Source organism: Ascaphus truei, chromosome 14 (genome assembly GCF_040206685.1).
Source record: "Ascaphus truei isolate aAscTru1 chromosome 14, aAscTru1.hap1, whole genome shotgun sequence".
Classification (NCBI taxonomy): domain Eukaryota; kingdom Metazoa; phylum Chordata; class Amphibia; order Anura; family Ascaphidae; genus Ascaphus; species Ascaphus truei.
In genome coordinates, this window is record NC_134496.1 from 52206629 (window position 1) to 52278717 (window position 72089).

Here is a 72089-nt window from a genome sequence, read left to right on the forward strand (position 1 = left end):
ACGTCATGGCCACACCTCCCGCAACGCCTACCAGTCGCCTCCGATGCCTCCTGCCTGCAGTGCCGGTTTCGGGCGTGCTCATCACCCTGTGACGTCACGAGGAAGTGCGCACACGCTGACGTAGCTGGTGTGATCAAGGCCTTACACAGTAATGTAAATGTTTTAATTTAAACACACATTCAGATGTCTTGGAGCAAAGCGATACAAAGAAAGATTCACAAATTAATAATACAAATACGTAAATTAATTATCAAAACCTCCCAGCTGCAAATCTGGGAGGGAAAACAGCACCCGATGCATACTGTATACTGTATATTTAAGAAAAAATCCCATACTGTTTTAAATGGCATTTTGCTTTGTTGATAAATCTGGTGTTGTTTTTTGCACTGTAGTTTCCAGTGCAAAGACTGATAATTAAAGACCTGCTATACAGGTATATATTTGGGGCCTTCCGTTACATTGTGTCTTACATGTCTCAAGGTGACCTTCACTAATCCTTATTTCATCACAAACTGACACAGGTTGTAATTGTAGCACAATGTAATAACGTAACAGCAGTGTTAGTAACATTATACAGCACGCTGCATTGTCCGCTGGTTTTGTTTGATAGAATTACAGTATTGGGACATGTTTGCATAGGTTCTATTCTTAGAAAAACCTCATTGTAAGAACCTGTTAGAGACGAGTTTTGAAGTTGTAAATACAAAACAAAATGTCCCCATGACAATGCCGTCCTCTGTGCCATGTTACCCTGTGTTTCCCAACTCCTAATGACTCCATTTGTACAATTAAAAGAGGCATTGAAGGTTTGAAAGGAAAAAGTGCCCTCACTACAGTGATTATTCATTGAAGTGCGATAGTGCTAATCGGGACACTATCTCATGTAACTCCCTATTCATGGGGGCCATTCACTAAGCTCTGATAGAGGTTACCGCACGCGATCCTGCAGTAACGGTCATTCAAGTTAATAACGTATCAGAGCTTAGTGACTCTCAGCGTCCATGCGGCAGTGCCCCGATCAGCACTATCACACATTAATGAATAACCTCTAAATGTCCCATGCTGTCAACCCATATATCTATCCATCCATCCATCTATCTATATCAGCTGTGCGCAAACTGGGGGGCACAACCCCCAGGAGGGGCGCGAGATATTTTTTGGGGGGCGCGGGCAGTTGCAGAGGTCCCACACTCTCCCCCCGGTCATTTAAATTAAATACCGGGGGACCGTGTGAGGCCTCTGCAACCTCTACTTACCGAGGTTCAGCCGGCCTCAGTATGCATGACCATGGCACTGCGGGGTCATGTGATGTCACACTACCCCGCGGCGTCATTTGATGCCACGCGAGGTAAGGAGGGGGGGGCACCAAGGAGGAGACCAGGCACTGGGGGGCGCAGCAAAAAAAGTTTGCGCACCCCTGATCTATATCAATGTCTTGCCTAGCGCATGCACAGAGCGAGCCCTGCTATCTATCTATCTATCTATCTATCTATCTATCTATCTATCTCAATGTCTTGCCTAGCGCATGCACAGAGCGAGCCCTGCCCCAATGCTGCGCTTGTTTGCACCCGGCTAGTGTTGGAGTAGTGCAGTTTACCCAGTTGAATTTGAAGAATGTATGCTTTATAATAATTTCAATTTATTAATTTGCCAATATAATATATATTACCATATGTATTTTTCCAATTTACCATTAACAACATGTGATCTACACCTATATTGTTTTACAGTAGTTTAATTAAAATGTTTCACATACATGTGTGAATATTAAGCATTGTTATATGAATGGGCAGATTGTTTCAAATTTTCCTCTTTTATTTTTGTGAAATATAGAATCTGAATCAATTACAACAGCTTCAAGAACAACAATTACATCTGAACCTTCTGATACCACAGAATTGAAGGCATTCACCTCAGTGACAGCCACAGATACAGCATTAGAAGACTCCACAGTCACTACAAACACATCATCCACAACTGAAATATCTACAACTATGCACTCATCTACAGGTGTTACAGATGGGGAGACCACTACAGTTCATACTCAGGAAACATCTGAACTTTCTGAAACAACAGAATCAATGGCAGCTACATCTGTAATCAACAAGCCTACAATACCTGAAGTATCCACTGGTACTAAACACATTGTAACTTCAATTGGGACCTCTACATTTATGGAATCTTCGAGAGATTCAGCAACTCCTGAAATTGAATATACAACCATATATGATCAGGATACAACAACATCTGAGGCTACTGGTACAAAACATTCAAGTGCAGATACCACTCTTACAACAGCGACAACTACTGAGGAAGCCACAACTGGCCCTTCTTCTACTAAGCCAACAATCAATAGTCCATTTCCTACATCATTCAAAGAAACATCAGGTAGGAGACACAGGGACTTATGACATTGTTAACAATATTATGTATGCTCTTTATCACCTATATTCATGTAATAACATTTGTGATTACATAAGTTAGCTCTTTAATGTCAAACGTATGTGTAGACTAGTTGGGTAAAATGTTTCATTCTACTCGATATTTCCATTTCTTCAAGACTAGAAAGATCTCCATAGATGAAAAACTAGAGGCTTCTTTATTTTTTTAATGTTTTTACTTATCTACCAGTTGAATTTGAAGAATGTATGCTTTATAATAATTTCAATTTATTAATTTGCCAATATAATATATATTACCATATGTATTTTTCCAATTTACCATTAACAACATGTGATCTACACCTATATTGTTTTACAGTAGTTTAATTAAAATGTTTCACATACATGTGTGAATATTAAGCATTGTTATATGAATGGGCAGATTGTTTCAAATTTTCCTCTTTTATTTTTGTGAAATATAGAATCTGAATCAATTACAACAGCTTCAAGAACAACAATTACATCTGAACCTTCTGATACCACAGAATTGAAGGCATTCACCTCAGTGACAGCCACAGATACAGCATTAGAAGACTCCACAGTCACTACAAACACATCATCCACAACTGAAATATCTACAACTATGCACTCATCTACAGGTGTTACAGATGGGGAGACCACTACAGTTCATACTCAGGAAACATCTGAACTTTCTGAAACAACAGAATCAATGGCAGCTACATCTGTAATCAACAAGTCTACAATACCTGAAGTATCCACTGGTACTAAACACATTGTAACTTCAATTGGGACCTCTACATTTATGGAAAATTCTAGAGGTTCAGCAACTGCTGAAATTGAATATACAACCATATATGATCAGGATACAACAACATCTGAGGCTACTGGTACAAAACATTCAAGTGCAGATACCACTCTTAGAACATTGACAACTACTGAGGAAGCCACAACTGGCCCTTCTTCTACTGAGCCAACATTTACAAGTCCATTCAATACAACATTCAAAGAAACATCAGGTAGGACACACAGGGACCTATGACATTGTTAACAATATAATGTATGCTCTTTATCACCTATATTCATGTAAAAAGATTTGTGATTACATAAGTTAACTCTTTAATGTCAAAAGTATGTGTAGACTAGTTGGGTAAAATGTTTCATTCTACTCTATTTTTCCATTTCTTTAAGACTAGAAAGATCTCAATAGACGAAAAACTAGAGGCTTCTTTATTTTTTTAATGTTTTTTCATATCTACCAGTATAATTTACCATTAACCACATGTGATCTACACCTATATTGTTTTACAGTAGTTTAATTAAAATGTTTAACATACATGTGTGAATATTAAGCATTGTTATATGAATGGGCAGATTGCTTCAAATTTTCCTCTTTTATTTTTGTGAAATATAGAATCTGAATCAATTACAACAGCTTCAAGAACAACAATTACATCTGAATCTTCTGATACCACAGAATTGAAGGCATTTACCTCAGTGACAGCCACAGATACAGCATTAGAAGACTCCACGGTCACTACAAACACATCATATACAGCTGAAACATCTTCAACTATGCACTCATCTACAGGTGTTACATATGGGGAGACCACTACAGTTCATACTCAGGAAACATCTGAACTTTCTGAAACCACAGAATCAATGGCAGCTACATCTGTAATCAACAAGTCTACAATACCTGAAGTATCAACTGGTACTAAACACACTGTGACTTCAATTGGGACCTCTACATTTATGGAATCTTCTAGAGATTCAGCAACTGTTGAAATTGAATATACAACCATATATGATCAGGATACAACAACATCTGAGGCTACTGGTACAAAACATTCAAGTGCAGATACCACTCTAACAAAATCGACAACTACTGAGGAAGCCACAACTGGACCTTCTTCTACTGAGCCAACATTTACAAGTCCATTTCCTACAACATTCAAAGAAACATCAGGTAGGACACACAGGGACCTATGAAATTGTTTACAATATAATGTACTAGCTGATATTCCCGGCGTTGCCCGGGCGTGGAAGGGCTGGGGGCATGGAGTGGAAGGGCGGGGGGGAGGGGCATGGAAGGGCGGGGGGGCTAAGGGCAGGGAGGGGCAAGAGGGCAGGGGGGCAAGAGGGCAGGGGGGCAAGAGGGCAGGGAGGGAGGGGGCAGGGAGGGAGGGGGGCAAGGAGGGGGGCAAGAGGGCAGGGGAGGCACGAGGACAGGGAGGGAGGGGGGCTAAGGGCAGGGGGGCAAGAGGGCAGGGAAGGAGGGGGGCAAGAGGGCAGGGAGGGGGGCAAGAGGGCAGGGAGGGAGGGGGGCAAGGGGGCAAAGGGCAGGGGGGCAAAGGGCAGGGGGGCAAAGGGCAGGGGGACAAAGGGCAGGGGGGCAAATGGGAAAAGGGCAGGGGGCAAAGGGAAGGGGGAGGGAGGGCAGGGGGGAAAAGGGCAGGGGGCAATGGGCAGGGGGAGGGAGGGCAGGGGGAGGGAGGGCAGGAGGCAAGGGCAGGGGGAGGGAGGGCAGGGGGCAAAGGTCAGAGGGAGGGAGGGCAGGGGGCAAAGGGCATTGGGAGGGAGGGCAGGGAGGAAAAGGGCAGGGGCAAAGGGCAGGGGGAGGGAGGGCAAGGGGAGGCAGGGGGGAAAAGGGCAGGGGCAAAGGGCAGGGGGCAAAGGGCAGGGGCAAAGTGCAGGGGGAGGGAGGGCAGGGGGAGGGAAGGCAGAGGGAGGGAGGGCAGGGAGAAAAGGGCATTGGGAGGGAGGGCAGGGGGGGCAAAGGGCATTGGGAGGGAAGTCAGGGGGGGCAAAGGGCATTGGGAGGGAGGGCAGGGGGTCAAAGGGCATTGGGAGGGAGGGCAGGGGGGGCAAAGGGCAGGGGGAGGGAGGGCAGGGGGGGCAAAGGGCAGGGGGAGGGAGGGCAGGGGGCAAAGGCCAGGGGGAGGGAGGGCAGGGGGGCAAAGGTCAGGGGGAGGGAGGGCAGGGTGGGCAAAGGGGGGAAAAGGGCAGGGGGGGCAAAGGGCAGGGGGGCAGGGAGGGGGCAAAGGGCAGGGGGAGTCAGGGACGCGTTAAATAAGCCATTCCCCTGCATTTCCTCACCTTGCACACGGCCGTGCTCCTGTTCCTACGGGTCCCGGCCGCCCTGCTCCTCCACCTCGGGCTCCTCCGCGGAGAGGCTGAGACGCTCCGGTGAGGAGGTGCTGCGCCTCTCGCGGGGAGAGCCGGAGGAGAGGCGGAGACAGCCGGAGCAGAGGCGGAGACAGCCGGAGGAGAGGCGGAGACAGCCGGAGGAGCGGCCTGTGTGAGGGGAGAGACGCACAGTGCGTGCTCTGTGTGTGTGTGTGGGGGGAGCGCCGGGTGAAGGGAGAGCCGTGTGCTCTGTGTGTGTGGGGGGGAGTTAGTGGGGGGGAGGGGGCGGGTCCCCCGCTGTGTCCCGGGCGCTCGCTCCGCTCCCCCGCTGACTGTAGCGGTGCCGGGGGAAGGAAAAAGCGTGGGAAAGCGGGATAACCGGGGAGAGGAGGAGGTGCGCGTGGGTCCCGATGAGCGCCACGCTGTGTGTGTGTGTGTGTGTGTCAGGGCGGGCGGGCCAAGGGAGCAATCTCATTGGCCTGGCCCAATGTCCAATCTGATTGCCGCTAGGGACACAGGGAGGGACACAGGGAGACACATACAGACAGACAGACAGACAGGCAACGACACATAGGACACTTTGAGAAATATATAGTAGAGATGCTCTTTATCACCTATAATCATGTAAAAAGATTTGTGATTACATAAGTTAGCTCTTTAATGTCAAACGTATGTGTAGACTAGTTGAGTAAAATGTTTCATTCTACTCTATTTTTCCATTTCTTCAAGACTAGAAAGATCTCAATAGACAAAAAAAATCTAGAGGCTTCTTTATTTTTTAATGTTTTTACATATCTACCAGTTGAATTTGAATAATGTATTCTTTATAATAATTTCAATGTATTAATTTGGCAATATAATCTATATTACTATATGTATTTTACCAATTTACCATTAACCACATGTGATCTACACCTATATTGTTTTACAGTAGTTTAATTAAAATGTTTAACATACATGTGTGAATATTAAGCATTGTTATATGAACGGGCAGATTGTTTCAAATGTTCCTCTTTTATTTTTGTGAAATATAGAATCTGAATCAATTACAACAGCTTCAAGAACAACAATTACATCTGAACCTTCTGATACCACAGAATTGAAGGCATTTTCCTCTGTGACAGTCACAGATACAGCATTGGAAGACTTCACGGTCACTACATTCACATCATCCACAGCTGAAACATCTACAACTATGCACTCATCTACAGGTGTTACAGATGTGGAAACCACTACAGTTCATACTCAGGAAACATCGGAACTTTCTGAAACAACAGAATCAATGGCAGCTACATCTGTAATCAACAAGCCTACAATACCTGAAGTATCCACTGGTACTAAACACATTGTGACTTCAATTGGGACCTCTACATTTATGGAATCTGCTAGAGATTCAGCAACTGCTGAAATTGAATATACAACCATAAATGATCAGGATACAACAACATCAGTGGCAACTGGTACAAAACATTCAAGTGCAGATACCACTCTTACAACAGCGACAACTACTGAGGAAGCCACAACTGGACCTTCTTCTACTGAGCCAACATTTACAAGTCCATTTCCTACAACATTCAAAGAAACATCAGGTAGGACATGCAGGGGCCTATGACATTGTTAACAATATAATGTATGCTCTTTATCACCTATATTCATGTAAAAAGATTTGTGATTACATAAGTTAGCTCTTTAATGTCAAAAGTATGTGTAGACTAGTTGAGTAAAATGTTTCATTCTACTCTATTTTTCCATTTCTTCAAGACTAGAAAGATCTCAATAGACGAAAAACTAGAGGCTTCTTTATTTTTTAATGTTTTTACATATCTACCAGTTGAATTTGAAGAATGTATGCTTTATAATAATTTCAATTTATTAATTTGCCAATATAATGTATATTACCATATGTATTTTTCCAATTTACCATTAACCACATGTGATCTACACTTATATTGTTTTACAGTAGTTTAATTAAAATGTTTAATCTACATGTGTGAATATTAAGCATTGTTATATGAAAGGGCAGATTGTTTCAAATTTTCCTCTTTTATATTTGTGAAATATAGAATCTGAATCAATTACAACAGCTTCAAGAACAATTACATCTGTACCTTGTGATACCACAGAATTGAAGGCATTTACCTCTGTGACAGCCACAGATACAGCATTAGAAGATTCCACGGTCACTACATTCACATCATCCACAGCCGAAACATCTACAACTATGCACTCATCTACAGGTGTTACAGATGGGGAGACCACTACAGTTCATACTCAGGAAACATCTGAACTTTCTGAAACAACAGAATCAAAAGCAGCTACATCTGTAATCAACAAGCCTACAATATCTGAAGTATCCACTGGTTCTAAACACATTGTAACTTCAATTGGGACCTCTACATTTATGGAATCTTCTAGAGATTCAGCAACTGCTGAAATTGAATATACAACCATATATGATCAGGATTCAACAACATCTGTGGCTACTGGTACAAAACATTCAAGTGCAGATACCACTCTTACAACAGCGACAACTACTGAGGAAGCCACAACTGGACCTTCTTCTACTGAGCCAACTTTTACTAGTCCATTTCCTACAAAATTCAAAGAAACATCAGGTAGGACATGCAGGGGCCTATGACATTGTTAACAATATAATGTATGCTCTTTATCACCTATATTCATGTAAAAAGATTTGTGATTACATAAGTTAGCTCTTTAATGTCAAAAGTATGTGTAGACTAGTTGGGTAAAATATTTCATTCTACTCTATTTTTCCATTTCTGCAAGACTAGAAAGATCTCAATAGACGAAAAACTAGAGGCTTCTTTATTTTTTAATGTTTTGACATATCTACCAGTTGAATTTGAAGAATGTATGCTTTATAATAATTTCAATTTATTAATTTGCCAATATAATGTATATTACCATATGTATTTTTCCAATTTACCATTAACCACATGTGATCTACACCTATATTGTTTTACAGTAGTTTAATTAAACTGTTTAACATACATGTGTGAATATTAAGCATTGTTATATGAATGGGCAGATTGTTTCAAATTTTCCTCTTTTATTTTTGTGAAATATAGAATCTGAATCAATTACAACAGCTTCAAGAACAACAATTACATCTGAACCTTCTGATACCTCAGAATTGAAGGCATTTACCTCTGTGACAGCCACAGATACAGCATTAGAAGACTCCACGGTCACTACATACACATCATCCACAGCTGAAACATCTACAACTATGCACTCATCTACAGGTGTTACAGATGGGGAGAACACTACAGTTCATACTCAGGAAACATCTGAACTTTCTGAAACAACAGAATCAATGGCAGCTACATCTGTAATCAACAAGCCTACAATACCTGAAGTATCCACTGGTACTAAACACATTGTGACTTCAATTGGGACCTCTACATTTATGGAATCTTCTAGAGATTCAGCAACTGCTGAAATTGAATATACAACCATGTATGATCAGGATATAACAACAACTGTGGCTACTGGTACAAAACATTCAAGTGCATATATCACTCTTACAACAGCGACAACTACTGAGGAAGCCACAACTGGACCTTCTTCTACTGAGCCAACATTTACAAGTCCATTTCCTACAACATTCAAAGAAACACCAGGTAGGACATGCAGGGGCCTATGACATTGTTAACAATATAATGTATGCTCTTTATCACCTATATTCATGTAAAGAGATTTGTGATTACATAAGTTAGCGCTTTAATGTCAAAAGTATGTGTAGACTAGTTGGGTAAAATGTTTCATTCTACTCTATTTTTCCATTTCTTCAAGACTAGAAAGATCTCAATAGACGAAAAACTAGAGGCTTCTTTATTTTTTAATGTTTTGACATATCTACCAGTTGAATTTGAAGAATGTATGCTTTATAATAATTTCAATTTATTAATTTGCCAATATAATGTATATTACCATATGTATTTTTCCAATTTACCATTAACCACATGTGATCTACACCTATATTGTTTTACAGTAGTTTAATTAAAATGTTTAACATACATGTGTGAATATTAAGCATTGTTATATGAATGGGCAGATTGTTTCAAATGTTCCTCTTTTATTTTTGCGAAATATAGAATCTGAATTAATTACAACAGCTTCAAGAACAACAATTACATCTGAACCTTCTGATACCACAGAATTGAAGGCATTTACCTCTGTGACACCCACAGATACAGCATTAGAAGACTCCATGGTCACTACATACACATCATCCACAGCTGAAACATCTACAACTATGCACTCATCTACAGGTGTAACAGATGGGGAGACCACTACAGTTCATACTCAGGAAACATCTCAACTTTCTGAAACAACAGAATCAATGGCAGCTACATCTGTAATCAACAAGCCTACAATACCTGAAGTATCCACTGGTACTAAACACATTGTGACTTCAATTGGGACCTCTACATTTATGGAATCTTCGAGAGATTCAGCAACTGCTGAAATTGAATATACAACCATGTATGATCAGGATACAACAACATCTGTGGCTACTGGTACAAAACATTCAAGTGCAGATACCACTCTTACAACAGCGACAACTACTGAGGAAGCCACAACTGGACCTTCTTCTACTGAGCCAACATTTACTAGTCCATTTCCTACAACATTCAAAAAAACATCAGGTAGGACATGCAGGGGCCTATGACATTGTTAACAATATAATGTATGCTCTTTATCACGTATATTCATGTAAAGATATTTATGATTACATAAGTTAGCATTTTAATGTCAAATGTATGTGTAGACTAGTTGGGTAAAATGTTTCATTCTACTCTATTTTTCCATTTCTTCAAGACTAGAAAGATCTCAATAGACGTAAAACTAGAGGCTTCTTTATTTTTTTAATGTTTTGACATATCTACCAGTTGAATTTGAAGAATGTATGCTTTATAATAATTTCAATTTATTAATTTGCCAACATAATGTATATTAACATATGTATTTTTCCAATTTACCATTAACCACATGTGATCTACACCTATATTGTTTTACAGTAGTTTAATTAAAATGTTTAACATACATGTGTGAATATTAAGCATTGTTATATGAATGGGCAGATTGTTTCAAATTTTCCTCTTTTATTTTTGTGAAATATAGAATCTGAATCAATTACAACAGCTTCAAGAACAACAATTACACCTGAACCTTCTGATACCACAGAATTGAAGGCATTTACCTCTGTGACAGCCACAGATACAGCATTAGAAGACTCCACGGTCTCTACATACACATCATCCACAGCTGAAACATCTACAACTATGCACTCATCTACAGGTGTTACAGATGGGGAGACCACTACAGTTCATACTAAGGAAACATCTGAACTTTCTGAAACAACAGAATCAATGGCAGCTACATCTGTAATCAACAAGCCTACAATAACTGAAGTATCCACTGGTACTAAACACATTGTAACTTCAATTGGGACCTCTACATTTATGGAATATTCGAGAGATTCAGCAACTCCTGAAATTGAAAATACAACCATATATGATCAGGATAGAACAACATCTGAGGCTACTGGTACAAAACATTCAAGTGCAGATACCACTCTTACAACAGCGACAACTACTGAGGAAGACACAACTGGACCTTCTTCTACTGAGCCAATATTTACTAGTCCATTTCCTACAACATTCAAAGAATCATCAGGTAGGACATGCAGGGGCCTATGACATTGTTAACAATATAATGTATGCTCTTTATCACCTATATTCATGTAAAAAGATTTGTGATTACATAAGTTAGCTCTTTAATGTCAAAAGTATGTGTAGACTAGTTGGGTAAAATGTTTCATTCTACTCTATTTTTCCATTTCTTCAAGACTAGAAAGATCTCAATAGACGAAAAACTAAAGGCTTCTTTACTTTTTAATGTTTTGACATATCTACCAGTTGAATTTGAAGAATGTATGCTTTATAATAATTTCAATTTATTAATTTGCCAATATAATGTATATTACCATATGTATTTTTCCAATTTACCACTAACCACATGTGATCTACACCTATATTGTTTTACAGTAGTTTAATTAAAATGTTTAACATACATGTGTGAATATTAAGCATTGTTATATGAATGGGCAGATTGTTTCAATAGTTCCTCTTTTATTTTTGTGAAATATAGAATCTGAATCTATTACAACAGCTTCAAGAACAACAATTACATCTGAACCTTCTAATACCACAGAATTGAAGGCATTTACCTCTGTGACAGCCACAGATACAGCATTAGAAGACTCCACAGTCACTACATACACATCATCCACAGCTGAAACATCTACTACTATGCACTCATCTACAGGTGTTACAGATGGAGAGACCACTACAGTTCATACTCAGGAAACATCTCAACTTTCTGAAACAACAGAATCAATGGCAGCTCCATCTGTAATCAACAAGCCTACAATACCTGAAGTATCCACTGGTACTAAACACATTGTGACTTCAATTGGGACCTCTACATTTATGGAATCTTCGAGAGATTCAGCAACTGCTGAAATTGAATATACAACCATGTATGATCAGGATACAACAACATCTGTGGCTACTGGTACAAAACATTCAAGTGCAGATACCACTCTTACAACAGCGACAACTACTGAGGAAGCCACAACTGGACCTTTTTCTACTGAGCCAACATTTACTAGTCCATTTCCTACAACATTCAAAGAAACATCAGGTAGGACACACCGGGACCTATGACAATGTTAACAATATAATGTATGCTCTTTATCACCTATATTCATGTAAAGAGATTTATGATTACATAAGTTAGCTCTTTAATGTCAAATGTATGTGTAGACTAGTTGGGTAAAATGTTTCATTCTACTCTATTTTTCCATTTCTTCAAGACTAGAAAGATCTCAATAGACGAAAAACTAGAGGCTTCTTTATTTTTTAATGTTTTGACATATCTACCAGTTGAATTTGAAGAATGTATGCTTTATAATAATTTCAATTTATTAAATTGCCAATATAATGTATATTACCATATGTATTTTTCCAATTTACCATTAACCACATGGGATCTACACCTATATTGTTTTACAGTAGTTTAATTAAAATGTTTAACATACATGTGTGAATATTAAGCATTGTTATATGAATGGGCAGATTGTTTCAAATTTTCCTCTTTTATTTTTGTGAAATATAGAATCTGAATCAATTACAACAGCTTCAAGAACAACAATTACATCTGAACCTTCTGATACCACAGAATTGAAGGCATTCACCTCAGTGACACCCACAGATACAGCATTAGAAGACTCCATGGTCACTACATACACATCATCCACAGCTGAAACATCTACAACTATGCACTCATCTACAGGTGTTACAGATGGGGAGACCACTACAGTTCATACTCAGGAAACATCTGAACTTTCTGAAACAACAGAATCAATGGCAGCTACATCTGTAATCAACAAGCCTACAATATCTGAAGTATCCACTGGTTCTAAACACATTGTGACTTCAATTGAGACCTCTACATTTATGGAATCTTCTACAGATTCAGCAACTGCTGAAATTGAATATACAACCATGTATGATCAGGATACAACAACAACTGTGGCTACTGGTACAAAACATTCAAGTGCAGATACCACTCTTACAACAGCGACAACTACTGAGGAAGCCACAACTGGACCTTCTTCTACTGAGCCAACATTTACTAGTCCATTTCCTACAACATTCAAAAAAACATCAGGTAGGACATGCAGGGGCCTATGACATTGTTAACAATATAATGTATGCTCTTTATCACGTATATTCATGTAAAGAGATTTATGATTACATAAGTTAGCACTTTAATGTCAAATGTATGTGTAGACTAGTTGGGTAAAATGTTTCATTCTACTCTATTTTTCCATTTCTTCAAGACTAGAAAGATCTCAATAGACGAAAAACTAAAGGCTTCTTTATTTTTTAAATGTTTTGACATATCTACCAGTTGAATTTGAAGAATGTATGCTTTATAATAATTTCAATTTATTAATTTGCCAATATAATGTATATTACCATATGTATTTTTCCAATTTACCATTAACCACATGTGATCTACACCTATATTGTTTTACAGTAGTTTAATAAAAGTTTTTAAAATACATGTGTGAATATTAAGCATTGTTATATGAATGGGCAGATTGTTTCAAATGTTCCTCTTTTATTTTTGTGAAATATAGAATCTGAATCAATTACAACAGCTTCAAGAACAACAATTACATCTGAACCTTCTGATACCACAGAATTGAAGGCATTTACCTCTGTGACACCCACAGATACAGCATTAGAAGACTCCATGGTCACTACATACACATCATCCACAGCTGAAACATCTACAACTATGCACTCATCTACAGGTGTTACAGATGGGGAGACCACTACAGTTCACACTCAGGAAACATCTCAACTTTCTGAAACAACAGAATCAATGGCAGCTACATCTGTAATCAACAAGCCTACAATACCTGAAGTATCCACTGGTACTAAACACACTGTGACTTCAATTGGGACCTCTACATTTATGGAATCTTCGAGAGATTCAGCAACTGCTGAAATTGAATATACAACCATGTATGATCAGGATACAACAACATCTGTGGCTACTGGTACAAAACATTCAAGTGCAGATACCACTCTTACAACAGCGACAACTACTGAGGAAGCCACAACTGGACCTTCTTCTACTGAGCCAACATTTACTAGTCCATTTCCTACAACATTCAAAGAAACATCAGGTAGGACATGCAGGGGCCTATGACATTGTTAACAATATAATGTATGCTATTTATCACCTATATTCATGTAAAAAGATTTGTGGTTACATAAGTTAGCTCTTTAAAGTCAAAAGTATGTGTAGACTAGTTGGGTAAAATGTTTCATTCTACTCTATTTTTCCATTTCTTCAAGACTAGAAAGATCTCAATAGACGAAAAACTAAAGGCTTCTTTATTTTTTAATATTTTTACACATCTACCAGTTGAATTTGAAGAATGTATGCTTTATAATAATTTCAATTTATTAATTTGCCAATATAATGTATATTACCATATGTATTTTTCCAATTTACCATTAACTACATGTGATCTACACCTATATTGTTTTACAGTAGTTTAATTAAAATGTTTAATCTACATGTGTGAATATTAAGCATTGTTATATGAATGGGTAAATTGTTTCAAACTTTCCTCTTTTATTTTTGTGAAATATAGAATCTGAAACAATTACAACAGCTTCAAGAACAACAATTACACCTGAACCTTCTGATACCACAGAATTGAAGGCATTCACCTCAGTGACTGCCACAGATACAGCATTTGAAGACTCCACGGTCACTACATACACATCATCCACAGCTGAAACATCTACAACTATGCACTCATCTACAGGTGTTACAGATGGGGAGACCACTACAGTTCATACTCAGGAAACATCTGAACTTTCTGAAGCAACAGAATCAATGGCAGCTACATCTGTAATCAACAAGCCTACAATACCTGAAGTATCCACTGGTACTAAACACACTGTGACTTCAATTGGGACCTCTACATTTATGGAATCTTCGAGAGATTCAGCAACTGCTGAAATTGAATATACAACCATGTATGATCAGGATACAACAACATCTGTGGCTACTGGTACAAAACATTCAAGTGCAGATACCACTCTTACAACAGCGACAACTACTGAGGAAGCCACAACTGGACCTTCTTCTACTGAGCCAATATTTACTAGTCCATTTCCTACAACATTCAAAGAAACATCAGGTAGGACATGCAGGGGCCTATGACATTGTTAACAATATAATGTATGCTCTTTATCACCTATATTCATGTAAAAAGATTTGTGATTACATAAGTTAGCTCTTTAATGTCAAAAGTATGTGTAGACTAGTTGGGTAAAATGTTTCATTCTACTCTATTTTTCCATTTCTTCAAGACTAGAAAGATCTCAATAGACGAAAAACTAAAGGCTTCTTAATTTTTAATGTTTTGACATATCTACCAGTTGAATTTGAAGAATGTATGCTTTATAATAATTTCAATTTATTAATTTGCCAATATAATGTATATTACCATATGTATTTTTCCAATTTACCATTAACCACATGTGATCTACACCTATATTATTTTACAGTAGTTTAATTAAAATGTTTAACATACATGTGTGAATATTAAGCATTGTTATATGAATGGGCAGATTGTTTCAAATTTTCCTCTTTTATTTTTGTGAAATATAGAATCTGAATCAATTACAACAGCTTCAAGAACAACAATTACATCTGAACCTTCTGATACCACAGAATTGAAGGCATTTACCTCTGTGACACCCACAGATACAGCATTAGAAGACTCCATGGTCACTACATACACATCATCCACAGCTGAAACATCTACAACTATGCACTCATCTACAGGTGTTACAGATGGGGAGACCACTACAGTTCACACTCAGGAAACATCTCAACTTTCTGAAACAACAGAATCAATGGCAGCTACATCTGTAATCAACAAGCCTACAATACCTGAAGTATCCACTGGTACTAAACACACTGTGACTTCAATTGGGACCTCTACATTTATGGAATCTTCGAGAGATTCAGCAACTGCTGAAATTGAATATACAACCATGTATGATCAGGATACAACAACATCTGTGGCTACTGGTACAAAACATTCAAGTGCAGATACCACTCTTACAACAGCGACAACTACTGAGGAAGCCACAACTGGACCTTCTTCTACTGAGCCAACATTTACTAGTCCATTTCCTACAACATTCAAAGAAACATCAGGTAGGACATGCAGGGGCCTATGACATTGTTAACAATATAATGTATGCTGTTTATCACCTATATTCATGTACAAAGATTTGTGATTACATAAGTTAGCTCTTTAAAGTCAAAAGTATGTGTAGACTAGTTGGGTAAAATGTTTCATTCTACTCTATTTTTCCATTTCTTCAAGACTAGAAAGATCTCAATAGACGAAAAACTAGAGTCTTCTTTATTTTTTAATGTTTTGACATATCTACCAGTTGAATTTGAAGAATGTATGCTTTATAATAATTTCAATTTATTAATTTACCAATATAATGTATATTACCATATGTATATTTCCAGTTTACCATTAACCACATGTGATCTACACCTATATTGTTTTACAGTAGTTTAATTAAAATGTTTAACATACATGTGTGAATATTAAGCATTGTTATATGAATGGGCAGATTGTTTCAAATGTTCCTCTTTTATTTTTGTGAAATATAGAATCTGAATCAATTACAACAGCTTCAAGAACAACAATTACATCTGAACCTTCTGATACCACAGAATTGAAGGCATTTACCTCTGTGACAGCCACAGATACAGCATTAGAAGACTCCACGGTCACTACATACACATCATCCACAGCTGAAACATCTACAACTATGCACTCATCTACAGGTGTTACAGATGTGGAAACCACTACAGTTCATACTCAGGAAACATCTGAACTTTCTGAAACAACAGAATCAATGGCAGCTACATCTGTAATCAACAAGCCTACAATAACTGAAGTATCCACTGGTACTAAACACATTGTAACTTCAATTGGGACCTCTACATTTATGGAATATTCGAGAGATTCAGCAACTCCTGAAATTGAAAATACAACCATATATGATCAGGATAGAACAACATCTGAGGCTACTGGTACAAAACATTCAAGTGCAGATACCACTCTTACAACAGCGACAACTACTGAGGAAGCCACAACTGGACCTTCTTCTACTGAGCCAATATTTACTAGTCCATTTCCTACAACATTCAAAGAAACATCAGGTAGGACATGCAGGGGCCTATGACATTGTTAACAATATAATGTATGCTCTTTATCACCTATATTCATGTAAAAAGATTTGTGATTACATAAGATAGCTCTTTAATGTCAAAAGTATGTGTAGACTAGTTGGGTAAAATGTTTCATTCTACTCTATTTTTCCATTTCTTCAAGACTAGAAAGATCTCAATAGACGAAAAACTAGAGTCTTCTTTATTTTTTAATGTTTTGACATGTCTACCAGTTGAATTTGAAGAATGTATGCTTTATATTAATTTCAATTTATTAATTTGCCAATATAATGTATATTACCATATGTATTTTTCCAATTTACCATTAACCACATGTGATCTACACCTATATTGTTTTACAGCAGTTAAAATTAAAATGTTTAACATACATGTGTGAATATTAAGCATTGTTATATGAATGGGCAGATTGTTTCAAATGTTCCTCTTTTATTTTTGTGAAATATAGAATCTGAATCAATTACAACAGCTTCAAGAACAACAATTACATCTGAACCTTCTGATATCACAGAATTGAAGGCATTTACCTCTGTGACAGCCACAGATACAGCATTAGAAGACTCCACGGTCACTACATACACATCATCCACAGCTGAAACATCTACAACTATGCACTCATCTACAGGTGTTACAGATGGGGAGACCACTACAGTTCATACTCAGGAAACATCTGAACTTTCTGAAACAACAGAATCAATGGCAGCTACATCTGTAATCAACAAGCCTACAATATCTGAAGTATCCACTGGTACGAAACACATTGTGACTTCAATTGGGACCTCTACATTTATGGAATCTTCTAGAGATTCAGCAACTGCTGAAATTGAATATACAACCATGTATGATCAGGATACAACAACATCTGTGGCTACTGGTACAAAACATTCAAGTGCAGATACCACTCTTACAACAGCGACAACTACTGAGGAAGCCACAACTGGACCTTCTTCTACTGAGCCAACATTTACTAGTCCATTTCCTACAACATTCAAAAAAACATCAGGTAGGACATGCAGGGGCCTATGACATTGTTAACAATATAATGTATGCTCTTTATCACGTATATTCATGTAAAGAGATTTATGATTACATAAGTTAGCACTTTAAAGTCAAAAGTATGTGTAGACTAGTTGGGTAAAATGTTTCATTCTACTCTATTTTTCCATTTCTTCAAGACTAGAAAGATCTCAATAGACGAAAAACTAAAGGCTTTTTTTTTTTTTTTTTTTTTAATGTTTTGACATATCTACCAGTTGAATTTGAAGAATGTATGCTTTATAATAATTTCAATTTATTAATTTGCCAATATAATGTATATTACCATATGTATTTTTCCAATTTACCATTAACCACATGTGATCTACACCTATATTGTTTTACAGTAGTTTAATTAAAATGTTTAATATACATGTGTGAATATTAAGCATTGTTATATGAATGGGCAAATTGTTTCAAATTTTCCTCGTTTATTTTTGTGAAATATAGAATCTGAAACAATTACAACAGCTTCAAGAACAACAATTACATCTGAACCTTCTGATATCACAGAATTGAAGGCATTTACCTCTGTGACAGCCACAGATACAGCATTAGAAGACTCCACGGTCACTACATACACATCATCCACAGCTGAAACATCTACAACTATGCACTCATCTACAGGTGTTACAGATGGGGAGACCACTACAGTTCATACTCAGGAAACATCTGAACTTTCTGAAACAACAGAATCAATGGCAGCTACATCTGTAATCAACAAGCCTACAATAACTGAAGTATCCACTGGTACTAAACACATTGTAACTTCAATTGGGACCTCTACATTTATGGAATATTCGAGAGATTCAGCAACTCCTGAAATTGAAAATACAACCATATATGATCAGGATAGAACAACATCTGAGGCTACTGGTACAAAACATTCAAGTGCAGATACCACTCTTACAACAGCGACAACTACTGAGGAAGCCACAACTGGACCTTCTTCTACTGAGCCAATATTTACTAGTCCATTTCCTACAACATTCAAAGAAACATCAGGTAGGACATGCAGGGGCCTATGACATTGTTAACAATATAATGTATGCTCTTTATCACCTATATTCATGTAAAAAGATTTGTGATTACATAAGTTAGCTCTTTAAAGTCAAAAGTATGTGTAGACTAGTTGGGTAAAATGTTTCATTCTACTCTATTTTTCCATTTCTTCATGACTAGAAAGATCTCAATAGACGAAAAACTAGAGTCTTCTTTATTTTTTATTGTTTTGACATATCTACCAGTTGAATTTGAAGAATGTATGCTTTATAATAATTTCAATTTATTAATTTGCCAATATAATGTATATTACCATATGTATATTTCCAGTTTACCATTAACCACATGTGATCTACACCTACTGCACCGACACACTTTATTCGAGCAAATACCCGGTATGTACCTGGCAGATACCTGGAATGCGCCGCTCCTCACCTCTGACAAGCCCCGTTGCATTTGCCTTCCCAGCCTGGGTTCATGCCTGGCTGACGGGCGGCTGATCTGTTAAATGATAATGATTAGGATTTAATAGGCTGCAATGCTTCGCGTGTCTACCAGATGGCATAAATTCATGAATTGTAATGCAGTATATATATATATACTGTGCAGTATTGCAGCCAGCGGGAATAAAATGCTTCAATCCCTGCCTGGAAAATACCTCAATGCACTCGGGCAGCAAACAGTCACAAACCTCAATACACCCGGGTATACCCGAATTCGTGGGACTAGCCGAGCTCGAATAAAGTGTGTCGCCAGTGTATATTGTTTTACAGTAGTTTAATTAAAATGTTTAACATACATGTGTGAATATTAAGCATTGTTATATGAATGGGCAGATTGTTTCAAATTTTCCTCTTTAATTTTTGTGAAATATAGAATCTGAATCAATTACAACAGCTTCAAGAACAACAATTACATCTGAACCTTCTGATACCACAGAATTGAAGGCATTTACCTCTGTGACACCCACAGATACAGCATTAGAAGACTCCATGGTCACTACATACACATCATCCACAGCTGAAACATCTACAACTATGCACTCATCTACAGGTGTTACAGATGGGGAGACCACTACAGTTCACACTCAGGAAACATCTCAACTTTCTGAAACAACAGAATCAATGGCAGCTACATCTGTAATCAACAAGCCTACAATACCTGAAGTATCCACTGGTTCTAAACACACTGTGACTTCAATTGGGACCTCTACATTTATGGAATCTTCGAGAGATTCAGCAACTGCTGAAATTGAATATACAACCATGTATGATCAAGATACAACAACATCTGTGGCTACTGGTACAAAACATTCAAGTGCAGATACCACTCTTACAACAGCGACAACTACTGAGGAAGCCACAACTGGACCTTCTTCTACTGAGCCAATATTTACTAGTCCATTTCTTACAACATTCAAAGAAACATCAGGTAGGACATGCAGGGGCCTATGACATTGTTAACAATATAATGTATGCTCTTTATCACGTATATTCATGTAAAGAGATTTATGATTACATAAGTTAGCACTTTAAAGTCAAATGTATGTGTAGACTAGTTGGGTAAAATGTTTCATTCTACTCTATTTTTCCATTTCTTCAAGACTAGAAAGATCTCAATAGACGTAAAACTAGAGGCTTCTTTATTTTTTTAATGTTTTGACATATCTACCAGTTGAATTTGAAGAATGTATGCTTTATAATAATTTCAATTTATTAATTTCCCAACATAATGTATATTAACATATGTATTTTTCCAATTTACCATATACCACATGTGATCTACACCTATATTGTTTTACAGTAGTTTAATTAAAATGTTTAACATACATGTGTGAATATTAAGCATTGTTATATGAATGGGCAGATTGTTTCAAATTTTCCTCTTTTATTTTTGTGAAATATAGAATCTGAATCAATTACAACAGCTTCAAGAACAACAATTACATCTGAACCTTCTGATACCACAGAATTGAAGGCATTTACCTCTGTGACAGCCACAGATACAGCATTAGAAGACTCCTCGGTCCCTACAGACACATCATCCACAGCTGAAACATCTACAACTATGCACTCATCTACAGGTGTTACAGATGGGGAGACCACTACAGTTCATACTCAGGTAACATCAGAACTTTCTGAAATAACAGAATCAATGGCAGCTACAACTGTATCCAACAAGCCTACAATACCTGAAGTATCCACTGGTACTAAACACATTGTAACTTCAATTGGGACCTCTACATTTATGGAAACGTCAAGAGGTTCAGCAACTGCTGAAATTGAATATACAACCATATATGATCAGGATACAACAACATCTGAGGCTACTGGTACAAAACATTCAAGTGCAGATACCACTCTTACAACAGCGACAACTACTGAGGAAGCCACAACTGGACCTTCTTCTACTGAGCCAACATTTACAAGTCCATTTCCTACAACATTCAAAGAAACATCAGGTAGGACATGCAGGGGCCTATGACATTGTTAACAATATAATGTATGCTCTTTATCACCTATATTCATGTAAAAAGATTTGTGATTACATAAATTAGCTCTTTAATGTCAAAAGTATGTGTAGACTAGTTGGGTAAAATGTTTCATTCTACTCTATTTTTCCATTTCTTCAAGACTAGAAAGATCTCAATAGACGAAAAACTAAAGGCTTTTTTTTTTTTTTTTTTTTAATGTTTTGACATATCTACCAGTTGAATTTGAAGAATGTATGCTTTATAATAATTTCAATTTATTAATTTGCCAATATAATGTATATTACCATATGTATTTTTCCAATTTACCATTAACCACATGTGATCTACACCTATATTGTTTTACAGTAGTTTAATTAAAATGTTTAATATACATGTGTGAATATTAAGCATTGTTATATGAATGGGCAAATTGTTTCAAATTTTCCTCGTTTATTTTTGTGAAATATAGAATCTGAAACAATTACAACAGCTTCAAGAACAACAATTACATCTGAACCTTCTGATACCACAGAATTGAAGGCATTTACCTCTGTGACAGCCACAGATACAGCATTAGAAGACTCCACGGTCACTACATACACATCATCCACAGCTGAAACATCTACAACTATGCACTCATCTACAGGTGTTACAGATGGGGAGACCACTACAGTTCATACTCAGGAAACATCTGAACTTTCTGAAACAACAGAATCAATGGCAGCTACATCTGTAATCAACAAGCCTACAATAACTGAAGTATCCACTGGTACTAAACACATTGTAACTTCAATTGGGACCTCTACATTTATGGAATATTCGAGAGATTCAGCAACTCCTGAAATTGAAAATACAACCATATATGATCAGGATAGAACAACATCTGAGGCTACTGGTACAAAACATTCAAGTGCAGATACCACTCTTAAAACAGCGACAACTACTGAGGAAGCCACAACTGGACCTTCTTCTACTGAGCCAATATTTACTAGTCCATTTCCTACAACATTCAAAGAAACATCAGGTAGGACATGCAGGGGCCTATGACATTGTTAACAATATAATGTATGCTCTTTATCACCTATATTCATGTAAAAAGATTTGTGATTACATAAGTTAGCTCTTTAAAGTCAAAAGTATGTGTAGACTAGTTGGGTAAAATGTTTCATTCTACTCTATTTTTCCATTTCTTCATGACTAGAAAGATCTCAATAGACGAAAAACTAGAGTCTTCTTTATTTTTTATTGTTTTGACATATCTACCAGTTGAATTTGAAGAATGTATGCTTTATAATAATTTCAATTTATTAATTTGCCAATATAATGTATATTACCATATGTATATTTCCAGTTTACCATTAACCACATGTGATCTACACCTACTGCACCGACACACTTTATTCGAGCAAATACCCGGTATGTACCTGGCAGATACCTGGAATGCGCCGCTCCTCACCTCTGACAAGCCCCGTTGCATTTGCCTTCCCAGCCTGGGTTCATGCCTGGCTGACGGGCGGCTGATCTGTTAAATGATAATGATTAGGATTTAATAGGCTGCAATGCTTCGCGTGTCTACCAGATGGCATAAATTCATGAATTGTAATGCAGTATATATATATATACTGTGCAGTATTGCAGCCAGCGGGAATAAAATGCTTCAATCCCTGCCTGGAAAATACCTCAATGCACTCGGGCAGCAAACAGTCACAAACCTCAATACACCCGGGTATACCCGAATTCGTGGGACTAGCCGAGCTCGAATAAAGTGTGTCGCCAGTGTATATTGTTTTACAGTAGTTTAATTAAAATGTTTAACATACATGTGTGAATATTAAGCATTGTTATATGAATGGGCAGATTGTTTCAAATTTTCCTCTTTAATTTTTGTGAAATATAGAATCTGAATCAATTACAACAGCTTCAAGAACAACAATTACATCTGAACCTTCTGATACCACAGAATTGAAGGCATTTACCTCTGTGACACCCACAGATACAGCATTAGAAGACTCCATGGTCACTACATACACATCATCCACAGCTGAAACATCTACAACTATGCACTCATCTACAGGTGTTACAGATGGGGAGACCACTACAGTTCACACTCAGGAAACATCTCAACTTTCTGAAACAACAGAATCAATGGCAGCTACATCTGTAATCAACAAGCCTACAATACCTGAAGTATCCACTGGTTCTAAACACACTGTGACTTCAATTGGGACCTCTACATTTATGGAATCTTCGAGAGATTCAGCAACTGCTGAAATTGAATATACAACCATGTATGATCAAGATACAACAACATCTGTGGCTACTGGTACAAAACATTCAAGTGCAGATACCACTCTTACAACAGCGACAACTACTGAGGAAGCCACAACTGGACCTTCTTCTACTGAGCCAATATTTACTAGTCCATTTCTTACAACATTCAAAGAAACATCAGGTAGGACATGCAGGGGCCTATGACATTGTTAACAATATAATGTATGCTCTTTATCACCTATATTCATGTAAAAAGATTTGTGATTACATAAGTTAGCTCTTTAATGTCAAAAGTATGTGTAAACTAGTTGGGTAAAATGTTTAATTCTACTCTATTTTTCCATTTCTTCAAGACTAGAAAGATCTCAATAGACGAAAAACTAAAGGCTTCTTTATTTTTTAATGTTTTTACATATCTACCAGTTGAATTTGAAGAATGTATGCTTTATAATAATTTCAATTTATTAATTTGCCAATATAATGTATATTACCATATGTATTTTTCCAATTTACCATTAACCACATGTGATCTACACCTATATTGTTTTACAGTAGTTTAATTAAAATGTTTAACATACATGTGTGAATATTAAGCATTGTTATATGAATGGGCAGATTGTTTCAAATTTTCCTCTTTTATTTTTGTGAAATATAGAATCTGAATCAATTACAACAGCTTCAAGAACAACAATTACATCTGAACCTTCTGATACCACAGAATTGAAGGCATTTACCTCTGTGACAGCCACAGATACAGCATTAGAAGACTCCACGGTCACTACATACACATCATCCACAGCTGAAACATCTACAACTATGCACTCATCTACAGGTGTTACAGATGGGGAGACCACTACAGTTCATACTCAGGAAACATCTCAACTTTCTGAAACAACAGAATCAATGGCAGCTACATCTGTAATCAACAAGCCTACAATAACTGAAGTATCCACTGGTACTAAACACACTGTGACTTCAATTGGGACCTCTACATTTATGGAATCTTCTAGAGATTCAGCAACTGCTGAAATTGAATATACAACCATATATGATCAGGATACAACAACATCTGAGGCTACTGGTACAAAACATTCAAGTGCAGATACCACTCTAACAAAATCGAAAACTACTGAGGAAGCCACAACTGGACCTTCTTCTACTGAGCCAACATTTACTAGTCCATTTCCTACAACATTCAAAGAAACATCAGGTAGGACATGCAGGGGCCTATGACATTGTTAACAATATAATGTATGCTGTTTATCTTATACTATATTAGTGAAATCACTGTATGTTTGCCTGCCTGCCTGGATGTCCAGTGTCCCTAGCGGCAATCTCATTGGTCCCTTGGGCCGCCCGCCCCCGCACACCTCTCATTGGCCTCACACACTCACACCACCCCCTTGGCCCGCCCCCCACACCTCTCATTGGCCTGAGGCGGAGCGACGGGCCAAAGGTCCACAAAAAAAAAACCACACAAACACACACACACACTGTCACACACTGTCACACACTGTCACACACACACACACACACACACACACACACACACACACACACACACACACACACACACACACACACACACACACACACACACACACACACACACACACACACACACACACACACACACACACACACACACACACACACACTGTCACACACACACACACACACACACACACACACACACACACACACACACACACACACACACACACACACACACACACACACACACACACACACACACACACACACACACACACACACACACAGTCACACAGTCACACACACACTGTCTCACACACACACACACACACACATCACAGTGTTAGCAGCACATCTCCCGCTCTCTTCCCCACCGGTCCCGGAGGCTCCGCCTTTTCCTGTTTCTCGCGCTTTCACCCCCCCTCCTCCACGTGGGAGCTGCCGGACGGGTGAGTGAGCGGTCTTCACGTCCCCTCACCCCCCTTCACCTCCCCTCACTCACTTCCCCTCCACCCCCCCCCGGCGCCGCTACAGTCAGCGGGGGAGCGGAGTGATCACCTCCCCTCACTCACTTCCCCTCCACCCCCCCCCGGCGCCGCTACACTCAGTGGGGGAGCGGAGTGATCACCTCCCCTCACTCACTTCCCCTCCACCCCCCCCCCCCCCGGCGCCGCTACACTCAGCGGGGGAGCGGAGTGATCACCTCCCCTCACTCACTTCCCCTCCACCCCCCCGGCGCCGCTACACTCAGCGGGGGAGCAGAGTGATCACCTCCCCTCACTCACTTCCACTCCACCCCCCCCCCGGCGCCGCTACACTCAGCGGGGGAGCGGAGTGATCACCTCCCCTCACTCACTTCCCCTCCACCCCCCCCCGGCGCCGCTACAGTCAGCGGGGGAGCGGCCACAACACAATGCCTCCCGCCTCAGATCCACGTGGGAGCTGCCGGATGGGTGAGTGAGCGGCCTTCACCTCCCCTCACCCAACCCTCACTACACTTCCCCTCCCTTCCACATCCCCTCCACCCCCCCCTCCACCTCCCCTCACCCACCCCTCACTACACTTCCCCTCCCTTCCACCTCCCCTCCACTTCACCTCACCTCCACCCCCCCTTCACCTCCCCTCCACCCCCCCCCTTAACCTCCCCTCCACCCCCCCCCTTCACCTCCCCTCCACCCCACCTTCACCCCCACCCCCCACCTTCACCCCCCTTCACTCCCCCTTACAACCTCCCACCACCTCCCCCCCTTCCCACCTTCCCACCACCTCCCCCCCTTCCCACCTTCCCACCACCTCCCCCCCTTCCCCCACCACCTCCCCCCCTCCCACCTCACCCCCCCCTACCTCCCCCCCTCCCACCCTCCCCCCTTCCACCCCTCCCCCCACCCACCTCCCCCCCACCCCACCTCCCCCCTTCCCACCTTCCCACCACCCCCCCCCCCCCACCCCCCCCACCCCCCCACCACCCCCCCCCTACCCCCACCACCCCCCCCCCACCACCCCCCCTTCCCACCCCCCCACCACCCCCCCATCCCACCACCACCCCCCTCCTCCCCCCCCACCACCCCCCCCCTTCCCACCACCTCCCCCCTCCCCCCACCATCTCCCCTTCCACCCCTCCACCACTCCCCCCTTCCCCCACCTCCACCCCCCTCCCCCCCACTCCTCCCCCACCCCACCACCCCCCTTCCATTCCTTCCCCACTCCCCTCCTCACCTCCCCCCCTTACCCCACCTCCCCTCCCCCCCTCCTCCCACCCCCACCCCCACCCCTCCCCTCTTCCCCCCCCCCACCCCCCTTCCCCCCCTCCACCCCCTTCCCCCCCCTCCACCCCTCTTCCCCCCCTCCACCCCTCTTTCCCCCCTCCCCCCTCTCCCCCTTCCCCCCCCCCCCTTTCCCCTCCCCCACCTTACCCCCATTCCCCCATCACCCCTCCCCCCTCACCCTTACCTCCCCTTCCCACCACCCCCCCCCTTCCCACCACCCCCCCCCTTCCCACCACCTCCCCCCCCCACCTTCCCACCACCTCCCCCCCTTCCCACCTCCCCCCCCTTCCCACACCTCCCCCCTTCCAACACCTCCCCCCCTTACCACCTCCCCCCTTCCCACACCTCCCCCCTTCCCACCACCTCCCCCCTCTTCCCCCCTTCCCACCACCTCCCCCCTCTTCCCCCCTTCCCACCTCCTCCCCCCTCTTCCCACCACCTCCCCCCTTCCCCTCCTCCACCTCCCCCCTTCCCTTCCTCCACCTCCCCCCTTCCCTTCCTCCACCTCCCCCCTTCCCCTCCTCCACCTCCCCCCTTCCCCTCCTCCACCTCCCCCTTACCCTCCTCACCTCCCCCCTTACCCTCCTAACCTCCCCCTTACCCTCCTCACCTCCCCCCTTTCCCCATCCCCCCTCTCCCCTCTTCCCCCCATCCCCCTCTCCCCTCTTCCCCCCCTCCACCCCCTTCCCCCCTCCTCCCCCTTCCCCCCTCCACCCCTCTTTCCCCCCTTCCCCCCTCTTTCCCCCCTTTCCCCCCTTTTCCCCTCCCCCACCTTTACCCCCTTTCCCCCTTCACCCTTTCCCCCACCTCCCCCTTCACTCTTTCCCCCACCTCCCCCCTCCCCCCTTCTCCTCCCCCACCTCCCTCTTCCCCCTTCCTCTCCTCCACCTCCCCCTTCCCTTCCTCCCTTCACACCCCCTTCACCTCCCCCCCCCTTCGCCTCCTGTCACCCCCCTCCTGTCACCCCCCCCTCCCGTCACCCCACCCCCTCCCGTCACCCCTCCCCCTCCCGTCACCCCCCCCTTCCCTTCACCTCCCGGCAACCCCCTCCACCTCCCGTCACCCCCCCTTCACCTCTCCCCCTTCACCTCCCCTCACCCCTCCTTCACCTCCCCTCCGCCCCCCCTTCACCTCCCCTCCGCCACCCCTTCACCTCCCCTCCGCCCCCCCTTCACCTCCCCTCCGCCCCCCCTTCACCTCCCCTCCACCCCCCCTTCACCTCCCCTCACCATCCCCCACCACCCATCCTCACCTCCCCTCCGCCCCCCCCTCCGCCCCCCTTCACCTCCCCTCACCACCCCCCACCACCCCTCCGACCTCACCTCCCCTCCTTCAACGCCTTTCGTCCGCCCTCCCGCCTCTGCCTTTCGCCCACCCGCACTTCTGCCTTTCAACCCGCCCACCGCTCACACCCCTGCGCCACACAGCCGCTGCACGCACTCAACAGACACCCGCCTCTCACCCACCCCACACACTCGACACATACCTGCCGCCTCCTGCCCCTACGCAACAATATCACTGACCAGCTGTCACCTGCACTCGCCACACACCCGCCGCCTCACACCCTAGCAGGACCCCGACCCACAGCCAGCACTCACTACCCACGCGCCACCCGTACTGAACACCCACCCGCCGCCTCACACACGCTCACACCCTAGCAGGACACACGCCTCACATTTTCACATCACTTATGTCACCAAAATATACATTGTACTGTGGTGTGTTTGCAATAAACCATTTTTATACAACATTGTATTTCATTTTCTTCCATCTTTCTTTTCAACATTATTATCCAACCTTTACAACAAATAGTCACCTATTGTTCCACGATTTATAAATAATACTACCTATTACGCATTTACATCCCGGGCAACGCCGGGTCTCTCAGCTAGTCACCTATATTCATGTACAAAGATTTGTGATTACATAAGTTAGCTCTTTAAAGTCAAAAGTATGTGTAGACTAGTTGGGTAAAATGTTTCATTCTACTCTATTTTTCCATTTCTTCAAGACTAGAAAGATCTCAATAGACGAAAAACTAGAGTCTTCTTTATTTTTTAATGTTTTGACATATCTACCAGTTGAATTTGAAGAATGTATGCTTTATAATAATTTCAATTTATTAATTTGCCAATATAATGTATATTACCATATGTATATTTCCAGTTTACCATTAACCACATGTGATCTACACCTATATTGTTTTACAGTAGTTTAATTCAAATGTTTAACATACATGTGTGAATATTAAGCATTGTTATATGAATGGGCAGATTGTTTCAAATTTTCCTCTTTTATTTTTGTGAAATATAGAATCTGAATCAATTACAACAGCTTCAAGAACAACAATTACATCTGAACCTTCTGATACCACAGAATTGAAGGCATTTACCTCTGTGACACCCACAGATACAGCATTAGAAGACTCCATGGTCACTACATACACATCATCCACAGCTGAAACATCTACAACTATGCACTCATCTACAGATGTTACAGATGGGGAGACCACTACAGTTCACACTCAGGAAACATCTCAACTTTCTGAAACAACAGAATCAATGGCAGCTACATCTGTAATCAACAAGCCTACAATACCTGAAGTATCCACTGGTTCTAAACACACTGTGACTTCAATTGGGACCTCTACATTTATGGAATCTTCGAGAGATTCAGCAACTGCTGAAATTGAATATACAACCATGTATGATCAGGATACAACATCTGTGGCTACTGGTACAAAACATTCAAGTGCAGATACCACTCTTACAAAAGCGACAACTACTGAGGAAGCCACAACTGGACCTTCTTCTACTGAGCCAACATTTACTAGTCCATTTCCTACAACATTCAAAGAAACATCAGGTAGGACATGCAGGGGCCTATGAAATTGTTAACAATATAATGTATGCTCTTTATCACCTATATTCATGAAAAAGATTTGTGATTACATAAGTTAGCTCTTTAATGTCAAAAGTATGTGTAGACTAGTTGGGTAAAATGTTTCATTCTACTCTATTTTTCCATTTCTTCAAGACTAGAAAGATCTCAATAGACGAAAAACTAGAGTCTTCTTTATTTTTTAATGTTTTGACATATCTACCAGTTGAATTTGAAGAATGTATGCTTTATAATAATTTCAATTTATTAATTTGCCAATATAATGTATATTACCATATGTATTTTTCCAATTTACCATTAACCACATGTGATCTACACCTATATTGTTTTACAATAGTTTAATTAAAATGTTTAACATACATGTGTGAATATTAAGCATTGTTATATGAATGGGCAGATTGTTTCAAATGTTCCTCTTTTATTTTTGTGAAATATAGAATCTGAATCAATTACAACAGCTTCAAGAACAACAATTACATCTGAACCTTTTGATACCACAGAATTGAAGGGATTTACCTCTGTGACAGCCACAGATACAGCATTAGAAGACTCCACGGTCACTACATACACATCATCCACAGCTGAAACATCTACAACTATGCACTCATCTACAGGTGTTACAGATGGGGAGACCACTACAGTTCACACTCAGGAAACATCTCAACTTTCTGAAACAACAGAATCAATGGCAGCTACATCTGTAATCAACAAGCCTACAATAACTGAAGTATCCACTGGTACTAAACACATTGTAACTTCAATTGGGACCTCTACATTTATGGAATATTCGAGAGATTCAGCAACTCCTGAAATTGAAAATACAACCATATATGATCAGGATAGAACAACATCTGAGGCTACTGGTACAAAACATTCAAGTACAGATACCACTCTTACAACAGCGACAACTACTGAGGAAGCCACAACTGGACCTTCTTCTACTGAGCCAATATTTACTAGTCCATTTCCTACAACATTCAAAGAAACATCAGGTAGGACATGCAGGGGCCTATGACATTGTTAACAATATAATGTATGCTGTTTATCACCTATATTCATGTACAAAGATTTGTGATTACATAAGTTAGCTCTTTAAATTCAAAAGTATGTGTAGACTAGTTGGGTAAAATGTTTCATTCTACTCTATTTTTCCATTTCTTCAAGACTAGAAAGATCTCAATAGACGAAAAACTAGAGTCTTCTTTATTTTTTATTGTTTTGACATATCTACCAGTTGAATTTGAAGAATGTATGCTTTATAATAATTTCAATTTATTAATTTGCCAATATAATGTATATTACCATAAGTATATTTCAAGTTTACCATTAACCACATGTGATCTACACCTATATTGTTTTACAGTAGTTTAATTAAAATGTTTAACATACATGTGTGAATATTAAGCATTGTTATATGAATGGGCAGATTGTTTCAAATTTTCCTCTTTTATTTTTGTGAAATATAGAATCTGAATCAATTACAACAGCTTCAAGAACAACAATTACATCTGAACCTTCTGATACCACAGAATTGAAGGCATTTACCTCTGTGACACCCACAGATACAGCATTAGAAGACTCCATGGTCACTACATACACATCATCCACAGCTGAAACATCTACAACTATGCACTCATCTACAGGTGTTACAGATGGGGAGACCACTACAGTTCACACTCAGGAAACATCTCAACTTTCTGAAACAACAGAATCAATGGCAGCTACATCTGTAATCAACAAGCCTACAATACCTGAAGTATCCACTGGTTCTAAACACACTGTGACTTCAATTGGGACCTCTACATTTATGGAATCTTCGAGAGATTCAGCAACTGCTGAAATTGAATATACAACCATGTATGATCAGGATACAACAACATCTGTGGCTACTGGTACAAAACATTCAAGTGCAGATACCACTCTTACAACAGCGACAACTACTGAGGAAGCCACAACTGGACCTTCTTCTACTGAGCCAACATTTACTAGTCCATTTCCTACAACATTCAAAGAAACATCAGGTAGGACATGCAGGGGCCTATGACATTGTTAACAATATAATGTATGCTGTTTATCACCTATATTCATGTAAAAAGATTTGTGATTACATAAGTTAGCTCTTTAAAGTCAAAAGTATGTGTAGACTAGTTGGGTAAAATGTTTCATTCTACTCTATTTTTCCATTTCTTCAAGACTAGAAAGATCTCAATAGACGAAAAACTAGAGTCTTCTTTATTTTTTAATGTTTTGACATATCTACCAGTTGAATTTGAAGAATGTATGCTTTATAATAATTTCAATTTATTAATTTGCCAATATAATGTATATTACCATATGTATTTTTCCAATTTACCATTAACCACATGTGATCTACACCTATATTGTTTTACAGTAGTTTAATTAAAATGTTTAACATACATGTGTGAATATTAAGCATTGTTATATGAATGGGCAGATTGTTTCAAATGTTCCTCTTTTATTTTTGTGAAATATAGAATCTGAATCAATTACAACAGCTTCAAGAACAACAATTACATCTGAACCTTCTGATACCACAGAATTGAAGGCATTTACCTCTGTGACAGCCACAGATACAGCATTAGAAGACTCCACGGTCACTACATACACATCATCCACAGCTGAAACATCTCCAACTATGCACTCATCTACAGGTGTTACAGATGGGGAGACCACTACAGTTCATACTCAGGAAACATCTGAACTTTCTGAAACAACAGAATCAATGGCAGCTACATCTGTAATCAACAAGCCTACAATAACTGAAGTATCCACTGGTACTAAACACATTGTAACTTCAATTGGGACCTCTACATTTATGGAATATTCGAGAGATTCAGCAACTCCTGAAATTGAAAATACAACCATATATGATCAGGATAGAACAACATCTGAGGCTACTGGTACAAAACATTCAAGTACAGATACCACTCTTACAACAGCGACAACTACTGAGGAAGCCACAACTGGACCTTCTTCTACTGAGCCAATATTTACTAGTCCATTTCCTACAACATTCAAAGAAACATCAGGTAGGACATGCAGGGGCCTATGACATTGTTAACAATATAATGTATGCTCTTTATCACCTATATTCATGTAAAAAGATTTGTGATTACATAAGTTAGCTCTTTAATGTCAAAAGTATGTGTAGACTAGTTGGGTAAAATGTTTCATTCTACTCTATTTTTCCATTTCTTCAAGACTAGAAAGATCTCAATAGACGAAAAACTAAAGGCTTCTTTATTATTTAATGTTTTTACATATCTACCAGTTGAATTTGAAGAATGTATGCTTTATAATAATTTCAATTTATTAATTTGCCAATATAATGTATATTACCATATGTATTTTTCCAATTTACCATTAACTACATGTGATCTACACCTATATTGTTTTACAGTAGTTTAATTAAAATGTTTAATATACATGTGTGAATATTAAGCATTGTTATATGAATGGGCAAATTGTTTCAAATTTTCCTCGTTTATTTTTGTGAAATATAGAATCTGAAACAATTACAACAGCTTCAAGAACAACAATTACATCTGAACCTTCTGATATCACAGAATTGAAGGCATTTACCTCTGTGACAGCCACAGATACAGCATTAGAAGACTCCACGGTCACTACATACACATCATCCACAGCTGAAACATCTACAACTATGCACTCATCTACAGGTGTTACAGATAGGGAGACCACTACAGTTCATACTCAGGAAACATCTGAACTTTCTGAAACAACAGAATCAATGGCAGCTACATCTGTAATCAACAAGCCTACAATAACTGAAGTATCCACTGGTACTAAACACATTGTAACTTCAATTGGGACCTCTACATTTATGGAATATTCGAGAGATTCAGCAACTCCTGAAATTGAAAATACAACCATATATGATCAGGATAGAACAACATCTGAGGCTACTGGTACAAAACATTCAAGTGCAGATACCACTCTTACAACAGCGACAACTACTGAGGAAGCCACAACTGGACCTTCTTCTACTGAGCCAATATTTACTAGTCCATTTCCTACAACATTCAAAGAAACATCAGGTAGGACATGCAGGGGCCTATGACATTGTTAACAATATAATGTATGCTCTTTATCACCTATATTCATGTAAAAAGATTTGTGATTACATAAGTTAGCTCTTTAATGTCAAAAGTATGTGTAGACTAGTTGGGTAAAATGTTTCATTCTACTCTATTTTTCCATTTCTTCAAGACTAGAAAGATCTCAATAGACGAAAAACTAAAGGCTTTTTTTTTTTTTTTTTTTTAATGTTTTGACATATCTACCAGTTGAATTTGAAGAATGTATGCTTTATAATAATTTCAATTTATTAATTTGCCAATATAATGTATATTACCATATGTATTTTTCCAATTTACCATTAACCACATGGGATCTACACCTATATTGTTTTACAGTAGTTTAATTAAAATGTTTAACATACATGTGTGAATATTAAGCATTGTTATATGAATGGGCAGATTGTTTCAAATTTTCCTCTTTTATTTTTGTGAAATATAGAATCTGAAACAATTACAACAGCTTCAAGAACAACAATTACATCTGAACCTTCTGATACCACAGAATTGAAGGCATTTACCTCTGTGACAGCCACAGATACAGCATTAGAAGACTCCATGGTCACTACATACACATCATCCACAGCTGAAACATCTACAACTATGCACTCATCTACAGGTGTTACAGATGGGGAGACCACTACAGTTCACACTCAGGAAACATCTGAACTTTCTGAAACAACAGAATCAATGGCAGCTACATCTGTAATCAACAAGCCTACAATACCTGAAGTATCCACTGGTACTAAACACACTGTGACTTCAATTGGGACCTCTACATTTATGGAATCTTCGAGAGATTCAGCAACTGCTGAAATTGAATATACAACCATGTATGATCAGGATACAACAACATCTGTGGCTACTGGTACAAAACATTCAAGTGCAGATACCACTCTTACAACAGCGACAACTACTGAGGAAGCCACAACTGGACCTTCTTCTACTGAGCCAACATTTACTAGTCCATTTCCTACAACATTCAAAGAAACATCAGGTAGGACATGCAGGGGCCTATGACATTGTTAACAATATAATGTATGCTGTTTATCACCTATATTCATGTACAAAGATTTGTGATTACATAAGTTAGCTCTTTAAATTCAAAAGTATGTGTAGACTAGTTGGGTAAAATGTTTCATTCTACTCTATTTTTCCATTTCTTCAAGACTAGAAAGATCTCAATAGACGAAAAACTAGAGTCTTCTTTATTTTTTATTGTTTTGACATATCTACCAGTTGAATTTGAAGAATGTATGCTTTATAATAATTTCAATTTATTAATTTGGCAATATAATGTATATTACCATAAGTATATTTCCAGTTTACCATTAACCACATGTGATCTACACCTATATTGTTTTACAGTAGTTTAATTAAAATGTTTAACATACATGTGTGAATATTAAGCATTGTTATATGAATGGGCAGATTGTTTCAAATTTTCCTCTTTTATTTTTGTGAAATTTAGAATCTGAATCAATTACAACAGCTTCAAGAACAACAATTACATCTGAACTTTCTGATACCACAGAATTGAAGGCATTTACCTCTGTGACACCCACAGATACAGCATTAGAAGACTCCATGGTCACTACATACACATCATCCACAGCTGAAACATCTACAACTATGCACTCATCTACAGATGTTACAGATGGGGAGACCACTACAGTTCACACTCAGGAAACATCTCAACTTTCTGAAACAACAGAATCAATGGCAGCTACATCTGTAATCAACAAGCCTACAATACCTAAAGTATCCACTGGTTCTAAACACACTGTGACTTCAATTGGGACCTCTACATTTATGGAATCTTCGAGAGATTCAGCAACTGCTGAAATTGAATATACAACCATGTATGATCAGGATACAACAACATCTGTGGCTACTGGTACAAAACATTCAAGTGCAGATACCACTCTTACAACAGCGACAACTACTGAGGAAGCCACAACTGGACCTTCTTCTACTGAGCCAACATTTACTAGTCCATTTCCTACAACATTCAAAGAAACATCAGGTAGGACATGCAGGGGCCTATGACATTGTTAACAATATAATGTATGCTGTTTATCACCTATATTCATGTAAAAAGATTTGTGATTACATAAGTTAGCTCTTTAAAGTCAAAAGTATGTGTAGACTAGTTGGGTAAAATGTTTCATTCTACTCTATTTTTCCATTTCTTCAAGACTAGAAAGATCTCAATAGACGAAAAACTAGAGTCTTCTTTATTTTTTAATGTTTTGACATATCTACCAGTTGAATTTGAAGAATGTATGCTTTATAATAATTTCAATTTATTAATTTGCCAATATAATGTATATTACATATGTATTTTTCCAATTTACCATTAACCACATGTGATCTACACCTATATTGTTTTACAGCAGTTAAAATTAAAATGTTTAACATACATGTGTGAATATTAAGCATTGTTATATGAATGGGCAGATTGTTTCAAATGTTCCTCTTTTATTTTTGTGAAATATAGAATCTGAATCAATTACAACAGCTTCAAGAACAACAATTACATCTGAACCTTCTGATACCACAGAATTGAAGGCATTTACCTCTGTGACACCCACAGATACAGCATTAGAAGACTCCATGGTCACTACATACACATCATCCACAGCTGAAACATCTACAACTATGCACTCATCTACAGGTGTTACAGATGGGGAGACCACTACAGTTCACACTCAGGAAACATCTCAACTTTCTGAAACAACAGAATCAATGGCAGCTACATCTGTAATCAACAAGCCTACAATACCTGAAGTATCCACTGGTACTAAACACACTGTGACTTCAATTGGGACCTCTACATTTATGGAATCTTCTAGAGATTCAGCAACTGCTGAAATTGAATATACAACCATGTATGATCAGGATACAACAACATCTGTGGCTACTGGTACAAAACATTCAAGTGCAGATACCACTCTTACAACAGCGACAACTACTGAGGAAGCCACAACTGGACCTTCTTCTACTGAGCCAACATTTACTAGTCCATTTCCTACAACATTCAAAGAAACATCAGGTAGGACATGCAGGGGCCTATGACATTGTTAACAATATAATGTATGCTGTTTATCACCTATATTCATGTAAAAAGATTTGTGATTACATAAGTTAGCTCTTTAAAGTCAAAAGTATGTGTAGACTAGTTGGGTAAAATGTTTCATTCTACTCTATTTTTCCATTTCTTAAAGACTAGAAAGATCTCAATAGACGAAAAACTAGAGTCTTCTTTATTTTTTAATGTTTTGACATATCTACCAGTTGAATTTGAAGAATGTATGCTTTATAATAATTTCAATTTATTAATTTGCCAATATAATGTATATTACCATATGTATATTTCCAGTTTACCATTAACCACATGTGATCTACACCTATATTGTTTTACAGTAGTTTAATTCAAATGTTTAATATACATGTGTGAATATTAAGCATTGTTATATGAATTGGCAGATTGTTTCAAATTTTCCTCTTTTATTTTTGTGAAATATAGAATCTGAATCAATTACAACAGCTTCAAGAACAACAATTACATCTGAACCTTCTGATACCACAGAATTGAAGGCATTTACCTCTGTGACAGCCACAGATACAGCATTAGAAGACTCCACGGTCACTACATACACATCATCCACAGCTGAAACATCTCCAACTATGCACTCATCTACAGGTGTTACAGATGGGGAGACCACTACAGTTCATACTCAGGAAACATCTGAACTTTCTGAAACAACAGAATCAATGGCAGCTACATCTGTAATCAACAAGCCTACAATATCTGAAGTATCCACTGGTACGAAACACATTGTGACTTCAATTGGGACCTCTACATTTATGGAATCTTCTAGAGATTCAGCAACTGCTGAAATTGAATATACAACCATGTATGATCAGGATAAAACAACATCTGTGGCTACTGGTACAAAACATTCAAGTGCAGATACCACTCTTACAACAGCGACAACTACTGAGGAAGCCACAACTGGACCTTCTTCTACTGAGCCAATATTTACTAGTCCATTTCCTACAACATTCAAAGAAACATCAGGTAGGACATGCAGGGGCCTATGACATTGTTAACAATATAATGTATGCTCTTTATCACCTATATTCATGTAAAAAGATTTGTGATTACATAAGTTAGCTCTTTAATGTCAAAAGTATGTGTAGACTAGTTGGGTAAAATGTTTCATTCTACTCTATTTTTCCATTTCTTCAAGACTAGAAAGATCTCAATAGACGAAAAACTAAAGGCTTCTTTATTATTTAATGTTTTTACATATCTACCAGTTGAATTTGAAGAATGTATGCTTTATAATAATTTCAATTTATTAATTTGCCAATATAATGTATATTACCATATGTATTTTTCCAATTTACCATTAACTACATGTGATCTACACCTATATTGTTTTACAGTAGTTTAATTAAAATGTTTAATATACATGTGTGAATATTAAGCATTGTTATATGAATGGGCAAATTGTTTCAAATTTTCCTCGTTTATTTTTGTGAAATATAGAATCTGAAACAATTACAACAGCTTCAAGAACAACAATTACATCTGAACCTTCTGATATCACAGAATTGAAGGCATTTACCTCTGTGACAGCCACAGATACAGCATTAGAAGACTCCACGGTCACTACATACACATCATCCACAGCTGAAACATCTCCAACTATGCACTCATCTACAGGTGTTACAGATGGGGAGACCACTACAGTTCATACTCAGGAAACATCTGAACTTTCTGAAACAACAGAATCAATGGCAGCTACATCTGTAATCAACAAGCCTACAATATCTGAAGTATCCACTGGTACGAAACACATTGTGACTTCAATTGGGACCTCTACATTTATGGAATATTCGAGAGATTCAGCAACTCCTGAAATTGAAAATACAACCATATATGATCAGGATAGAACAACATCTGTGGCTACTGGTACAAAACATTCAAGTGCAGATACCACTCTTACAACAGCGACAACTACTGAGGAAGCCACAACTGGACCTTCTTCTACTGAGCCAATATTTACTAGTCCATTTCCTACAACATTCAAAGAAACATCAGGTAGGACATGCAGGGGCCTATGACATTGTTAACAATATAATGTATGCTCTTTATCACCTATATTCATGTAAAAAGATTTGTGATTACATAAGTTAGCTCTTTAATGTCAAAAGTATGTGTAGACTAGTTGGGTAAAATGTTTCATTCTACTCTATTTTTCCATTTCTTCAAGACTAGAAATATCTCAATAGACGAAAAACTAAAGGCTTTTTTTTTTTTTTTTTAATGTTTTGACATATCTACCAGTTGAATTTGAAGAATGTATGCTTTATAATAATTTCAATTTATTAATTTGCCAATATAATGTATATTACCATATGTATTTTTCCAATTTACCATTAACCACATGTGATCTACACCTATATTGTTTTACAGTAGTTTAATTAAAATGTTTAACATACATGTGTGAATATTAAGCATTGTTATATGAATGGGCAGATTGTTTCAAATTTTCCTCTTTTATTTTTGTGAAATATAGAATCTGAATCAATTACAACAGCTTCAAGAACAACAATTACATCTGAACCTTCTGATACCACAGAATTGAAGGCATTTACCTCTGTGACACCCACAGATACAGCATTAGAAGACTCCATGGTCACTACATACACATCATCCACAGCTGAAACATCTACAACTATGCACTCATCTACAGGTGTTACAGATGGGGAGACCACTACAGTTCACACTCAGGAAACATCTCAACTTTCTGAAACAACAGAATCAATGGCAGCTACATCTGTAATCAACAAGCCTACAATACCTGAAGTATCCACTGGTACTAAACACACTGTGACTTCAATTGGGACCTCTACATTTATGGAATCTTCTAGAGATTCAGCAACTGCTGAAATTGAATATACAACCATGTATGATCAGGATACAACAACATCTGTGGCTACTGGTACAAAACATTCAAGTGCAGATACCACTCTTACAACAGCGACAACTACTGAGGAAGCCACAACTGGACCTTCTTCTACTGAGCCAATATTTACTAGTCCATTTCCTACAACATTCAAAGAAACATCAGGTAGGACATGCAGGGGCCTATGACATTGTTAACAATATAATGTATGCTGTTTATCACCTATATTCATGTAAAAAGATTTGTGATTACATAAGTTAGCTCTTTAAAGTCAAAAGTATGTGTAGACTAGTTGGGTAAAATGTTTCATTCTACTCTATTTTTCCATTTCTTAAAGACTAGAAAGATCTCAATAGACGAAAAACTAGAGTCTTCTTTATTTTTTAATGTTTTGACATATCTACCAGTTGAATTTGAAGAATGTATGCTTTATAATAATTTCAATTTATTAATTTGCCAATATAATGTATATTACCATATGTATTTTTCCAATTTACCATTAACCACATGGGATCTACACCTATATTGTTTTACAGTAGTTTAATTAAAATGTTTAACATACATGTGTGAATATTAAGCATTGTTATATGAATGGGCAGATTGTTTCAAATTTTCCTCTTTTATTTTTGTGAAATATAGAATCTGAAACAATTACAACAGCTTCAAGAACAACAATTACATCTGAACCTTCTGATACCACAGAATTGAAGGCATTTACCTCTGTGACACCCAGAGATACAGCATTAGAAGACTCCATGGTCACTACATACACATCATCCACAGCTGAAACATCTACAACTATGCACTCATCTACAGGTGTTACAGATGGGGAGACCACTACAGTTCACACTCAGGAAACATCTCAACTTTCTGAAACAACAGAATCAATGGCAGCTACATCTGTAATCAACAAGCCTACAATACCTGAAGTATCCACTGGTACTAAACACACTGTGACTTCAATTGGGACCTCTACATTTATGGAATCTTCGAGAGATTCAGCAACTGCTGAAATTGAATATACAACCATGTATGATCAGGATACAACAACATCTGTGGCTACTGGTACAAAACATTCAAGTGCAGATACCACTCTTACAACAGCGACAACTACTGAGGAAGCCACAACTGGACCTTCTTCTACTGAGCCAACATTTACTAGTCCATTTCCTACAACATTCAAAGAAACATCAGGTAGGACATGCAGGGGCCTATGACATTGTTAACAATATAATGTATGCTGTTTATCACCTATATTCATGTACAAAGATTTGTGATTACATAAGTTAGCTCTTTAAATTCAAAAGTATGTGTAGACTAGTTGGGTATAATGTTTCATTCTACTCTATTTTTCCATTTCTTCAAGACTAGAAAGATCTCAATAGACGAAAAACTAGAGTCTTCTTTATTTTTTATTGTTTTGACATATCTACCAGTTGAATTTGAAGAATGTATGCTTTATAATAATTTCAATTTATTAATTTGCCAATATAATGTATATTACCATAAGTATATTTCCAGTTTACCATTAACCACATGTGTTCTACACCTATATTGTTTTACAGTAGTTTAATTAAAATGTTTAACATACATGTGTGAATATTAAGCATTGTTATATGAATGGGCAGATTGTTTCAAATTTTCCTCTTTTATTTTTGTGAAATTTAGAATCTGAATCAATTACAACAGCTTCAAGAACAACAATTACATCTGAACCTTCTGATACCACAGAATTGAAGGCATTTACCTCTGTGACACCCACAGATACAGCATTAGAAGACTCCATGGTCACTACATACACATCATCCACAGCTGAAACATCTACAACTATGCACTCATCTACAGGTGTTACAGATGGGGAGACCACTACAGTTCACACTCAGGAAACATCTCAACTTTCTGAAACAACAGAATCAATGGCAGCTACATCTGTAATCAACAAGCCTACAATACCTGAAGTATCCACTGGTACTAAACACACTGTGACTTCAATTGGGACCTCTACATTTATGGAATCTTCTAGAGATTCAGCAACTGCTGAAATTGAATATACAACCATGTATGATCAGGATACAACAACATCTGTGGCTACTGGTACAAAACATTCAAGTGCAGATACCACTCTTACAACAGCGACAACTACTGAGGAAGCCACAACTGGACCTTCTTCTACTGAGCCAACATTTACTAGTCCATTTCCTACAACATTCAAAGAAACATCAGGTAGGACATGCAGGGGCCTATGACATTGTTAACAATATAATGTATGCTCTTTATCACCTATATTCATGTAAAAAGATTTGTGATTACATAAGTTAGCTCTTTAAAGTCAAAAGTATGTGTAGACTAGTTGGGTAAAATGTTTCATTCTACTCTATTTTTCCATTTCTTAAAGACTAGAAAGATCTCAATAGACGAAAAACTAGAGTCTTCTTTATTTTTTAATGTTTTTACATATCTACCAGTTGAATTTGAAGAATGTATGCTTTATAATAATTTCAATTTATTAATTTGCCAATATAATGTATATTACCATATGTATATTTCCAGTTTACCATTAACCACATGTGATCTACACCTATATTGTTTTACAGTAGTTTAATTCAAATGTTTAATATACATGTGTGAATATTAAGCATTGTTATATGAATTGGCAGATTGTTTCAAATTTTCCTCTTTTATTTTTGTGAAATATAGAATCTGAATCAATTACAACAGCTTCAAGAACAACAATTACATCTGAACCTTCTGATACCACAGAATTGAAGGCATTTACCTCTGTGACAGCCACAGATACAGCATTAGAAGACTCCACGGTCACTACATACACATCATCCACAGCTGAAACATCTCCAACTATGCACTCATCTACAGGTGTTACAGATGGGGAGACCACTACAGTTCATACTCAGGAAACATCTGAACTTTCTGAAACAACAGAATCAATGGCAGCTACATCTGTAATCAACAAGCCTACAATATCTGAAGTATCCACTGGTACGAAACACATTGTGACTTCAATTGGGACCTCTACATTTATGGAATCTTCTAGAGATTCAGCAACTGCTGAAATTGAATATACAACCATGTATGATCAGGATAAAACAACATCTGTGGCTACTGGTACAAAACATTCAAGTGCAGATACCACTCTTACAACAGCGACAACTACTGAGGAAGCCACAACTGGACCTTCTTCTACTGAGCCAATATTTACTAGTCCATTTCCTACAACATTCAAAGAAACATCAGGTAGGACATGCAGGGGCCTATGACATTGTTAACAATATAATGTATGCTCTTTATCACCTATATTCATGTAAAAAGATTTGTGATTACATAAGTTAGCTCTTTAATGTCAAAAGTATGTGTAGACTAGTTGGGTAAAATGTTTCATTCTACTCTATTTTTCCATTTCTTCAAGACTAGAAATATCTCAATAGACGAAAAACTAAAGGCTTTTTTTTTTTTTTTTTAATGTTTTGACATATCTACCAGTTGAATTTGAAGAATGTATGCTTTATAATAATTTCAATTTATTAATTTGCCAATATAATGTATATTACCATATGTATTTTTCCAATTTACCATTAACCACATGTGATCTACACCTATATTGTTTTACAGTAGTTTAATTAAAATGTTTAACATACATGTGTGAATATTAAGCATTGTTATATGAATGGGCAGATTGTTTCAAATTTTCCTCTTTTATTTTTGTGAAATATAGAATCTGAATCAATTACAACAGCTTCAAGAACAACAATTACATCTGAACCTTCTGATACCACAGAATTGAAGGCATTTACCTCTGTGACACCCACAGATACAGCATTAGAAGACTCCATGGTCACTACATACACATCATCCACAGCTGAAACATCTACAACTATGCACTCATCTACAGGTGTTACAGATGGGGAGACCACTACAGTTCACACTCAGGAAACATCTCAACTTTCTGAAACAACAGAATCAATGGCAGCTACATCTGTAATCAACAAGCCTACAATACCTGAAGTATCCACTGGTACTAAACACACTGTGACTTCAATTGGGACCTCTACATTTATGGAATCTTCTAGAGATTCAGCAACTGCTGAAATTGAATATACAACCATGTATGATCAGGATACAACAACATCTGTGGCTACTGGTACAAAACATTCAAGTGCAGATACCACTCTTACAACAGCGACAACTACTGAGGAAGCCACAACTGGACCTTCTTCTACTGAGCCAATATTTACTAGTCCATTTCCTACAACATTCAAAGAAACATCAGGTAGGACATGCAGGGGCCTATGACATTGTTAACAATATAATGTATGCTGTTTATCACCTATATTCATGTAAAAAGATTTGTGATTACATAAGTTAGCTCTTTAAAGTCAAAAGTATGTGTAGACTAGTTGGGTAAAATGTTTCATTCTACTCTATTTTTCCATTTCTTAAAGACTAGAAAGATCTCAATAGACGAAAAACTAGAGTCTTCTTTATTTTTTAATGTTTTGACATATCTACCAGTTGAATTTGAAGAATGTATGCTTTATAATAATTTCAATTTATTAATTTGCCAATATAATGTATATTACCATATGTATTTTTCCAATTTACCATTAACCACATGGGATCTACACCTATATTGTTTTACAGTAGTTTAATTAAAATGTTTAACATACATGTGTGAATATTAAGCATTGTTATATGAATGGGCAGATTGTTTCAAATTTTCCTCTTTTATTTTTGTGAAATATAGAATCTGAAACAATTACAACAGCTTCAAGAACAACAATTACATCTGAACCTTCTGATACCACAGAATTGAAGGCATTTACCTCTGTGACACCCAGAGATACAGCATTAGAAGACTCCATGGTCACTACATACACATCATCCACAGCTGAAACATCTACAACTATGCACTCATCTACAGGTGTTACAGATGGGGAGACCACTACAGTTCACACTCAGGAAACATCTCAACTTTCTGAAACAACAGAATCAATGGCAGCTACATCTGTAATCAACAAGCCTACAATACCTGAAGTATCCACTGGTACTAAACACACTGTGACTTCAATTGGGACCTCTACATTTATGGAATCTTCTAGAGATTCAGCAACTGCTGAAATTGAATATACAACCATGTATGATCAGGATACAACAACATCTGTGGCTACTGGTACAAAACATTCAAGTGCAGATACCACTCTTACAACAGCGACAACTACTGAGGAAGCCACAACTGGACCTTCTTCTACTGAGCCAACATTTACTAGTCCATTTCCTACAACATTCAAAGAAACATCAGGTAGGACATGCAGGGGCCTATGACATTGTTAACAATATAATGTATGCTCTTTATCACCTATATTCATGTAAAAAGATTTGTGATTACATAAGTTAGCTCTTTAAAGTCAAAAGTATGTGTAGACTAGTTGGGTAAAATGTTTCATTCTACTCTATTTTTCCATTTCTTAAAGACTAGAAAGATCTCAATAGACGAAAAACTAGAGTCTTCTTTATTTTTTAATGTTTTTACATATCTACCAGTTGAATTTGAAGAATGTATGCTTTATAATAATTTCAATTTATTAATTTGCCAATATAATGTATATTACCATATGTATATTTCCAGTTTACCATTAACCACATGTGATCTACACCTATATTGTTTTACAGTAGTTTAATTCAAATGTTTAATATACATGTGTGAATATTAAGCATTGTTATATGAATTGGCAGATTGTTTCAAATTTTCCTCTTTTATTTTTGTGAAATATAGAATCTGAATCAATTACAACAGCTTCAAGAACAACAATTACATCTGAACCTTCTGATACCACAGAATTGAAGGCATTTACCTCTGTGACAGCCACAGATACAGCATTAGAAGACTCCACGGTCACTACATACACATCATCCACAGCTGAAACATCTCCAACTATGCACTCATCTACAGGTGTTACAGATGGGGAGACCACTACAGTTCATACTCAGGAAACATCTGAACTTTCTGAAACAACAGAATCAATGGCAGCTACATCTGTAATCAACAAGCCTACAATATCTGAAGTATCCACTGGTACGAAACACATTGTGACTTCAATTGGGACCTCTACATTTATGGAATCTTCTAGAGATTCAGCAACTGCTGAAATTGAATATACAACCATGTATGATCAGGATAAAACAACATCTGTGGCTACTGGTACAAAACATTCAAGTGCAGATACCACTCTTACAACAGCGACAACTACTGAGGAAGCCACAACTGGACCTTCTTCTACTGAGCCAATATTTACTAGTCCATTTCCTACAACATTCAAAGAAACATCAGGTAGGACATGCAGGGGCCTATGACATTGTTAACAATATAATGTATGCTCTTTATCACCTATATTCATGTAAAAAGATTTGTGATTACATAAGTTAGCTCTTTAATGTCAAAAGTATGTGTAGACTAGTTGGGTAAAATGTTTCATTCTACTCTATTTTTCCATTTCTTCAAGACTAGAAATATCTCAATAGACGAAAAACTAAAGGCTTTTTTTTTTTTTTTTTAATGTTTTGACATATCTACCAGTTGAATTTGAAGAATGTATGCTTTATAATAATTTCAATTTATTAATTTGCCAATATAATGTATATTACCATATGTATTTTTCCAATTTACCATTAACCACATGTGATCTACACCTATATTGTTTTACAGTAGTTTAATTAAAATGTTTAACATACATGTGTGAATATTAAGCATTGTTATATGAATGGGCAGATTGTTTCAAATTTTCCTCTTTTATTTTTGTGAAATATAGAATCTGAATCAATTACAACAGCTTCAAGAACAACAATTACATCTGAACCTTCTGATACCACAGAATTGAAGGCATTTACCTCTGTGACACCCACAGATACAGCATTAGAAGACTCCATGGTCACTACATACACATCATCCACAGCTGAAACATCTACAACTATGCACTCATCTACAGGTGTTACAGATGGGGAGACCACTACAGTTCACACTCAGGAAACATCTCAACTTTCTGAAACAACAGAATCAATGGCAGCTACATCTGTAATCAACAAGCCTACAATACCTGAAGTATCCACTGGTACTAAACACACTGTGACTTCAATTGGGACCTCTACATTTATGGAATCTTCTAGAGATTCAGCAACTGCTGAAATTGAATATACAACCATGTATGATCAGGATACAACAACATCTGTGGCTACTGGTACAAAACATTCAAGTGCAGATACCACTCTTACAACAGCGACAACTACTGAGGAAGCCACAACTGGACCTTCTTCTACTGAGCCAATATTTACTAGTCCATTTCCTACAACATTCAAAGAAACATCAGGTAGGACATGCAGGGGCCTATGACATTGTTAACAATATAATGTATGCTGTTTATCACCTATATTCATGTAAAAAGATTTGTGATTACATAAGTTAGCTCTTTAAAGTCAAAAGTATGTGTAGACTAGTTGGGTAAAATGTTTCATTCTACTCTATTTTTCCATTTCTTAAAGACTAGAAAGATCTCAATAGACGAAAAACTAGAGTCTTCTTTATTTTTTAATGTTTTGACATATCTACCAGTTGAATTTGAAGAATGTATGCTTTATAATAATTTCAATTTATTAATTTGCCAATATAATGTATATTACCATATGTATTTTTCCAATTTACCATTAACCACATGGGATCTACACCTATATTGTTTTACAGTAGTTTAATTAAAATGTTTAACATACATGTGTGAATATTAAGCATTGTTATATGAATGGGCAGATTGTTTCAAATTTTCCTCTTTTATTTTTGTGAAATATAGAATCTGAAACAATTACAACAGCTTCAAGAACAACAATTACATCTGAACCTTCTGATACCACAGAATTGAAGGCATTTACCTCTGTGACACCCAGAGATACAGCATTAGAAGACTCCATGGTCACTACATACACATCATCCACAGCTGAAACATCTACAACTATGCACTCATCTACAGGTGTTACAGATGGGGAGACCACTACAGTTCACACTCAGGAAACATCTCAACTTTCTGAAACAACAGAATCAATGGCAGCTACATCTGTAATCAACAAGCCTACAATACCTGAAGTATCCACTGGTACTAAACACACTGTGACTTCAATTGGGACCTCTACATTTATGGAATCTTCGAGAGATTCAGCAACTGCTGAAATTGAATATACAACCATGTATGATCAGGATACAACAACATCTGTGGCTACTGGTACAAAACATTCAAGTGCAGATACCACTCTTACAACAGCGACAACTACTGAGGAAGCCACAACTGGACCTTCTTCTACTGAGCCAACATTTACTAGTCCATTTCCTACAACATTCAAAGAAACATCAGGTAGGACATGCAGGGGCCTATGACATTGTTAACAATATAATGTATGCTGTTTATCACCTATATTCATGTACAAAGATTTGTGATTACATAAGTTAGCTCTTTAAATTCAAAAGTATGTGTAGACTAGTTGGGTATAATGTTTCATTCTACTCTATTTTTCCATTTCTTCAAGACTAGAAAGATCTCAATAGACGAAAAACTAGAGTCTTCTTTATTTTTTATTGTTTTGACATATCTACCAGTTGAATTTGAAGAATGTATGCTTTATAATAATTTCAATTTATTAATTTGCCAATATAATGTATATTACCATAAGTATATTTCCAGTTTACCATTAACCACATGTGATCTACACCTATATTGTTTTACAGTAGTTTAATTAAAATGTTTAACATACATGTGTGAATATTAAGCATTGTTATATGAATGGGCAGATTGTTTCAAATTTTCCTCTTTAATTTTTGTGAAATTTAGAATCTGAATCAATTACAACAGCTTCAAGAACAACAATTACATCTGAACCTTCTGATACCACAGAATTGAAGGCATTTACCTCTGTGACACCCACAGATACAGCATTAGAAGACTCCATGGTCACTACATACACATCATCCACAGCTGAAACATCTACAACTATGCACTCATCTACAGATGTTACAGATGGGGAGACCACTACAGTTCACACTCAGGAAACATCTCAACTTTCTGAAACAACAGAATCAATGGCAGCTACATCTGTAATCAACAAGCCTACAATACCTGAAGTATCCACTGGTTCTAAACACACTGTGACTTCAATTGGGACCTCTACATTTATGGAATCTTCGAGAGATTCAGCAACTGCTGAAATTGAATATACAACCATGTATGATCAGGATACAACAACATCTGTGGCTACTGGTACAAAACATTCAAGTGCAGATACCACTCTTACAACAGCGACAACTACTGAGGAAGCCACAACTGGACCTTCTTCTACTGAGCCAACATTTACTAGTCCATTTCCTACAACATTCAAAGAAACATCAGGTAGGACATGCAGGGGCCTATGACATTGTTAACAATATAATGTATGCTGTTTATCACCTATATTCATGTAAAAAGATTTGTGATTACATAAGTTAGCTCTTTAAAGTCAAAAGTATGTGTAGACTAGTTGGGTAAAATGTTTCATTCTACTCTATTTTTCCATTTCTTCAAGACTAGAAAGATCTCAATAGACGAAAAACTAGAGTCTTCTTTATTTTTTAATGTGTTGACATATCTACCAGTTGAATTTGAAGAATGTATGCTTTATAATAATTTCAATTTATTAATTTGCCAATATAATGTATATTACCATATGTATTTTTCCAATTTACCATTAACCACATGTGATCTACACCTATATTGTTTTACAGTAGTTTAATTCAAATGTTTAATATACATGTGTGAATATTAAGCATTGTTATATGAATTGGCAGTTTGTTTCAAATTTTCCTCTTTTATTTTTGTGAAATATAGAATCTGAATCAATTACAACAGCTTCAAGAACAACAATTACATCTGAACCTTCTGATACCACAGAATTGAAGGCATTTACCTCTGTGACAGCCACAGATACAGCATTAGAAGACTCCACGGTCACTACATACACATCATCCACAGCTGAAACATCTCCAACTATGCACTCATCTACAGGTGTTACAGATGGGGAGACCACTACAGTTCATACTCAGGAAACATCTGAACTTTCTGAAACAACAGAATCAATGGCAGCTACATCTGTAATCAACAAGCCTACAATATCTGAAGTATCCACTGGTACGAAACACATTGTGACTTCAATTGGGACCTCTACATTTATGGAATCTTCTAGAGATTCAGCAACTGCTGAAATTGAATATACAACCATGTATGATCAGGATACAACAACATCTGTGGCTACTGGTACAAAACATTCAAGTGCAGATTCCACTCTTACAACAGCGACAACTACTGAGGAAGCCACAACTGGACCTTCTTCTACTGAGCCAATATTTACTAGTCCATTTCCTACAACATTCAAAGAAACATCAGGTAGGACATGCAGGGGCCTATGACATTGTTAACAATATAATGTATGCTGTTTATCACCTATATTCATGTAAAAAGATTTGTGATTACATAAGTTAGCTCTTTAATGTCAAAAGTATGTGTAGACTAGTTGGGTAAAATGTTTCATTCTACTCTATTTTTCCATTTCTTCAAGACTAGAAAGATCTCAATAGACGAAAAACTAAAGGCTTCTTTATTATTTAATGTTTTTACATATCTACCAGTTGAATTTGAAGAATGTATGCTTTATAATAATTTCAATTTATTAATTTGCCAATATAATGTATATTACCATATGTATTTTTCCAATTTACCATTAACTACATGTGATCTACACCTATATTGTTTTACAGTAGTTTAATTAAAATGTTTAATATACATGTGTGAATATTAAGCATTGTTATATGAATGGGCAAATTGTTTCAAATTTTCCTCGTTTATTTTTGTGAAATATAGAATCTGAAACAATTACAACAGCTTCAAGAACAACAATTACATCTGAACCTTCTGATATCACAGAATTGAAGGCATTTACCTCTGTGACAGCCACAGATACAGCATTAGAAGACTCCACGGTCACTACATACACATCATCCACAGCTGAAACATCTCCAACTATGCACTCATCTACAGGTGTTACAGATGGGGAGACCACTACAGTTCATACTCAGGAAACATCTGAACTTTCTGAAACAACAGAATCAATGGCAGCTACATCTGTAATCAACAAGCCTACAATATCTGAAGTATCCACTGGTACGAAACACATTGTGACTTCAATTGGGACCTCTACATTTATGGAATATTCGAGAGATTCAGCAACTCCTGAAATTGAAAATACAACCATATATGATCAGGATAGAACAACATCTGTGGCTACTGGTACAAAACATTCAAGTGCAGATACCACTCTTACAACAGCGACAACTACTGAGGAAGCCACAACTGGACCTTCTTCTACTGAGCCAATATTTACTAGTCCATTTCCTACAACATTCAAAGAAACATCAGGTAGGACATGCAGGGGCCTATGACATTGTTAACAATATAATGTATGCTCTTTATCACCTATATTCATGTAAAAAGATTTGTGATTACATAAGTTAGCTCTTTAATGTCAAAAGTATGTGTAGACTAGTTGGGTAAAATGTTTCATTCTACTCTATTTTTCCATTTCTTCAAGACTAGAAATATCTCAATAGACGAAAAACTAAAGGCTTTTTTTTTTTTTTTTTAATGTTTTGACATATCTACCAGTTGAATTTGAAGAATGTATGCTTTATAATAATTTCAATTTATTAATTTGCCAATATAATGTATATTACCATATGTATTTTTCCAATTTACCATTAACCACATGTGATCTACACCTATATTGTTTTACAGTAGTTTAATTAAAATGTTTAACATACATGTGTGAATATTAAGCATTGTTATATGAATGGGCAGATTGTTTCAAATTTTCCTCTTTTATTTTTGTGAAATATAGAATCTGAATCAATTACAACAGCTTCAAGAACAACAATTACATCTGAACCTTCTGATACCACAGAATTGAAGGCATTTACCTCTGTGACACCCACAGATACAGCATTAGAAGACTCCATGGTCACTACATACACATCATCCACAGCTGAAACATCTACAACTATGCACTCATCTACAGGTGTTACAGATGGGGAGACCACTACAGTTCACACTCAGGAAACATCTCAACTTTCTGAAACAACAGAATCAATGGCAGCTACATCTGTAATCAACAAGCCTACAATACCTGAAGTATCCACTGGTACTAAACACACTGTGACTTCAATTGGGACCTCTACATTTATGGAATCTTCTAGAGATTCAGCAACTGCTGAAATTGAATATACAACCATGTATGATCAGGATACAACAACATCTGTGGCTACTGGTACAAAACATTCAAGTGCAGATACCACTCTTACAACAGCGACAACTACTGAGGAAGCCACAACTGGACCTTCTTCTACTGAGCCAATATTTACTAGTCCATTTCCTACAACATTCAAAGAAACATCAGGTAGGACATGCAGGGGCCTATGACATTGTTAACAATATAATGTATGCTGTTTATCACCTATATTCATGTAAAAAGATTTGTGATTACATAAGTTAGCTCTTTAAAGTCAAAAGTATGTGTAGACTAGTTGGGTAAAATGTTTCATTCTACTCTATTTTTCCATTTCTTAAAGACTAGAAAGATCTCAATAGACGAAAAACTAGAGTCTTCTTTATTTTTTAATGTTTTGACATATCTACCAGTTGAATTTGAAGAATGTATGCTTTATAATAATTTCAATTTATTAATTTGCCAATATAATGTATATTACCATATGTATTTTTCCAATTTACCATTAACCACATGGGATCTACACCTATATTGTTTTACAGTAGTTTAATTAAAATGTTTAACATACATGTGTGAATATTAAGCATTGTTATATGAATGGGCAGATTGTTTCAAATTTTCCTCTTTTATTTTTGTGAAATATAGAATCTGAAACAATTACAACAGCTTCAAGAACAACAATTACATCTGAACCTTCTGATACCACAGAATTGAAGGCATTTACCTCTGTGACACCCAGAGATACAGCATTAGAAGACTCCATGGTCACTACATACACATCATCCACAGCTGAAACATCTACAACTATGCACTCATCTACAGGTGTTACAGATGGGGAGACCACTACAGTTCACACTCAGGAAACATCTCAACTTTCTGAAACAACAGAATCAATGGCAGCTACATCTGTAATCAACAAGCCTACAATACCTGAAGTATCCACTGGTACTAAACACACTGTGACTTCAATTGGGACCTCTACATTTATGGAATCTTCGAGAGATTCAGCAACTGCTGAAATTGAATATACAACCATGTATGATCAGGATACAACAACATCTGTGGCTACTGGTACAAAACATTCAAGTGCAGATACCACTCTTACAACAGCGACAACTACTGAGGAAGCCACAACTGGACCTTCTTCTACTGAGCCAACATTTACTAGTCCATTTCCTACAACATTCAAAGAAACATCAGGTAGGACATGCAGGGGCCTATGACATTGTTAACAATATAATGTATGCTGTTTATCACCTATATTCATGTACAAAGATTTGTGATTACATAAGTTAGCTCTTTAAATTCAAAAGTATGTGTAGACTAGTTGGGTATAATGTTTCATTCTACTCTATTTTTCCATTTCTTCAAGACTAGAAAGATCTCAATAGACGAAAAACTAGAGTCTTCTTTATTTTTTATTGTTTTGACATATCTACCAGTTGAATTTGAAGAATGTATGCTTTATAATAATTTCAATTTATTAATTTGCCAATATAATGTATATTACCATAAGTATATTTCCAGTTTACCATTAACCACATGTGTTCTACACCTATATTGTTTTACAGTAGTTTAATTAAAATGTTTAACATACATGTGTGAATATTAAGCATTGTTATATGAATGGGCAGATTGTTTCAAATTTTCCTCTTTTATTTTTGTGAAATTTAGAATCTGAATCAATTACAACAGCTTCAAGAACAACAATTACATCTGAACCTTCTGATACCACAGAATTGAAGGCATTTACCTCTGTGACACCCACAGATACAGCATTAGAAGACTCCATGGTCACTACATACACATCATCCACAGCTGAAACATCTACAACTATGCACTCATCTACAGGTGTTACAGATGGGGAGACCACTACAGTTCACACTCAGGAAACATCTCAACTTTCTGAAACAACAGAATCAATGGCAGCTACATCTGTAATCAACAAGCCTACAATACCTGAAGTATCCACTGGTACTAAACACACTGTGACTTCAATTGGGACCTCTACATTTATGGAATCTTCTAGAGATTCAGCAACTGCTGAAATTGAATATACAACCATGTATGATCAGGATACAACAACATCTGTGGCTACTGGTACAAAACATTCAAGTGCAGATACCACTCTTACAACAGCGACAACTACTGAGGAAGCCACAACTGGACCTTCTTCTACTGAGCCAACATTTACTAGTCCATTTCCTACAACATTCAAAGAAACATCAGGTAGGACATGCAGGGGCCTATGACATTGTTAACAATATAATGTATGCTCTTTATCACCTATATTCATGTAAAAAGATTTGTGATTACATAAGTTAGCTCTTTAAAGTCAAAAGTATGTGTAGACTAGTTGGGTAAAATGTTTCATTCTACTCTATTTTTCCATTTCTTAAAGACTAGAAAGATCTCAATAGACGAAAAACTAGAGTCTTCTTTATTTTTTAATGTTTTTACATATCTACCAGTTGAATTTGAAGAATGTATGCTTTATAATAATTTCAATTTATTAATTTGCCAATATAATGTATATTACCATATGTATATTTCCAGTTTACCATTAACCACATGTGATCTACACCTATATTGTTTTACAGTAGTTTAATTCAAATGTTTAATATACATGTGTGAATATTAAGCATTGTTATATGAATTGGCAGATTGTTTCAAATTTTCCTCTTTTATTTTTGTGAAATATAGAATCTGAATCAATTACAACAGCTTCAAGAACAACAATTACATCTGAACCTTCTGATACCACAGAATTGAAGGCATTTACCTCTGTGACAGCCACAGATACAGCATTAGAAGACTCCACGGTCACTACATACACATCATCCACAGCTGAAACATCTCCAACTATGCACTCATCTACAGGTGTTACAGATGGGGAGACCACTACAGTTCATACTCAGGAAACATCTGAACTTTCTGAAACAACAGAATCAATGGCAGCTACATCTGTAATCAACAAGCCTACAATATCTGAAGTATCCACTGGTACGAAACACATTGTGACTTCAATTGGGACCTCTACATTTATGGAATCTTCTAGAGATTCAGCAACTGCTGAAATTGAATATACAACCATGTATGATCAGGATAAAACAACATCTGTGGCTACTGGTACAAAACATTCAAGTGCAGATACCACTCTTACAACAGCGACAACTACTGAGGAAGCCACAACTGGACCTTCTTCTACTGAGCCAATATTTACTAGTCCATTTCCTACAACATTCAAAGAAACATCAGGTAGGACATGCAGGGGCCTATGACATTGTTAACAATATAATGTATGCTCTTTATCACCTATATTCATGTAAAAAGATTTGTGATTACATAAGTTAGCTCTTTAATGTCAAAAGTATGTGTAGACTAGTTGGGTAAAATGTTTCATTCTACTCTATTTTTCCATTTCTTCAAGACTAGAAATATCTCAATAGACGAAAAACTAAAGGCTTTTTTTTTTTTTTTTTAATGTTTTGACATATCTACCAGTTGAATTTGAAGAATGTATGCTTTATAATAATTTCAATTTATTAATTTGCCAATATAATGTATATTACCATATGTATTTTTCCAATTTACCATTAACCACATGTGATCTACACCTATATTGTTTTACAGTAGTTTAATTAAAATGTTTAACATACATGTGTGAATATTAAGCATTGTTATATGAATGGGCAGATTGTTTCAAATTTTCCTCTTTTATTTTTGTGAAATATAGAATCTGAATCAATTACAACAGCTTCAAGAACAACAATTACATCTGAACCTTCTGATACCACAGAATTGAAGGCATTTACCTCTGTGACACCCACAGATACAGCATTAGAAGACTCCATGGTCACTACATACACATCATCCACAGCTGAAACATCTACAACTATGCACTCATCTACAGGTGTTACAGATGGGGAGACCACTACAGTTCACACTCAGGAAACATCTCAACTTTCTGAAACAACAGAATCAATGGCAGCTACATCTGTAATCAACAAGCCTACAATACCTGAAGTATCCACTGGTACTAAACACACTGTGACTTCAATTGGGACCTCTACATTTATGGAATCTTCTAGAGATTCAGCAACTGCTGAAATTGAATATACAACCATGTATGATCAGGATACAACAACATCTGTGGCTACTGGTACAAAACATTCAAGTGCAGATACCACTCTTACAACAGCGACAACTACTGAGGAAGCCACAACTGGACCTTCTTCTACTGAGCCAATATTTACTAGTCCATTTCCTACAACATTCAAAGAAACATCAGGTAGGACATGCAGGGGCCTATGACATTGTTAACAATATAATGTATGCTGTTTATCACCTATATTCATGTAAAAAGATTTGTGATTACATAAGTTAGCTCTTTAAAGTCAAAAGTATGTGTAGACTAGTTGGGTAAAATGTTTCATTCTACTCTATTTTTCCATTTCTTAAAGACTAGAAAGATCTCAATAGACGAAAAACTAGAGTCTTCTTTATTTTTTAATGTTTTGACATATCTACCAGTTGAATTTGAAGAATGTATGCTTTATAATAATTTCAATTTATTAATTTGCCAATATAATGTATATTACCATATGTATTTTTCCAATTTACCATTAACCACATGGGATCTACACCTATATTGTTTTACAGTAGTTTAATTAAAATGTTTAACATACATGTGTGAATATTAAGCATTGTTATATGAATGGGCAGATTGTTTCAAATTTTCCTCTTTTATTTTTGTGAAATATAGAATCTGAAACAATTACAACAGCTTCAAGAACAACAATTACATCTGAACCTTCTGATACCACAGAATTGAAGGCATTTACCTCTGTGACACCCAGAGATACAGCATTAGAAGACTCCATGGTCACTACATACACATCATCCACAGCTGAAACATCTACAACTATGCACTCATCTACAGGTGTTACAGATGGGGAGACCACTACAGTTCACACTCAGGAAACATCTCAACTTTCTGAAACAACAGAATCAATGGCAGCTACATCTGTAATCAACAAGCCTACAATACCTGAAGTATCCACTGGTACTAAACACACTGTGACTTCAATTGGGACCTCTACATTTATGGAATCTTCGAGAGATTCAGCAACTGCTGAAATTGAATATACAACCATGTATGATCAGGATACAACAACATCTGTGGCTACTGGTACAAAACATTCAAGTGCAGATACCACTCTTACAACAGCGACAACTACTGAGGAAGCCACAACTGGACCTTCTTCTACTGAGCCAACATTTACTAGTCCATTTCCTACAACATTCAAAGAAACATCAGGTAGGACATGCAGGGGCCTATGACATTGTTAACAATATAATGTATGCTGTTTATCACCTATATTCATGTACAAAGATTTGTGATTACATAAGTTAGCTCTTTAAATTCAAAAGTATGTGTAGACTAGTTGGGTATAATGTTTCATTCTACTCTATTTTTCCATTTCTTCAAGACTAGAAAGATCTCAATAGACGAAAAACTAGAGTCTTCTTTATTTTTTATTGTTTTGACATATCTACCAGTTGAATTTGAAGAATGTATGCTTTATAATAATTTCAATTTATTAATTTGCCAATATAATGTATATTACCATAAGTATATTTCCAGTTTACCATTAACCACATGTGATCTACACCTATATTGTTTTACAGTAGTTTAATTAAAATGTTTAACATACATGTGTGAATATTAAGCATTGTTATATGAATGGGCAGATTGTTTCAAATTTTCCTCTTTAATTTTTGTGAAATTTAGAATCTGAATCAATTACAACAGCTTCAAGAACAACAATTACATCTGAACCTTCTGATACCACAGAATTGAAGGCATTTACCTCTGTGACACCCACAGATACAGCATTAGAAGACTCCATGGTCACTACATACACATCATCCACAGCTGAAACATCTACAACTATGCACTCATCTACAGATGTTACAGATGGGGAGACCACTACAGTTCACACTCAGGAAACATCTCAACTTTCTGAAACAACAGAATCAATGGCAGCTACATCTGTAATCAACAAGCCTACAATACCTGAAGTATCCACTGGTTCTAAACACACTGTGACTTCAATTGGGACCTCTACATTTATGGAATCTTCGAGAGATTCAGCAACTGCTGAAATTGAATATACAACCATGTATGATCAGGATACAACAACATCTGTGGCTACTGGTACAAAACATTCAAGTGCAGATACCACTCTTACAACAGCGACAACTACTGAGGAAGCCACAACTGGACCTTCTTCTACTGAGCCAACATTTACTAGTCCATTTCCTACAACATTCAAAGAAACATCAGGTAGGACATGCAGGGGCCTATGACATTGTTAACAATATAATGTATGCTGTTTATCACCTATATTCATGTAAAAAGATTTGTGATTACATAAGTTAGCTCTTTAAAGTCAAAAGTATGTGTAGACTAGTTGGGTAAAATGTTTCATTCTACTCTATTTTTCCATTTCTTCAAGACTAGAAAGATCTCAATAGACGAAAAACTAGAGTCTTCTTTATTTTTTAATGTGTTGACATATCTACCAGTTGAATTTGAAGAATGTATGCTTTATAATAATTTCAATTTATTAATTTGCCAATATAATGTATATTACCATATGTATTTTTCCAATTTACCATTAACCACATGTGATCTACACCTATATTGTTTTACAGTAGTTTAATTCAAATGTTTAATATACATGTGTGAATATTAAGCATTGTTATATGAATTGGCAGTTTGTTTCAAATTTTCCTCTTTTATTTTTGTGAAATATAGAATCTGAATCAATTACAACAGCTTCAAGAACAACAATTACATCTGAACCTTCTGATACCACAGAATTGAAGGCATTTACCTCTGTGACAGCCACAGATACAGCATTAGAAGACTCCACGGTCACTACATACACATCATCCACAGCTGAAACATCTCCAACTATGCACTCATCTACAGGTGTTACAGATGGGGAGACCACTACAGTTCATACTCAGGAAACATCTGAACTTTCTGAAACAACAGAATCAATGGCAGCTACATCTGTAATCAACAAGCCTACAATATCTGAAGTATCCACTGGTACGAAACACATTGTGACTTCAATTGGGACCTCTACATTTATGGAATCTTCTAGAGATTCAGCAACTGCTGAAATTGAATATACAACCATGTATGATCAGGATACAACAACATCTGTGGCTACTGGTACAAAACATTCAAGTGCAGATTCCACTCTTACAACAGCGACAACTACTGAGGAAGCCACAACTGGACCTTCTTCTACTGAGCCAATATTTACTAGTCCATTTCCTACAACATTCAAAGAAACATCAGGTAGGACATGCAGGGGCCTATGACATTGTTAACAATATAATGTATGCTCTTTATCACCTATATTCATGTAAAAAGATTTGTGATTACATAAGTTAGCTCTTTAATGTCAAAAGTATGTGTAGACTAGTTGGGTAAAATGTTTCATTCTACTCTATTTTTCCATTTCTTCAAGACTAGAAAGATCTCAATAGACGAAAAACTAAAGGCTTCTTTATTTTTTAATGTTTTGACATATCTACCAGTTGAATTTGAAGAATGTATGCTTTATAATAATTTCAATTTATTAATTTGCCAATATAATGTATATTACCATATGTATTTTTCCAATTTACCATTAACTACATGTGATCTACACCTATATTGTTTTACAGTAGTTTAATTAAAATGTTTAATATACATGTGTGAATATTAAGCATTGTTATATGAATGGGCAAATTGTTTCAAATTTTCCTCGTTTATTTTTGTGAAATATAGGATCTGAAACAATTACAACAGCTTCAAGAACAACAATTACATCTGAACCTTCTGATATCACAGAATTGAAGGCATTTACCTCTGTGACAGCCACAGATACAGCATTAGAAGACTCCACGGTCACTACATACACATCATCCACAGCTGAAACATCTACAACTATGCACTCATCTACAGGTGTTACAGATGGGGAGACCACTACAGTTCATACTCAGGAAACATCTGAACTTTCTGAAACAACAGAATCAATGGCAGCTACATCTGTAATCAACAAGCCTACAATAACTGAAGTATCCACTGGTACTAAACACATTGTAACTTCAATTGGGACCTCTACATTTATGGAATATTCGAGAGATTCAGCAACTCCTGAAATTGAAAATACAACCATATATGATCAGGATAGAACAACATCTGAGGCTACTGGTACAAAACATTCAAGTATAGATACCACTCTTACAACAGCGACAACTACTGAGGAAGCCACAACTGGACCTTCTTCTACTGAGCCAATATTTACTAGTCCATTTCCTACAACATTCAAAGAAACATCAGGTAGGACATGCAGGGGCCTATGACATTGTTAACAATATAATGTATGCTGTTTATCACCTATATTCATGTACAAAGATTTGTGATTACATAAGTTAGCTCTTTAAATTCAAAAGTATGTGTAGACTAGTTGGGTAAAATGTTTCATTCTACTCTATTTTTCCATTTCTTCAAGACTAGAAAGATCTCAATAGACGAAAAACTAGAGTCTTCTTTATTTTTTATTGTTTTGACATATCTACCAGTTGAATTTGAAGAATGTATGCTTTATAATAATTTCAATTTATTAATTTGCCAATATAATGTATATTACCATAAGTATATTTCCAGTTTACCATTAACCACATGTGATCTACACCTATATTGTTTTACAGTAGTTTAATTAAAATGTTTAACATACATGTGTGAATATTAAGCATTGTTATATGAATGGGCAGATTGTTTCAAATTTTCCTCTTTTATTTTTGTGAAATATAGAATCTGAATCAATTACAACAGCTTCAAGAACAACAATTACATCTGAACCTTCTGATACCACAGAATTGAAGGCATTTACCTCTGTGACACCCACAGATACAGCATTAGAAGACTCCATGGTCACTACATACACATCATCCACAGCTGAAACATCTACAACTATGCACTCATCTACAGGTGTTACAGATGGGGAGACTACTTCAGTTGATACTCAGGAAACATCTGAACTTTCTGAAACAACAGAATCAATGGCAGCTACATCTGTAATCAACAAGCCTACAATATCTGAAGTGTCCACTGGTACTAAACACATTGTGACTTCAATTGGGACCTCTACATTTATGGAATCTTCTAGAGATTCAGCAACTGCTGAAATTGAATATACAACCATGTATGATCAGGATACAACAACATCTGTTGCTACTGGTACAAAACATTCAAGTGCAGATACCACTCTTACAATAGCGACAACTACTGAGGAAGCCACAACTGGACCTTCTTCTACTGAGCCAATATTTACTAGTCCATTTCCTACAACATTCAAAGAAACATCAGGTAGGACATGCAGGGGCCTATGACATTGTTAACAATATAATGTATGCTCTTTATCACCTATATTCATGTAAAAAGATTTGTGATTACATAAGTTAGCTCTTTAATGTCAAAAGTATGTGTAGACTAGTTGGGTAAAATGTTTCATTCTACTCTATTTTTCCATTTCTTCAAGACTAGAAAGATCTCAATAGACGAAAAACTAAAGGCTTCTTTATTTTTTAATGTTTTGACATATCTACCAGTTTAATTTGAAGAATGTATGCTTTATAATAATTTCAATTTATTAATTTGCCAATATAATGTATATTACCATATGTATTTTTCCAATTTACCATTAACTACATGTGATCTACACCTATATTGTTTTACAGTAGTTTAATTAAAATGTTTAATATACATGTGTGAATATTAAGCATTGTTATATGAATGGGCAAATTGTTTCAAATTTTCCTCGTTTTTTTTTGTGAAATATAGAATCTGAAACAATTACAACAGCTTCAAGAACAACAATTACATCTGAACCTTCTGATATCACAGAATTGAAGGCATTTACCTCTGTGACAGCCACAGATACAGCATTAGAAGACTCCACGGTCACTACATACACATCATCCACAGCTGAAACATCTCCAACTATGCACTCATCTACAGGTGTTACAGATGGGGAGACCACTACAGTTCATACTCAGGAAACATCTGAACTTTCTGAAACAACAGAATCAATGGCAGCTACATCTGTAATCAACAAGCCTACAATAACTGAAGTATCCACTGGTACTAAACACATTGTAACTTCAATTGGGACCTCTACATTTATGGAATATTCGAGAGATTCAGCAACTCCTGAAATTGAAAATACAACCATATATGATCAGGATAGAACAACATCTGAGGCTACTGGTACAAAACATTCAAGTGCAGATACCACTCTTACAACAGCGACAACTACTGAGGAAGCCAAAACTGGACCTTCTTCTACTGAGCCAACATTTACTAGTCCATTTCCTACAACATTCAAAGAAACATCAGGTAGGACATGCAGGGGCCTATGAAATTGTTAACAATATAATGTATGCTCTTTATCACCTATATTCATGAAAAAGATTTGTGATTACATAAGTTAGCTCTTTAATGTCAAAAGTATGTGAAGACTAGTTGGGTAAAATGTTTCATTCTACTCTATTTTACCATTTCTTCAAGACTGGAAAGATCTCAATAGACGAAAAACTAGAGTCTTCTTTATTTTTTAATGTTTTGACATATCTACCAGTTGAATTTGAAGAATGTATGCTTTATAATAATTTCAATTTATTAATTTGCCAATATAATGTATATTACCATATGTATTTTTCCAATTTACCATTAACCACATGTGATCTACACCTATATTGTTTTACAGCAGTTAAAATTAAAATGTTTAACATACATGTCTGAATATTAAGCATTGTTATATGAATGGGCAGATTGTTTCAAATGTTCCTCTTTTATTTTTGTGAAATATAGAATCTGAATCAATTACAACAGCTTCAAGAACAACAATTACATCTGAACCTTCTGATACCACAGAATTGAAGGCATTTACCTCTGTGACAGCCACAGATACAGCATTAGAAGACTCCACGGTCACTACATACACATCATCCACAGCTGAAACATCTACAACTATGCACTCATCTACAGGTGTTACAGATGGGGAGACCACTACAGTTCATACTCAGGAAACATCTGAACTTTCTGAAACAACAGAATCAATGGCAGCTACATCTGTAATCAACAAGCCTACAATAACTGAAGTATCCACTGGTACTAAACACATTGTAACTTCAATTGGGACCTCTACATTTATGGAATATTCGAGAGATTCAGCAACTCCTGAAATTGAAAATACAACCATATATCATCAGGATAGAACAACATCTGAGGCTAGTGGTACAAAACATTCAAGTGCAGATACCACTCTTACAACAGCGACAACTACTGAGGAAGCCACAACTGGACCTTCTTCTACTGAGCCAATATTTACTAGTCCATTTCCTACAACATTCAAAGAAACATCAGGTAGGACATGCAGGGGCCTATGACATTGTTAACAATATAATGTATGCTCTTTAACACCTATATTCATGTAAAAAGATTTGTGATTACATAAGTTAGCTCTTTAATGTCAAAAGTATGTGTAGACTAGTTGGGTAAAATGTTTCATTCTACTCTATTTTTCCATTTCTTCAAGACTAGAAAGATCTCAATAGACGAAAAACTAAAGGCTTCTTTATTTTTTAATGTTTTGACATATCTACCAGTTTAATTTGAAGAATGTATGCTTTATAATAATTTCAATTTATTAATTTGCCAATATAATGTATATTACCATATGTATTTTTCCAATTTACCATTAACTACATGTGATCTACACCTATATTGTTTTACAGTAGTTTAATTAAAATGTTTAATATACATGTGTGAATATTAAGCATTGTTATATGAATGGGCAAATTGTTTCAAATTTTCCTCGGTTTTTTTTGTGAAATATAGAATCTGAAACAATTACAACAGCTTCAAGAACAACAATTACATCTGAACCTTCTGATATCACAGAATTGAAGGCATTTACCTCTGTGACAGCCACAGATACAGCATTAGAAGACTCCACGGTCACTACATACACATCATCCACAGCTGAAACATCTCCAACTATGCACTCATCTACAGGTGTTACAGATGGGGAGACCACTACAGTTCATACTCAGGAAACATCTGAACTTTCTGAAACAACAGAATCAATGGCAGCTACATCTGTAATCAACAAGCCTACAATAACTGAAGTATCCACTGGTACTAAACACATTGTAACTTCAATTGGGACCTCTACATTTATGGAATATTCGAGAGATTCAGCAACTCCTGAAATTGAAAATACAACCATATATGATCAGGATAGAACAACATCTGAGGCTACTGGTACAAAACATTCAAGTGCAGATACCACTCTTACAACAGCGACAACTACTGAGGAAGCCACAACTGGACCTTCTTCTACTGAGCCAATATTTACTAGTCCATTTCCTACAACATTCAAAGAAACATCAGGTAGGACATGCAGGGGCCTATGACATTGTTAACAATATAATGTATGCTCTTTATCACCTATATTCATGTAAAAAGATTTGTGATTACATAAGTTAGCTCTTTAATGTCAAAAGTATGTGTAGACTAGTTGGGTAAAATGTTTCATTCTACTCTATTTTTCCATTTCTTCAAGACTAGAAAGATCTCAATAGACGAAAAACTAAAGGCTTCTTTATTTTTTAATGTTTTGACATATCTACCAGTTTAATTTGAAGAATGTATGCTTTATAATAATTTCAATTTATTAATTTGCCAATATAATGTATATTACCATATGTATTTTTCCAATTTACCATTAACTACATGTGATCTACACCTATATTGTTTTACAGTAGTTTAATTAAAATGTTTAATATACATGTGTGAATATTAAGCATTGTTATATGAATGGGCAAATTGTTTCAAATTTTCCTCGGTTTTTTTTGTGAAATATAGAATCTGAAACAATTACAACAGCTTCAAGAACAACAATTACATCTGAACCTTCTGATATCACAGAATTGAAGGCATTTACCTCTGTGACAGCCACAGATACAGCATTAGAAGACTCCACGGTCACTACATACACATCATCCACAGCTGAAACATCTACAACTATGCACTCATCTACAGGTGTTACAGATGGGGAGACCACTACAGTTCATACTCAGGAAACATCTGAACTTTCTGAAACAACAGAATCAATGGCAGCTACATCTGTAATCAACAAGCCTACAATAACTGAAGTATCCACTGGTACTAAACACATTGTAACTTCAATTGGGACCTCTACATTTATGGAATATTCGAGAGATTCAGCAACTCCTGAAATTGAAAATACAACCATATATCATCAGGATAGAACAACATCTGAGGCTACTGGTACAAAACATTCAAGTGCAGATACCACTCTTACAACAGCGACAACTACTGAGGAAGCCACAACTGGACCTTCTTCTACTGAGCCAATATTTACTAGTCCATTTCCTACAACATTCAAAGAAACATCAGGTAGGACATGCAGGGGCCTATGACATTGTTAACAATATAATGTATGCTCTTTATCACCTATATTCATGTAAAAAGATTTGTGATTACATAAGTTAGCTCTTTAATGTCAAAAGTATGTGTAGACTAGTTGGGTAAAATGTTTCATTCTACTCTATTTTTCCATTTCTTCAAGACTAGAAATATCTCAATAGACGAAAAACTAAAGGCTTTTTTTTTTTTTTTTAATGTTTTGACACATCTACCAGATGAATTTGAAGAATGTATGCTTTATAATAATTTCAATTTATTAATTTGCCAATATAATGTATATTACCATATGTATTTTTCCAATTTACCATTAACCACATGTGATCTACACCTATATTGTTTTACAGTAGTTTAATTAAAATGTTTAACATACATGTGTGAATATTAAGCATTGTTATATGAATGGGCAGATTGTTTCAAATTTTCCTCTTTTATTTTTGTGAAATATAGAATCTGAATCAATTACAACAGCTTCAAGAACAACAATTACATCTGAACCTTCTGATACCACAGAATTGAAGGCATTTACCTCTGTGACAGCCACAGATACAGCATTAGAAGACTCCATGGTCACTACATACACATCATCCACAGCTGAAACATCTACAACTATGCACTCATCTACAGGTGTTACAGATGGGGAGACAACTACAGTTCATACTCAGGAAACATCTGAACTTTCTGAAACAACAGAATCAATGGCAGCTACATCTGTAATCAACAAGCCTACAATAACTGAAGTATCCACTGGTACTAAACACATTGTAACTTCAATTGGGACCTCTACATTTATGGAATCTTTGAGAGATTCAGCAACTCCTGAAATTGAATATACAACCATATATGATCAGGATAGAACAACATCTGAGGCTACTGGTACAAAACATTCAAGTGCAGATACCACTCTTACAACAGCGACAACTACTGAGGAAGCCAAAACTGGACCTTCTTCTACTGAGCTAACATTTACTAGTCCATTTCCTACAACATTCAAAGAAACATCAGGTAGGACATGCAGGGGCCTATGAAATTGTTAACAATATAATGTATGCTCTTTATCACCTATATTCATGAAAAAGATTTGTGATTACATAAGTTAGCTCTTTAATGTCAAAAGTATGTGTAGACTAGTTGGGTAAAATGTTTCATTCTACTCTATTTTACCATTTCTTCAAGACTGGAAAGATCTCAATAGACGAAAAACTAGAGTCTTCTTTATTTTTTAATGTTTTGACATATCTACCAGTTGAATTTGAAGAATGTATGCTTTATAATAATTTCAATTTATTAATTTGCCAATATAATGTATATTACCATATGTATTTTTCCAATTTACCATTAACCACATGTGATCTACACCTATATTGTTTTACAGCAGTTAAAATTAAAATGTTTAACATACATGTCTGAATATTAAGCATTGTTATATGAATGGGCAGATTGTTTCAAATGTTCCTCTTTTATTTTTGTGAAATATAGAATCTGAATCAATTACAACAGCTTCAAGAACAACAATTACATCTGAACCTTCTGATACCACAGAATTGAAGGAATTTACCTCTGTGACAGCCACAGATACAGCATTAGAAGACTCCACGGTCACTACATACACATCATCCACAGCTGAAACATCTACAACTATGCACTCATCTACAGGTGTTACAGATGGGGAGACCACTACAGTTCATACTCAGGAAACATCTGAACTTTCTGAAACAACAGAATCAATGGCAGCTACATCTGTAATCAACAAGCCTACAATAACTGAAGTATCCACTGGTACTAAACACATTGTAACTTCAATTGGGACCTCTACATTTATGGAATATTCGAGAGATTCAGCAACTCCTGAAATTGAAAATACAACCATATATCATCAGGATAGAACAACATCTGAGGCTACTGGTACAAAACATTCAAGTGCAGATACCACTCTTACAACAGCGACAACTACTGAGGAAGCCACAACTGGACCTTCTTCTACTGAGCCAATATTTACTAGTCCATTTCCTACAACATTCAAAGAAACATCAGGTAGGACATGCAGGGGCCTATGACATTGTTAACAATATAATGTATGCTCTTTATCACCTATATTCATGTAAAAAGATTTGTGATTACATAAGTTAGCTCTTTAATGTCAAAAGTATGTGTAGAGTAGTTGGGTAAAATGTTTCATTCTACTCTATTTTTCCATTTCTTCAAGACTGGAAAGATCTCAATAGACGAAAAACTAGAGTCTTCTTTATTTTTTAATGTTTTGACATATCTACCAGATGAATTTGAAGAATGTATGCTTTATAATAATTTCAATTTATTAATTTGCCAATATAATGTATATTACCATATGTATTTTTCCAATTTACCATTAACCACATGTGATCTACACCTATATTGTTTTACAGTAGTTTAATTAAAATGTTTAACATACATGTGTGAATATTAAGCATTGTTATATGAATGGGCAGATTGTTTCAAATTTTCCTCTTTTATTTTTGTGAAATATAGAATCTGAATCAATTACAACAGCTTCAAGAACAACAATTACATCTGAACCTTCTGATACCACAGAATTGAAGGCATTTACCTCTGTGACACCCACAGATACAGCATTAGAAGACTCCATGGTCACTACATACACATCATCCACAGCTGAAACATCTACAACTATGCACTCATCTACAGGTGTTACAGATGGGGAGACAACTACAGTTCATACTCAGGAAACATCTGAACTTTCTGAAACAACAGAATCAATGGCAGCTACATCTGTAATCAACAAGCCTACAATAACTGAAGTATCCACTGGTACTAAACACATTGTAACTTCAATTGGGACCTCTACATTTATGGAATCTTTGAGAGATTCAGCAACTCCTGAAATTGAATATACAACCATATATGATCAGGATAGAACAACATCTGAGGCTACTGGTACAAAACATTCAAGTGCAGATACCACTCTTACAACAGCGACAACTACTGAGGAAGCCAAAACTGGACCTTCTTCTACTGAGCCAACATTTACTAGTCCATTTCCTACAACATTCAAAGAAACATCAGGTAGGACATGCAGGGGCCTATGAAATTGTTAACAATATAATGTATGCTCTTTATCACCTATATTCATGAAAAAGATTTGTGATTACATAAGTTAGCTCTTTAATGTCAAAAGTATGTGTAGACTAGTTGGGTAAAATGTTTCATTCTACTCTATTTTACCATTTCTTCAAGACTGGAAAGATCTCAATAGACGAAAAACTAGAGTCTTCTTTATTTTTTAATGTTTTGACATATCTACCAGTTGAATTTGAAGAATGTATGCTTTATAATAATTTCAATTTATTAATTTGCCAATATAATGTATATTACCATATGTATTTTTCCAATTTACCATTAACCACATGTGATCTACACCTATATTGTTTTACAGCAGTTAAAATTAAAATGTTTAACATACATGTCTGAATATTAAGCATTGTTATATGAATGGGCAGATTGTTTCAAATGTTCCTCTTTTATTTTTGTGAAATATAGAATCTGAATCAATTACAACAGCTTCAAGAACAACAATTACATCTGAACCTTCTGATACCACAGAATTGAAGGCATTTACCTCTGTGACAGCCACAGATACAGCATTAGAAGACTCCACGGTCACTACATACACATCATCCACAGCTGAAACATCTACAACTATGCACTCATCTACAGGTGTTACAGATGGGGAGACCACTACAGTTCATACTCAGGAAACATCTGAACTTTCTGAAACAACAGAATCAATGGCAGCTACATCTGTAATCAACAAGCCTACAATAACTGAAGTATCCACTGGTACTAAACACATTGTAACTTCAATTGGGACCTCTACATTTATGGAATATTCGAGAGATTCAGCAACTCCTGAAATTGAAAATACAACCATATATGATCAGGATAGAACAACATCTGAGGCTACTGGTACAAAACATTCAAGTGCAGATACCACTCTTACAACAGCGACAACTACTGAGGAAGCCACAACTGGACCTTCTTCTACTGAGCCAATATTTACTAGTCCATTTCCTACAACATTCAAAGAAACATCAGGTAGGACATGCAGGGGCCTATGACATTGTTAACAATATAATGTATGCTCTTTATCACCTATATTCATGTAAAAAGATTTGTGATTACATAAGTTAGCTCTTTAATGTCAAAAGTATGTGTAGACTAGTTGGGTAAAATGTTTCATTCTACTCTATTTTTCCATTTCTTCAAGACTAGAAAGATCTCAATAGACGAAAAACTAAAGGCTTCTTTATTTTTTAATGTTTTGACATATCTACCAGTTTAATTTGAAGAATGTATGCTTTATAATAATTTCAATTTATTAATTTGCCAATATAATGTATATTACCATATGTATTTTTCCAATTTACCATTAACTACATGTGATCTACACCTATATTGTTTTACAGTAGTTTAATTAAAATGTTTAATATACATGTGTGAATATTAAGCATTGTTATATGAATGGGCAAATTGTTTCAAATTTTCCTCGGTTTTTTTTGTGAAATATAGAATCTGAAACAATTACAACAGCTTCAAGAACAACAATTACATCTGAACCTTCTGATATCACAGAATTGAAGGCATTTACCTCTGTGACAGCCACAGATACAGCATTAGAAGACTCCACGGTCACTACATACACATCATCCACAGCTGAAACATCTCCAACTATGCACTCATCTACAGGTGTTACAGATGGGGAGACCACTACAGTTCATACTCAGGAAACATCTGAACTTTCTGAAACAACAGAATCAATGGCAGCTACATCTGTAATCAACAAGCCTACAATAACTGAAGTATCCACTGGTACTAAACACATTGTAACTTCAATTGGGACCTCTACATTTATGGAATATTCGAGAGATTCAGCAACTCCTGAAATTGAAAATACAACCATATATGATCAGGATAGAACAACATCTGAGGCTACTGGTACAAAACATTCAAGTGCAGATACCACTCTTACAACAGCGACAACTACTGAGGAAGCCACAACTGGACCTTCTTCTACTGAGCCAATATTTACTAGTCCATTTCCTACAACATTCAAAGAAACATCAGGTAGGACATGCAGGGGCCTATGACATTGTTAACAATATAATGTATGCTCTTTATCACCTATATTCATGTAAAAAGATTTGTGATTACATAAGTTAGCTCTTTAATGTCAAAAGTATGTGTAGACTAGTTGGGTAAAATGTTTCATTCTACTCTATTTTTCCATTTCTTCAAGACTAGAAATATCTCAATAGACGAAAAACTAAAGGCTTTTTTTTTTTTTTTTTAATGTTTTGACACATCTACCAGATGAATTTGAAGAATGTATGCTTTATAATAATTTCAATTTATTAATTTGCCAATATAATGTATATTACCATATGTATTTTTCCAATTTACCATTAACCACATGTGATCTACACCTATATTGTTTTACAGTAGTTTAATTAAAATGTTTAACATACATGTGTGAATATTAAGCATTGTTATATGAATGGGCAGATTGTTTCAAATTTTCCTCTTTTATTTTTGTGAAATATAGAATCTGAATCAATTACAACAGCTTCAAGAACAACAATTACATCTGAACCTTCTGATACCACAGAATTGAAGGCATTTACCTCTG